The sequence below is a fragment of the Zonotrichia leucophrys genome, chromosome 26 (assembly GCF_028769735.1).
Source record: "Zonotrichia leucophrys gambelii isolate GWCS_2022_RI chromosome 26, RI_Zleu_2.0, whole genome shotgun sequence".
Classification (NCBI taxonomy): Eukaryota; Metazoa; Chordata; class Aves; order Passeriformes; family Passerellidae; genus Zonotrichia; species Zonotrichia leucophrys.
Window position 1 is genome coordinate 1,872,856 of NC_088195.1, and position 67,868 is coordinate 1,940,723.

Sequence of the window (67,868 nt, forward strand, 5' to 3'; positions counted from 1 at the left end):
GGGCATGGCTGTGCTGAAGTCCCCAAGTTCCTGCTGGGGCCTGGGAGTGAGAGTGGGCACTGTCCCCTGCTTGTCCTGGGTGCTGCCCAGGCTGGCTGTTCCTTGTGATGCCCTAAAAAGCACCGGGATCCCGTTTTTATGGGGTGCAGGGGCTGGCAGGAGCCCTGGCACTCGCTGTACAGGACAGGGGGGACAGGCTGTCCTTGAGGATGGCAGCAGGGACAGTGTGGCCCTGGCAGGAAGCTCCCTGGGACTTTTCCATTCCCATCGCGGCTCCCAGCTCTGACGTGTCCCTTTTCCCGTTGGCAGGGCTGGAGCTCTGCATCCACACTCACCTCCTGCCCAGCTTTGGGCAAGCCCCAGCCTTCCCCTCCTTTTGCCCACACCCTTCCTTTGCCACAGAGGGGGTTTGGTGTCCCCCAGCCCCTGTCACCCCTGTGCCTCTCCTGCATCTCCCTGGGTGTTTTGGGAGCTCTGGGAAGCTCCATCCCTCTCCCAGTGTCAGCTCACTCTGCAGGGAGGTGACAAACCCGAGCTGAGGGAGGGATTCCGTGGAAAACAGATGGACACAAACAACTCCGTGGTTGTTTTCCTGGAGAGCCGATTTCCCAAGGCAGCCGGGGCGTGCAGCCGGCTCCTCTCGTTCTGTTCCCTTCCCCTCACACGCGGCTGTGCCCTGTCCCAGCCAGGCTGTCCCTCCCTAGCACAGCCCCCTGGAATGTCAGCTGGACATTCCGGGCTCCTGCCAGCGCCACCGCACTCGGGCCATGCCCAAATGTTCCCTCATTGCTCCCTCTGGAGCTGCAGGCAGAAGCAGCGAGAAGCCCGGCCCAGGCAGCCCCCGGCGGGCACCGGCAGCCCCAGGTGAGCTCCGGGCGGCATCCCAGGGCAGCAGGGATGGGGCAGGGTGGGCACGGCTTTGGAGGTGCCTGGGAGGGAGGCAGGAAGGTTCTGGCTGGTGGCAAGGGACGGGAGCAGCAGGGACAGGCGGCACTTGGGGCTGGAGGGAATCTCTGCAGTGACCATGGAGCTGGTGGCTCTCGGTTCTCCATGGTGGAATGGCTGGAGAGTGTTGGGCTGGGAGGAGGGGAGGGAGGTGCTGGGGGTGGCAGAGTGGGCAGGGGGGTGAGGCAGCCTGTGCCCTTTTCTGCAGAGTGTGGTGGCACCACATCCTGTGGTGGCACCAGATCCTATGGTGGCACCATGTCCATGGTGGCACTGGGTTCTGTGGTGTTACTGTGTCTGTGGTGGCACTGGATCCTGTGGTGGCATTGTGTCTGTGGTGGCACCGTGTCTGTGGTGGCACTGGGTTCTCTGGTGGGTCTGTGGTGGCACCAGGTCCCAGCTCTGGGGCTCCATGCAGGGCTGCTTGTGGCTCCAGGTGAGCTCCAGCACTGGGAGCTGTGCACACACAGATCTCAGCCATTTGCTTTTCTTGCCTTTTAACGAAGCAAAGAATCAGCAGAGCAGTGCTTGGAACCGACTCTGGAGCTCTGGGATGCTCCAGGAGCAGGGAGGTGACCACGAGGGGTGACACTGAGAGCACAGGCTTGTGCACAGAGCTCTTGTTTTTAGAGGGATTTTGCATTTTAATATTCCTGGGTGTTTCTGGCCTGGCTGTGCATTCCCCTGGGGCCACACGAGTCCTGTTTGGGGTGGGATAGGATGGGGTGGGATGGGGTGAATGGGGTGGGATGGGATGAATGGGGTAGGTGCCACTCAAAGATTAGAGAACTGAACGTGCCCAGTTCCCTTTGGCTCGGTTTGGAGCCCGTTTCACTGAGACTCCTTTGACATTTGGCCCTGCCTGGGAGCAGGGTGGGAGGTGACAGTGCCAGGGGAGCAGCGCTGTCCCCAGCACTGGGACAGAGCTCATCCAGCCCTGGCAGGAGCAGGGACACCTTCCATGGTTTCTCCAAATCCCCATCCGTCTCCTGGAGAATGGAATATTTCTCCTCTATGCAGAGGAATGTTCTCCATATCCTCCTTCTCTGATATTTCCTGGCTCACCTCCACCTGCAGCACCTGAGCTGCTTTTCCTTTAGCTGGAGGAAAAACGCTGACAGATTCTGGTTTTTCTTGGAGGCTCTGGATTTATCTGTAATTCTGTGTATTTTTAGTGACGTAAATATCTCCTGGCATTTGCGATACCTTGAGCCAGTGGAAGTGATTTATTTCCAGTGTCTTGTTTCAGGGGAGCTCAGTGTTCACAGGAACATTTATCTGCTCCGAATGGATGAGCTGCTTCCCAGCAGAAACTCCCAGAAAAGAACCTCCTTCTCCTACTGCAAAATCCTGCTCCGAGTTTTGCTCGGGAGAAAACATTCGGGAGCTTTATCAAATTGTGGATGGTTTTTCCCCAGCTCCCTTCCCAACGCTAAGGTTGCCAGAGCTGTCAGGGGGTTGTGGCAGCAGAATCTGAGCCTTGGACAGTCTCAGAAGCAAGAAAGGATTTAAGTCATGTTGTTTCCTGCTCCAAAGAGGTGTTATGACAAATCCGCTTGCTGTTGGCTTTTCTCCTTCTTTTTAAGGATGGGAGGAAGGGGGGGGGCAAAGCCACACAAAACAAACCGCAACAAACCTGCGGCTCCCGAGGCGGAAAATCCTCTTTAAAAATTGCCACAACTTAACAAAATGCTTTTATTAACGCCCAGGAAAGCTCCGAGGAGCCGCTGGAAAGCGCTGGGCTCGGGGGCCCGGCTTTGTTCCTTGGGGAAAGGTAATTGTAGAGCAGGAATTCCTCTCCCAGGAGGAATAATGGGAGGGGAAAAACCCCACCCTGGGGGAGATAAAGGAGCATTGGGAGGTGGGAGTGGCTCTTCCCTGCCTTGAGCCCACTCCATCCCACTGCTCCAGGTGGGGAACAAAGCAGGAACCTGCCCCAGGTGCTTCTCCCTTGGGGTTAATTCCAACAGGGGAGATTTGAGCATCACAGAATATCCGAGTTGGAAAGGACTCAGAAAGATCCAAGTACTGAGCTCTGGCTCCTTCCTGCAGGACGGGAATGCTCCAGCTCCAGGGAAAGCCCTTCCCACAGAGCTCTGCCCACCCTGGGAAGCTCCAGGTGCCTCCAGGAGGTGCCACCACCCCTGGCTGCTGCACAAGGAGGGGTGGCAGCGCTGCCCGGGTCACATCTGTCCCCTGGGGCTGGCAGGGGTGGAGCTGCTCAGCTGGCAGCACATCCTGGAGGCTTTCCTGGCACAACTGGATCTTGCAAAGGCATCCTTGTCCCCTGCACTGGGGTTCTGCTGGCAAAAATGGGGTGCAAAGCTCCCCCACAGGCTGTGCTGAAGCTGGAGCAATCAGGAGAAAGGGCCTGTGCTGCCATGGACCCCTCCTCAAATGATGATTTTGATAATTTTTTCCCATTCCCGTGAGTCTGGGATGTGGAATGTCCATCTTTGGTGTGAAGCCAGCACCAACATCAGCTCCTTTTTGCCATCCTTGGTGCCTGTGGGATTCAATGGATTTAATTCCTGATATCCAGGACCTGTCCATGGGTTTCCTGTGAGGAATGGAGAAGGAGCAGGTGTTGGTGGGTGCTGCTGCTGGGGATGCACCAGGGATGTGCTCTGTGGTTTTCCTACACTGCTGCTTTAGAGCTGAGACTTGCTGCTGTCAGAATCAAGGAGGAATTGCTGGAATCAGGCATGGATGGATGTGCTCTGTGGTTTTCCTACACTGCTGCTTTAGAGCTGAGACTTGTTGCTGTCAGAATCGAGGAGAAATTTCTGGAATCAGGCATGGATGGATGTGCTCTGTGGTTTTCCTACACTGCTGCTTTAGAGCTGAGACTTGCTGCTGTCAGAATCAAGGAGGAATTTCTGGAATCAGGCATGGATCCATTGCTGGGGGAAGGATGGAAATCTGGGTGTGAGCCCTGTGGGTGCTGCTGTGACACATCCACATCCCCTGGTGTGTGTCAGCCTGGGAAGGAAACGCTGCTGCTGCTGCTCAGGGGTTCAGTGACAGGGAATGTCCCAAACTGAGGTTTCTCTGGAAGCTGCAGGAATTGTTGCTCACCCCTCCTGAAGTGTTGGAGAGCAAGGGAGTGCCTGGGGACTTGCAGGGGCTTTGCAGCAGCTCTGCTGCGCAGGGAATGTCCAAGGGAAGGCCTGGCACCATCCTGGCATGGCCTGGGGGACAAACTGGGGGTGTTGCACAGCATCACTGCAGTGTGTTAATCCCTGATCCTCACTGCTTTAATTCACTGCTCTTCTGATCGCTGTCTCCTGTCCCCAGCAGATCAAAATTGGGCTTCCCTGGACTCTCTGTGCCAGGCCCTGGGCACTGACAGATCCCATCCCACCCAGCTGCTGAGTGACCCCTCTCCTCTAATTCCTTCATTCCCTCTGTTTTGCAGATTCCATTGGTGAAAGGGCAGCGTGGAGGAAAAGCCAGCGTGGGGGGAACAGCAGAGTGGGTGACAGCTGGCCCAGCCCTGCCCGTGCCAGCCTGTGTTTGCCAGCTCCGTGTGCTGCTGCTGAGGGGTCTGCAGCCCCCTGGGCTGTGCCTGGCACCATGGTGGGTCAGAGCCCTGCCGAGCCCAGGGCTGCTGTGCTCCTGCAGCCCTTCGTGCACCAGGTGGGAGGCCACACCAGCATGCTGACCTACGATGAGCACACCATCTGCAAGCCCCTGGTGTCGCAGGAGCTGAGCTTCTACGAGTCCCTGCCCCTGGCCATGAGGCAGTTCACACCTCAGTACAAAGGTAAGGGGAGCACTGAGCTCTCACCCTCCTAAAAAGCATCCCCAGCTGCTGCAGTGAGGCCTTTCCAGGGTTTTCCTCTGATTTTTCCCCATCCCTGACTCCCTTTCCCAGCTGAATCTCTCAGCCCCTGGAATGCAGCACTGGGAGAGCAGCAGCATTTTTTAAAGACATCCTCCCTCCCTTCTCTTTCTTATTCCTTCAGTATTTTCTGCTTTTACTGCCAGGCTTGTGCTGCTCATAAAGCTCCTGACCCTGGCTTTTGGGGGAGGCGAGAAGCTCGGTTGTCACGTAAAAATTTAAAATATCTCTTGGTCCTTCGGCGTTACAGCAAAGAGCTCAGTCAGCCACGGCTCCAGTGTGCTTCCAGCCCAATCTCTCCCTTCTCCAGAAAGTCAGGGGCCTCTGCAGATTTATGGGACAATATTAAAAAGATGCTTAAGGGAGAAAAGTTTCCTCTGAGTGGTTTCCTGTGGCAGGAGCTGGGGTTTGGTGCTGCAGCACTGGGCACTCGCTGATAAAGCTGTTAAGCAGTCCCAGTTTAACCAGTCCAGGGGTGCCCTGGTTATTCAAACCTTTGTGTCTTCTCCTATTTCAAATCCCAGAGAATTTATGATGAGGGTAATTAAAAAGCAATTCTCCAATCTGGCATTGGGCTCAGAGGTTTATTCCTCTCCTGGCTGTCCCGGGCAATTAAAGAGGTGGAACACTTTCCTGTGAGGATGATGAGGGGGATGATCCTCCCTCCATCCCCCATCTACACGTATCCATGTACCTCATCTCTATTTCTGGGCCGTGGGAACAGCCCTGGGACCATTATGTAATGGTCACATTCTGTGCAACGGTGACATTCTGTGTAATGGTGACATTCTCCACAATGGGGATCAAATATCATTCAAGCTTCACTCCAAGCCTGTGGCTTTTCCTGCTGATCTCACCCATATCAGGCACTTTGGTGACCTCAGGACCGACTTTTATCCCTTTTGAAGGCTCTGCCTTGTCCCACTTGAGCTCCCAGGGGATGCTGGGCTTGTTTTCCAGCCCAGTTCTGCTCAGGTTCCCAGCGCCCTCGGCCGTAGATGAATGCGCTTGTAAACACAAAAATAAACCCACGAGGGCAGAGTTACAGAGTGAAACCTCCTGAGAGCCTCTGGATGCCACCAGTGTGGTGACAGCACCCAGAAATACCCTCTGGCTGCTGGCTGGTGCCGGCAGGAGGGGCACTGGGGTGTCAGTGACACCAAAGGCAGCACAGACAGGCACCCCAAGGCTTTGCAGAGATGTTTGCCCACTGCAGCAAAGCAGGAGCTCTGGGGGTTGTCTGCCACACACAGGTCATGGCAGGACACCTGCAAACCCCCGTGGAATCCCCCCAGGAGACAAAAAGCACTTTCCAGGCTGAGCTGTAGGTTTTTTGAGGACTGAATTTCCAGCTGGGAGGAGGGAGAGGATCACATTCCCTTCCAATTTAACGCTCGGTTCTCGCCTTTGAAAATCTCCCCATTAATTTTCATATTAATGGCTGATAGTTAACAACTCTTATTTTCACGCTATATATAAGTTTTTTGGGGCCAGCCCGTCAGCACTATGCAAATGAGCACAGCCCTGCTGACTGCAGGCAGGAACTGGGACAGTTTTTAAGGTTATGGTGTTTGCAATCGAGGGCTCTGGTCGCCTCCCCGTGACTTTTTAAAATGGAAAAGGCTTTGATTTAGGGAAAGACACGCTGGCTTTTTTTTTTTTTTTCCCATGCCTACATCCCCTGAAAATGTGAAGCAGTCATCCAGGCTGAGAGGAGATTTGTTTGCTCTCAGAAATATGGATTTTTTAAAGAATAGGACTCAGGGAAAAGGTAATGCTGGAGCCTGAGCAAGATGGAACTCCCTGAGCTCACCACAGAGGGCTGGAAGGGCTAAAAATATTCCTTTTTCCCCTAATGAAGGTTTGCAGCCCCTCAGCTCCCTTGGCAGAGCAGCCTGGGTAGATTTCCCCCCATTTCTGTGTAAAGTCAGCCTGTTTAACCCAGCCTGTTCACAATAATGCTGATTGCACAGCAGAAGGGACCAGGAGTGACTGTGGTGAGGGAAAAGCATCCAAACCCAAGGTTTTGGGGTGCAGGACCTGGGGAGGGATGGGCACCCCAGTCCAGTGGAGGGGCTGCAGGGACAGTTCAGGCGGGGAAACCCCTGAGGCAGGCACAGGAGGCAAAGCCTCTGCTCGGTGTTTGCTCTTGGAATGGAGAGAAGGGGCTTTGCACCTTTATTTGCTTTGGCACCTCTGCTTGGGAGAGCAGAACTGTTTGTTAAACTGCTGAGATCACCTCCCCACGTGCCCAGCAGAGCCGGGGAGGATGCCCTGGGCACAGCTGGATCCAGCCCAGCCCCTCATGCCCCCAGCTGGGTTCTCTCCAGTGCTGCTTTTGCTGGTCCCACTGCCCTGTCCCTGCTCCCTGTCCTCTCTGGGAGCTGGCAGCTCCCCAAGCCCCAAATCACAGAATGAACCAGGCTGGAAAAGACCTTTGAGATCACCAAGTCCAGCTCATGACCTAACCTAAACCACAGCACTGAGTGCCACATCCAGCCTTTGTTAAACACATCCACGGTGACTCCCCCACCTCCCTGCGCAGACGATTGCAGTGCCCAATTTAGTGAAGGTTTTTATATATTTTTTAAATATTTAACCTAAGCTTCCCGTGGTGCAGCTGTGCTCTGAGGACACCCCCGGAGCGTGGGGAGGCTCAGGGAGCCGTGGCAGAGCTGTGGGAGCAGGGCTGGCGTTATCAGCCCTTCCCAGAAAGGTCAGAGCTGGCGGCAGCGCGGTCCGTGGCCATTCCTGCGCTGTCACTTGAGACGCGCAGCCAGCCGGCCCCGTGCCAGGGATGGGCTCGTGTCGGGCTAAATCCGTGCTGGACTGGCTGGCATTTGAGCCCTGTGATTCCTGTCAGAGTCAGGGAAAATTGCAATGTTCAAATGCAGGATGGTGTTTTAAGCATTCGGGGTGGAAAAAAATAACCTCTGGGCACAGTCCTGGACCTTTGAGGGCACAAAAACAGGACGGGTGACACTCCAGCCCCCCGTGGGATATCTGGGTGCTGGTTTTGGTGCTGGGGGAAGGATGTGGCCATGACAATGTGTGGGCAGCACTGCCAGCCCATGGCCACGTCCCTGCCCTGCTCCCAGGGCTCTCCAATAAAAAGAAGCAGTTGGCACGCTGGGTGTCCTTGGAAAATGCCTTGTCCCCAACCCTCCCTTTGCCTCTGCCAATGAAAAGTGTTTCCAGCCTTGTGCTGTCTTTAAAAAGCACTTAAATCCCTTGTGATAAATAAACTGGGAGCTCCTGTTCTGGACTGGGGGGCTTTTCTGGGTCACCTGGGGCACAGCAGAGCTTGGAGGGGTGAAGGACAAAGGAATGTGTGGTTCAGAGGAGGCAGATTTCAAACTGAGCCTTGAGAGGGGGAGCACTTGAAAATCCTGAGAGTATTTTCCAGGGTCTCAGCCTAAGGATGCTTTATTGGGCTTGAAATCAGAGTGGGATCAGTGAAAGGCCACCAAAACACCAGGTGGTGACCAGGCCTACGTGATACTCTATGGGCTCATCTCTGTCTCCTTTGTTCTCCCCTCTGTCCAGGCATTGTGTCCGTGCACCTCAAGAAGGACAGCCTGGGCAACCTGACCCTGATTGCGAGCCCTGGCCTGGGCCAGCCCGACACCTGCGGCCGCCTGGACAGCGCCGGGGGTGACCCCGCTGTCACCTTGTGGCACAAATGCAAGTGGAGCCACACCCAGGTCACCAAGACCTTCAAAGACAGGTGAGGGTCCCTGCAGTCCTCCTGGCTGGCATCTGCCACTTGGATGGGTTTGGGGGGCCAGCTGTGGGTTTAGGGCAAAAGGACCCAGCCAAGGTGAAGAACAGCAGAGCCAAACCCTGTGTGTGTGGTTCTGCTCTTCCCTGGTGTGGGGACAGAGTGAGGTGGATCTGGAATGTTGTTGCTCAAATATCTGCCTCAAATTCTGTTCTAAACCCCATTCCTTGGAGCACAGCAGGCTCCAGGAGAGGAGAGGCCATGGGAGAACAGTCACTGAGCATGGAATGTCCCTTTGCTGGCAACAGAGGGGCTTCAGTGCCATCCCATCCCATCCTACCCCATCCCATCCCATCCCATCCCATCCCATCCCATCCCATCCCATCCCATCCCATCCCATCCCATCCCATCCCATCCCATCCCATCCCATCCCATCCCATCCCATCCCATCCCATCCCAGGGAAGAGCTCTCCCAGGAAGGCACCCAGTGCTCCCAGCCCCTCTGCCTCACAGAGGTTTTTGCAGGACATCCTTCATCCCAAACTGGTTCAGAGCAGCCCTGGGCCACCCGGGACTGGAGGTGGAAAATCCCTGCTGCCTTTGGAGTGATGGGAGTGGTGGAGTTGGAATGAGCAAGACCAAGGAATGACCCCCCAACGAGAACAGATCTTCTCATCACTCTTTCCCTCCCTCCCCTCCTTGGAGCCAGCCTTTCCAAATTGGGAATCATTCCCATTGTTGGACCATTTGCCTGTGCTGTGCCCATTAGGTGGATAAATAGAGATCCCTGGCAGCTGGGGCTGTGAATGGCTTTTCAAGGGAGCCAGCACACTTTAAATTATAATGAAAGAAAAGTATTGGCAGGCAGCAATAGCTGGCTTTCTGAAAATTACTGTTATGGAGTAACAAAGGATCTCTGCAGGTTGGGTATGATCAATATGGTTCCTTTGAGAGTCCCTGAAAATCCACCTTATCAAGTTTGAGGCTCTACAGGAAAAGAAAAAAATAAAGAAGAGAATATTCTCCTCTGGAGCTTATAAACCTGACGTGTCCCTTTGTGTGCTTTGTCTAGCTGCCCTGGGAAGATGCTTTTGAGGACAGACCTGCAGTACCACACAGATTCCCTTTTGGAGGATGCAAATGGGAAGCAGGCAGAAAGGAAGAGCTACAACCCCTGGGGACTGCACTGTCACCGGCAGCACCTGAACCGCATGTCCTCCAAGCACAACGAGAACAAACTCCATCGTATCCTTTCTCCTCCCTCCCCTCCAGCACAGCCCTGGCTACAGATAACAGCTGGGAATCAGTGTAGGGTTTATTGCAGGGGAATGCATCCCATCCTTTGCACAGACTCTGGGAAAATAAGGAATATTCTCTGTTATCTTGTAAAAAAAAAAAAAAAAAGAGAGAAAGAAAAAACCACATTTCCCATAAAGAGTTCTCAGCAGAAGTCAAAGATCCCCTTGGCATACATTTAAAAACACAACTATACAGGAATTAGCAGCTGCCTCGCCTTTTATTTTCCTATTACACTTCATTACCCACCAGTCATGTGAGTAATAGAGTTTAACAACTTCCCCCACCCACCGGAGCGAGCTCAGCACCTAGGGAAGGTGTCAGAGTGACAGCCCAGGGCTACGGTGTCACTGGAGAATGGAGCTGTTGGGGCTTTAATTGGTAGGGCTGTAGTACAGTAAATTAACTGGAATTGGCAGCGAGAGGCCCATAGCAATGACACGTCGGAGAAATTGGCTGAGAAAGTCTCATTACAGTTGTGAGCTGCTCTGGAGAGTGTCAGCAGTTGCTTTGATTTAAGGCCTCTTTCAATTAGAATTTCAAAGTATTGGGTTTCCCTTAAGTCACGCTCAGAGTTTCTCCTGCTGGAAAACGTGGTGTCCAAGTACAGCTACCCCTGCATCCTGGACCTGAAGATGGGCACTCGGCAGCACGGGGATGACGCCTCAGAGGAGAAGAAAGCTCGGCACATCAAGAAGTGTGAGCAGAGCACCTCGGCCTCGCTGGGCGTGCGCATCTGTGGGATGCAGGTAAAGCCTCCATCCCCTCTGGGTGTTGGTTCCCCCCTTGGTTCCTCGCTTGGAACCAAGCTGGAATCTCTAGGGGTTCTTGGCTGGTGTGAATTGAAGCAGTTTTATTCTCTTTTCACCCCGAACACAGGCTGTAAAATGTGGGAATCCTTAAAATCAGTGGGGTTTGGGAAAGCTGCAAAAGGCAGACCTCAGAAACAGAACTGCGTTAGCGATAAGCAATAGCCTTAAGATTTGTCAGCAGATATATAAGAAGTAGAAAGTAAGGACAAATAGAACAATGGTTTGTGTATTGTTTTGTCTGACCAAAGTGTGTCAGTGTCAAGCGTTACCTACCAAAGTAGTAATATGAAATTTAGAGTTAGGCACTAATTTGGCAGCACAGGATTTGAAAAATATAAAGGCTAAAATCTTTATTCAGTGTCACTGGCAGCGGATCCCTATCCGGAAGCTTGGGCTAATTGGGGTGTTGTTGGTTATGGTCTTGGGATAGGGTTGGTTATGGTGGTGGGGCTCGCTATAGGGCATGTGAGGCATCATTCGTGAATCCCTCACAACTCAGGATGATTTCATGGATTATTCCTCTGTTCCCTTGCAGGTTTACCAGGCAGACACTGGCCATTTCCTGTGCAAAGACAAATACTACGGGAGGAAGCTCTCTCCGGAGGGATTCCAGCAGACCCTGCGGCAGTTCCTGTGCAACGGGAACCAGCTGAGGACAGACCTGCTGGAGCCCATCATCCTGCGCCTCAAGGCCCTGCTGGCCGTGATCAGGAAGCAAAGCTCCTACAGGTTCTACTCCAGCTCCCTCCTCATCATTTACGACGGGCAGGAGCACAAGGAGGGTGTGGATCAACACCTCCCCTTCCCAAAAACTCACAGCACGAACCCCTCCAGGGTGGATGTGAGGATGATAGACTTTGCCCACACCACCTTCAAAGGCTCCAAGAGCAACCCCAACCCCACCCCGTACGATGGGCCGGACCACGGCTACATTTTTGGCTTGGAGAACCTCATCAAAATCCTTCAGAGCCTGTTGGAAGGGAAGTGAGAATTTCTGTGATTTCCTAATGACTGATAGCCCTGAAAATCCCTCTTGGGGTTGGCTGTGTGGGACCCTCTGGCCGCTGGATGTGGCACGGAACGAGCACGGATCAGTCGGGAAGTGCTGAAAATTTTCCGTGTGCCGTCACTGAACTGAAGCGTGGAAAGCAGAGAGCTGGAAGAATCTGCTCTCTCTGCCATCCATCAGAAGATTTATTCTCCTTTCTGGTTTTACTGCTGTCCTTGATTTATTTGTGAGCCAAAGAAAGCATTACTTGGGAAGAGTCTTAATGATAAACCAGGAGATGCTCGCCCCGCAGCCGAGCGGGAGGAGGGGGTTTGAGGCAGGAATGAACAGATGGAGCTTCCATTTGGAGCTTCCCTTCCTGCTCCTGCTCAGGTGGGAGGGAAAAACACCCTCCAACATTCCCAGTGCCCCTGGTCGGGATTCTCTGTGCACGTGTTCAGACCAAGAGCTGCACCTCACCAAGCTTTAACATCCCTGTGGGGTTAGGACAGGGAATTTTCCACGGATTTCCTATGAAAGAGGCTCCACTGGGGCTGGAGGTGTGGGAATGCAATGACTCTGTCAGGTATCAGCCACAAAAAACATTCACATCAAGGGATTTTTGCTTAAAAAATACAAGAAAAAAGGAAAAAAACAGTGTGAGATTGAGTCAGGGACTGGACGTCAAAGGTCACCCAGAAATTCTTTGATACAAATATTCTCTGTGTGTGTGTGTGTGTGTGTGTGTGTGTGTGTGTGTGTGAAGGAGACAGTAACAAAAGACTCTAAAAATAATGTTTACAGCTTTTGTGGACAGATTTTATTATCACGATGGAACAAAGACAATTCCTTCCTGCATGGTGTGGGAAATCTGAAGGAGAAGTCCTTGCACAAGGAATAGAGCTACAGAACTCCACTAGTGGGGAGAGGGGATAGAAATAAAATTGTGGAAGTAACTCCCACCGTTGTCCATCTCTTTTTCCCCTCCTGCAGCATCCTTGAGGTACATTTATCCTTTGTTTAAGCCCATCATCTTTTAAGAGAGCTGTTATTGCCACGGGTTTAAACACCAGATCCCAAGGGAGACGCTTCACTTGGATTTACAGCACAAAGCTGGGGAGCTGCTCCAATTTATAGTTGGAAAATTTAAGACATCTGGCCCAGTTATGTGTTTTGGTTGGCCCACAGTCCACCTGGGAAGACTCTTGTTCAGTGTTAGGTTATTGCGTGACCACAAATTGTAAAAAAAAAGCCACAGACACTCAATCTCAATAGGGGTTGAGCCACAGATTGTCCTGGCTCACAGCAGAAGTCTGTGATAAGACTTTGTGGCTTTGTGGATGAGTTTGTACAGAGCCACCTGAGCATGCTCAGGGTGCACATCAGGACATGGGATGGATGAGGAGGGTCTGGGTGTGACACCACAGCCAGGACAGCTCGTTGGGCAGCACCTCACTCTTCATTGCTGCACAGAAAACAACTTGTGGGCTGAATAATTAGAAAAATCTCCATGTGTCCTCCCTTTTCACCCTTCATACACCTGCACAGTGTGGCTGCCCCATCCCTGGCAGTGTCCAAGGCCAGGCTGGACGGGGCTTGGAGCTACCTGGGATAGTGGAAGGTGTCCATGCCATGGTAGGGGGTGGAATGAGATGGAATTTAAGGTTCCTTCAATTCAAACCATCTGGGAAGGGTCTGGAACATCAGGAGGGGCTGAAGGAGCTGGGAAGGGTGTGGAGCATCAGGAGGGGCTGACGGAGCCAGGAAGGGTCTGGAGCAGAAGAGGCTGAAGGAACTGGGAAGGGTCTGGAGCAGTAGAGGCTTGAGGGAACCCAGAAGGGTCTGGAGCATCAGGAGGGACTGAGGGAGCCGGGAAGGGTCTGGAGCCCCAAAAGGGGCTGAGGGAGCTGAGAAAGCGGCTTAGCCTGGAGAAAACGGGGATTAAAAGGGGACCTTCTGTCTGGGCACGGCAGCATGGCTGGGAATGGGAGCATGCCCTGACAGGAGGGGACAGCCGGAGGGGGTCGTGCTCTGCTCCCCAGGGACATGACAAGGGAAAACACCCTCAAGCCGAGCCAGGGGAGTTCAGGTTGGAATTTCCTCACGGAAAGGACGGTGAGGCTTTGGAAGGGGCTGCACGGGGCGGGGTGTTGGAGGTGCTGCTCTGGGCACCGAACGCACTTTAGGACCCGCCGCCCCCGTCAGGACTTTCCGCCCTCAGGCGTTCCCGCCCAGCCGCGCCCGCACGTGACCCGGCGGCGGCGCCACGTGACCCCCCTCGGCGCACGTGACCCGGCGCCATGGCCGCCAGCCGGTACCGGCGCTTCCTGCGGCTCTGCGAGGAATGGCCGGTGGAGGAGACCAAGCAGCAGCGGGACCTGGGTTCCTTCCTGCGGCAGAAGGTGGCGCAGGCCTTCCGCGAGGGCGAGAACACTCCGGTGAGGGGCGGGAGGGCGGCACGCCCGCGGCGCTGGCCTGGGAGGGCGCGGGGAGCGGCCCGGCGGGGGCTCTGAGGGGCCGGGCCGGGGTTCGGGGCTCACACGCGGTTCTGCACCGGGGCTCGCTGGGCTGTAGGAGGCTGTGCTCGGGCCTTCATGGAATATTAGAGCTGGGAGGCAACGGGAACTCCAGAGGTGATGGAGTCCGGCTGCTCCCGGGCCGGGCTCGGCAGAATTTGGAACACACATCCCGAGAAGGCTTTGGAATACCGGGCACGGGCTTTCCGAACTGTGCCCGGGACACCTGGGCTACACCTGGGACAAATGATTGGTAGCCAGGACACCGGGTTTGTGCCCGGGACCACCTGGTTTGTACCCAGGATAAATGGTTGGTGCCCAGGACACCTGGGTAGTGCCTAGGATAAATGGTTTGTGCTTAGGACACTGGGTTTTGTACCCAGGATAAATGGTTGGTGCCCGGGACACTGGGTTTTGTACCCAGGATAAATGGCTTGTGCCCAGGGCACCTGGTTGGTGCCCAGGACAATTTGCACCCAGGACAATTTGTACCCAGGACACCTGGTTGGTGCCCAGGACAATTTCTGACCAGGACAATTTGTACCCAGGACACCTGGTTTATACCCAGCACACCTGGTTTATACCCAGGACAGCTGTTTTATCCTCAGGATAACTGGTTCATACCCACTTCTTGCACCCTCTACACCATGTTCTTTGGAGAACCCCGTTGCTGTGCTTGTGGGAGTGGGGTACAGGGCTTTGGGAGTTTCTCAGCCCTGCTGGAATCCAGCTAATCCTGTGATGTCCTTACCTCGAGGCTGGCATGATGGGATGCTGCAGCACTGCCTGACACTGATGGAATGCAGTGGTTGTACAATTGAATTCCGCCTCCAGCTGTAATTCTGTTGGAGTTTAGGCTTTGCTGCTGAAATAAATTAGGGAATCTGCTGCCTGGCTTGGCTGCAGACCTTCCCAGGAGCGGAGGTGTTGCTGCAGAATGCAAATGTGCCCTTTCTTAGCATAAAAACATTGTTCCAGAGATGCACTTTAGACCTCAAGGGGCCATTAGAGGCTCCTAATCCTGTACTGGTGACCAGAATAGTCTGCAGCAGGCAGTTTGGGAAGGGTTTTATTGCTTTTCCATATGCTCAGGACAGCTTAATGTGTTGCACCAGTTGGCTCCAAGATCCCAAAGCTGCCACTGATCCTGGAAATCTGAATTGATGCCTGCAGCAGTGGTGGCAATTTGTGTGTGGAGAGGCTGAATGTGCTGCCAGGAGGAGCTTCTAAGAGGGGAACTGGAGCCACAGGGCTTCTTTAGCCATCTCATGGAATGAGATTTGCTGGATTTCCAGGGTTGGGATGCTGTTTGTGCCACCCTTTTAATGGCTGGATCTGCTGGAGCCTTGGGGGTCACCTGCAGGGGGATGTGGCTGTCCCTGTATCCTCTCTCCTGCAGAGACCTTTTCCTTACTCTTCCTACTTCATCCTGGCATGGTTTGTGTTATCTTTACTCTTATTTTAACCATTCATGGACCAACATTGAGTTCTGGGGTGAGCTGGGCTCATTCTACCCCAATAACAAACCATTGTGGACTGGGAAAGCAGCTGAGCAGGGGCTGTGCCAGGCAGAGACACCGGGGTGAGCCGGATCTTCCAGCTGAAATAGAAATCCAGTTACCCTCCAAGCTGTTCCTTGTCATCTGTGCTGATTTCCCTAATCAATTACAGGTTATTTTTAGCCCCCTACAGGTGTCCTGGCACCTTGTCCTGGGTGATTCCCTGCAATGAGGCAGGTGACAGCAGTGGCCTCGCAGCAGGAGGGGCACAGATCTCACAGCAGCAGCCAATAACGTTCTGTGGGGCTGTGGTTTCACTGTCAGATCTTGTTGGGGCAGAGTTTCAGATCCATTCTGGGAATCCCAGGTGTTGTTATTCCTGCAGGCCGAGCTGGTGGGAGATGGAGGGGAAAAACCTGGAGCAGGACAGCAGATGGGCAGTATCCAGCAGTGCACTGGGATTTCTGATTGTCCCTTGGAACGAGGAGGGATTTTGCTGTGGAGATGCAAAACCAGACTTGTGTGACACTTGTGTCCCCTGCAGATCCCTGACCCCGAGGCCTGTGACCAAATGTACGAGAGCTTGGTCAGGATCCACACCAACTTCTACAAAAACAAGGTGAGAGCTGAGGCACTGGCCTCTGCCCCTCTTTTGGGGGGCAGCCACCATCTGCTGCAGGATTCCTGGGGATGGCAGCTTGGCTGGGAGTGCCTGAGGGACAGCTGAGGGGTGGATGATGCAGCTGTGCCTGTGGTCACCCATGGCAGCTGCTGGGTGAGCAGGGCAGGCCTGGTTCTTGGTGTGGATGAACAGAATCCCAGCTAAAACGCTCTCAGACTGAGCCAGCTGGTGACATTTGTGCCTTTTTCATGCACTACAAGTGAATTCTTTGTCTCTCTCCCTCCTTTTGCTGCTCTCCTGGGAAGTACCCACGCCTGAAGGACACCACCTTCACCGGGGTGACAGTGGAGGATTGCAGGACAATCCTGGCCACAGGTACTGCTGCTGGGCTTGGGCTGAGAGGGCAGGGGAAGGGCACATTCTGGGTTTTGGGGTGCTCCCTTGCACCCCTCCTCATCCCCTGGGACTGGAGGGCACCAAGGGGCTGCCTGCAGTTCCATGGAGGTGTTGGATGAGGAGTAAGTTCAGGAATAATTCAGTTGAGGAGTAACTCAGTATTTTGGGGTGAGGAATCAATTGGATTTTGCACTGTCAGGAACCACAGAGAGTTTGCAAAGGCTCTGTGGGGTCAGACAGCAGGAACACGTTTGCTACATCAGCCCAACCCTGAGCTCAGCTTCTCTTTCACCATCTTCCAATTCCCTTGGTATTCCTTGTGTGCCAGACCCTGGAAAGGAGCAGGTGCCCCACACAGAAATGCTCTCACCACATTCCTCATGAAGGGCAGAGCTGGGAGCCAGAGCAGCTTTGTTCTGCTCCAGTTCCTGACTTTGATTGCAGTGCGTGGAAAGTGAGTATCAGTTGTTGGTGATAAGAGACTCCCTGCATTGATTGGAAGGGAAACCAACCTCGCCTCGGGCCTGGAATGAAAATTCATTAAGAAGAGAAGTCAGGAAAGGAAATTAGATGGAAGGCAGAGCTGTTTTAAGAGGGTTTCATTTCTCTGCTTGCCTGCTTATCTTCTTCTGGCCCATCTCTGTCTCCCTTCTCCTTTTGCAGACATTCTGAGACAGATGGAAGACAGGAAAAAAGGGACGTGGAAAAGACTGCGGGAAAAGTTCTCTGCCAAGAAACCCGAGGAGGGTTGAAGTGAGGGCCCAGCTCTCAGCTTCTCCACTGTACATATCCCTGAAGCTCTGTGTGTTGCCATGATGAATAAAACCACTTATTCCTCTTAGCAACAGCATTTTTGTTCAGCCCTACCCTTTATATTCTTCATATTTAGTGCCTCCTTTTTTGCTGCTGAGAATCTGGGGCAGAGCTTAACACATCCATCCATGCTGGAGCAACGGAGGGAAGGGAACTTTGTGGTGTCAAACCTGACCCTTTGCATCTCAAAAAATGGAACAAGCAGAAGCTGCCCAGAGGGAGGAGGTGCAGCTTTAAATGTTCTTGTGAAGAGAACAGAGAGGATGTGAAAACCTCTCTGTGCTTGTGTTTGTGTGTTAGCCCAGGGACCAGGGAGGGAGAACTTTAATCACCACATTTATTTTCCTTTGGAGAAGACAGAGGACAGAGGGTGACTTTGCCATGGTGACAGTGGAGCACGAGTTTAATTGAGATTTTAATCAGCTGCTGCTGCTGGAGGAGCCAGCTCTGTGCAGATCCCCCCCAGCCTGAGGAGAGGGATGTGTGGGTTAGTGCAGAGCTGAGGGTGAAGGCAGGATTAAATGACATGCTGCTAGATGGAGCCATAAACACATTTCAAATGTTCTGCAACTTCACTGTTATGGGCTTTTTTATTCTCTTTTAGAGCTGTACTGCTTTCATCAGTGTCTGTTCTTGGGCTTGGAGCTGGGGCTGGCTTGGGAAGGATGAGTGTCTGGAGCAGAGCTGTGCCAGGGCTCCACAGCACCAACAGCTGCTCCTTTTTATGGCTTTCAGCAGTGATTTCCTGGCAGGCACTGAAAGAATTCAAAACTGCAGCAGGCTCTGGTCCAGAGCTCCAGGAACCAAGGCTGGTGCTGGTGGTGGCTCCTCATGGCAGCGTTTGGCAGGGGATGTGCAACACCTGGAGCTGGGAGCAGCAGGCTGGGGAGCACCTTGGGTGCCAGCCCTGCTTGGGGTTCTGTTCCACAGCCCCAACACACAGAGGGCACAGGGAAGGGACTTTCTTTACCACGTTGAAGTTTTTATTATAACATGATTCTGTATTTAATTTAGTTAAGGCAATTTACACTTCAGTTCTTAAGTAACAATGATAACAACTAAAAAAAAAAAACAAAACAACAACAACAAAAAAGGTAAAACATGACACCAGAGATGAAACTAAAACACAGGACACCCCTTCACAGTGAACTCCTGTAAACCTGCAGGCTCCTACTACTGCTGCCCAAAGATCCTTGGTCCACAGAAGGCAAAAGACTTTTAGTTCCCACTAGGACAAGCTCAGCTCCTCATCTGGCAAGTTAATTAAATTAAACCCACCTCCTTGAGTTCAGCTGCTCTTTCCTGCACCACAGGATGGAGAGAATTCTGTCAATGGAGAGGGGTCAGCGTGGAGCAGGCACAGCAGATAACGAGGGCTGCTTGGCAAATACCCACAGGGACAAGTGGCACTCGGAATAAGTTAAATAGTGCGGCCCTACAGCTACTTACCCCACAGCTGAGGGGGGCTGGAGCACATGGAGATAAAGATACAACCCTCCACAGTTGCAAAATAAAAGAGTTATTGCAATGAGGAATGAAAGTCCTGTATGGTTTATCTTCCTACGAGGGTGTTGGAAAAACACCTGGGCCCAGGTGTGGGCTCCGGCCGGTCCCTGCTCCTGGGATTGCTTACAAGCTCTAAGGGAGATGCTGCCTGGGAAGCCCTTTCCATGTGGTCCATTGTCCCCAGGCAGTGACAATCCATGCCTGGAGCCCAGGGAGGAGCAGCCTCAGCTGCCACAGGTGCAGTCCCTCGGTGGCAGGAGCTGTCTCAGTGGTTCATGGTGTTCTGCACATCCACAAACCCCATCCTCTGCCTGCGCTTCCGCTGCTCCGTCATCTGCAATTCCAACAGGGACGTGCTGAGGCAATTCCAGGCCCTCCTGCTCTTGGATGTGCTTCCCAAGTGTCTGACTGTGCTGCTTTGAGCCTCTGCCAGCAAGCTCTGAGCTGGTGAGGCACTTCCCAAACCCACGTGTCCCAAGTGTCCCCATTTCCCCCCAAAAAGAGCTGCAGGAGCCCTGTGCTTGTCTTTGTGCTGCCTTGGGCAGGTCCTTTCTGCCATTCCCTGCCCTCAGTAGCTATTTTGGGAAGGACAGAGGATTCCTACAGGGAATTTCCCATTTCCATACCTGTTCCTTCAGCTCGTTCAGCTGGGAGGTGAGGTGGGACACGAGCTTCATGGTGGTGTTGAGTTTGTCCTGCAGATTGCGGATCTCGTTCTGCTCCCCTTCCCCTTCATTGCTGACCAGAGACATGGCTCGCATCCGGGGGAACCAGTCCAGGTTCTTGTTCTGGGAATGTGACCAAGGGCAGTTGGGGTGAGGGGTCAGACAGGAGGAGGGAAGATAGGGTTTAACAGGCAGCCTCCCTGTGCTTGGGAATTAAAGAAACTCTTTACAAAAATCTGCCATTTTTCCATGCATGGTCCATTTCTAGGTTGGTTCATGGGCTTAAGTGCAGAAGTTTTTCTTTCCTTGCTTTCCTTTCCCCCCCTTGCCTAGAAACCTCATTGAAGCCCCACTCCCTGCTTGGTTCAACCCTTCAACCCACGGGACAAACCCTCAAACAGACCATGTGGAAAAAAACCAGCAAAGAACAAACTCAGGCACTGCACCATTAGCCAATAATTTCCAAAAGGACTTCCCAGAGCTGTTTTTCCTTGTTCCCGGGGCAGGCAGGTTGGGATGGCCAAGGAGCTGCCCTGAGGGCACCTGTACCTTGATCATCTGTGCCACGTAGCTCTCAGGGCCGGTGTAGTCAGTCTTGTTCTTCACCCGCACCAGCACGATGAAGTACAGGTAGTTCCACATGTTGTGCTCATATTTGATGTGCTCCTCAAAGGACACGGTCTTGTTGTCAAACTTGTCCCTTTCCAGCCCTGGGAAAGGCAGGGAAGGGTGGAGAAGGACAGGGAGGAGATGGGGACGAGGTGAGTGAGCAGCAAACACGTGGAAGGAAATTCAGCCCAGTGCATCCCCTCCCAAAGGTGACATTGAAGTGCTTTTAATAATTAGTTGGCATTTAGCACATAAACATCCAAACCAGGGGGCAACAACCCAGCTGGGGGTTCAGGAGACTTCTGTTTAAAATCACAGAATCAGAGAATCGTGGAATGGTTTGGGTTGGAAGGGATCTTCCACCCCCTTCCACTATCCCAGGTTGTTCCAAACCCTGCCCAACCTGGCCTTGGACACTTCCAGGGATGAGGCAGCCACAGCTTCTCTGGGCACCCTGTGCCCAGGCCCCACCACCCTCACAGGGAACAATTTCTTCCCATGTCCTGCTGGCTCTGCCTCTGCACAGTAAAATAAACCCAGAAGATCTTTAGAGGAAAAAAGGAAAAAGATTTACTGGGGTTTTCTTTTTTTTAAATGCCTACTGCTGACTGAAAGGATTCCAGAGCATTTTCTCTATTATATTTCTCCAGTGATATGCTGCTTTTTTACCCAACTGGCCAAGGGAAGGTCTCAGCAGTGAGATGCACAGCCACAAGAATCCCACAATGTGGTTTTAGTTTAACACCTCATTAGCAGGGTGAAGAACAACTCTGAGAATTTCCCTCCAGCTGTGCCCTTGTTTAAACCCCTCCCAGTGCAGTGACCCCTCAATGAACAGATTCAAGTTTTGCAGTGATAAATAAAAAACAGAATCCAGCTGAAATTCTTTTCCTTCCCCCAACCTGGGAGGGGAGGAAGAACTTTGGGGCAATTCCTGTATTCCCAGTGCTCACCACAAATAAAACAAGTGGTCTTCAGGATCTCTTCCTTCTTCTGTTTCTCACTCCTCAGATCAGCAAAGGTGTCAATGATGACCCCAAAGATGAGGTTGAGGACAATGATAATGACAATGAAGAAGAAGAGGAGGTCGTAGACAACTCGAGCAGGGAACAGGGACTCCTGTAATGGATGAGAGGGAGAGTTGGGTGTCTTGCACAGCTCCAGGCAGCCCAGTGACACAGCTGTGCCTGAGGCACCAGGGAGGAGGAGAACATGAGAGATGGAGCTGGATGTGTTGCAGCTCCCAGGGACAGGGGCCAGCAGTGATTGCAGCAGGGTTTGGCAGAGGAAAGAAGTCCCAGGTGCTGTCCCCACTCACGTCCTTGGAGGGTTTCCTCAGGATGTCCCCCACGCCGCCGCCGTTGCGCAGGCCGTGGTTGAGGACGGTGACGATGCACATGAGCAGCGTGTCACAGGCACGTTCCCACTGCTCTGGCTCAGCTTCTGGGGAGGAGAGCAGGGCAAGGACTCAGAGCACAGCACAGCACCAGAGCCTGGCAGTGGCACAGCTGCAGTGGCAGTGACACAGGAGCAGCTGCTGCTGTTGTGATGTCCCAGCCAGCAGCTCCTCCAGCAGCCAAACGCTCCTGCAGCTCCCACCTCCTTTCTGATTAAATCAATCCACCCCAACATTTTTTATGCCAGGGTCAGTGCAAAATTCACAGGCCTCTTGCCCAATACGTCCCAGGAAGCAGATTGAGTTTCTGCCTTGGAAAAGCTGGGATTTTCCTCAGCTGGCTGGCAAATCCACACTGCCACACACAGCTGGCATTTCCACAGGGCTCTCTTACCTTCCAAGGCAGTGGGTGCAGCAGAGCAGCTGATTTTGTCACTGCTGCACGACTCCATGAAGGTCTCCACGTTCTTTTGCATCCCCAAGGGATCATCTGCAAGGAAGAGACCCCAGCCCTTTGAGAGCAGCACCTCTCCCCAGCAAACCACTGCCATGGGCTCCTAGGAAGATGCCAACCTTCCTGGGAAAAGCTTGCCTCATATCCTCCTGCTTTTTGTAGGCCCTGAAGCTTTTCCTCCGAGCTGAGACCCCACAGAGCTGACCCTTCTCTGTGCCCCCTTCTCTGCCAGCACTGACCCCAGACCCTGCTCTGTGCAGCACGAGCACAAAGCTGTCCCCTCTGGGACCCCCAAACCAGTGTAAAACCCCACCCAGCACACCCCGAGACGTGCGTGGAGGGTCCCACAGTGCCCCACGAGCCCCAGCACTGCCCAACCTTTGGCTTTGCTGTCCGGCAGCCGGTCCACCTCGAGGATGAAGTCATCCTTCAGGAACAGGAAGCCCACGATGGAGAAGAGGTAGACGAGGATGAGGGCCAGCAGGGCTGTCAGCAGGATGGAGCGCCCGTTCCGTGTCACGCTTTTGATGACATTAAACAAGGTCTCCTCACGGTAGATCAAGTCAAACAGCTGAAAGGACCCAGGAGCAAAGAAATGCTGCGGGGTGCTTCTCTTGATAATGCCTGGCCTATCTATATCCCCTTTTATCCTGAGATCTTGGATCGCTCAGCAGACCTTGACTAACTTTTCTCACAAAGCCTTTAAGTTTCCCAGCTTACTGAAGGGAAGCAGAGAAGAATGGAGTGACTTATTCACAGCAGGAGAGCCAAGAATAGGCCACATGTACCCTGGCTCTGCCCTCAGCAGCTCACGTTGCCTCCCAGCTGACCCAGATAAAGCACACAGCAGATTAGAAGGAGAGATACAGCCCAGGACCAGGAGAGAGACAGCAATAGATGCTGTCAGGAGGCAGAAAGCTCAGCCCATGCAAAGATTAGAGCACAGGGAATTGTTCTCTCCGCTATCAATCAGCCCCTGGGAGGTGTCACAGGAACCTTCCAGCTCCTAAAGCAGCAGCCAGGCTGCCTGTGCCCCCAGGCTCCTGGATTTATCATACCAGGATGCTGTAGAAGAGCTCGTGCACGAAGAGCCCCAGGACACTGGTCACGATGTAGCCCACGTGGTAGAGGAATTCCACATCCATGATCATGGCCTTGTAGCCACGGATGAAGGTGCCTCGGTTGCCCACGAAGCTCACCACGAACACGATCTTGTTGGTCAGCTGGGGACAGCCAGAAACAGGAGGGTGTTGAGAGGTTTTTGCAGGACAATGGACATTGGAACATTTGCACAAAGCAGCCTTCATAGAGACTGAGTAAGTGTTGGAAGTCAGTGCATCCCTCCGGGTGTCCAGAGTTGCCAGGGGGCTCGGAGACCCTGGCACACAGCCCAGAACACCTGTGGGTTTGATTATGACCCCTGCAGCAAGTTACCAGCTTTGTGTGAGGACCTGAAAGTCACAGAAGTTTAAATAGCATAATAATAAAATTATCACAGGGTGAAAAGGTCGATTTTAGGATTTTTGGTATGGGGGTTTTGGGGACAAGATGGAGGGACTTGGGCGTGTCCAGCCTTTCTTCCTCTTCTTCTTGTTCTTCATTTTCTGCAGTGATGTTGGCACTTTGGGATTGGTTTAGAGTAGAAGTGCACTGTCTAACATAGGTGATAGGTATTGGAAAATAATTGTAAATATGTTATACATAGTTTGTAGTATAAAAAGACAACACTGCCCTGAGGACAGTGAGAGTGCCTGTGGCTGCCCTGCTGAGCAGACCTCGGCTGGGCAGAAAGAAAATTTTATAGATAAGAATTAACAAACAACTTCAAGACCAAAAACTGAAGAGCTCTGACTTGTTCTTTGGATGCACGGGCCGAAACAGAGACATCCTGCACATCTCAGGGCAGCAATTAACAACTAACTGAACTCTGAAAAGTAAGGTCACCATGTCCTTGAAGGACACAAAAGGAGAAGAACACGCTCAAAAGCACAATTCAGGATGCAAAGGCAGACAAGAAAACCCCAGTGAGACGCATGAAGAACGAAGACTAACTAAAATTAACCAAAATATTAAAATGCATGCGTAAAAAGGATTTAACCAATCATGTATCAGCTTGAGGAGTGAAAAATAGAGAATAGTATAAAAACGGCTTTTTGCAATAAATTGGCTTCACTTGATCATATTGATTATGGCGTGATGTCCCCTTACTGATCCTTCACATAGGAGGGAGTGGAGTTGGCTGTGCTCTGGGAATGTGGGACAGTGCTCTGTGCTCTGGGAATGTGGGACAGTGCTCTGTGCTCTGGGATTGCAGGACAGGTTCCTGATGCCCCAGCAGGTGCAGAACTCACATTGAGAGCGCCCAGGATGTTGAGGGTGAGCCCGATGCCCAGGTAGTAGATGGAGCGCAGGATCAGGGCCACCAGCAGCGGCCTCACCCCGTAGCGCTTGGTGAACAGGGCCATGATGGAGAAGCAGATCAGGATCCAGAAGAGCAGGGAGATCAGTGGGGAATCCAGCACTCCTGGCAAGAGGAACACATGGATGCTGAAGGCAGGGGCACTGCTGCTGCCAGGCTGTCCAGCCACACTAACGAGCTCTTTATCAGAAATGATGGTGCTGCACTGCAGGGTTTGTGCTGGTTCAGATGGTTTTTGCTGATACATTTTCTAACATCTTTTATCCAAGAGCTCAGAACCACTGTAGGTGATGGAGGCTTTGCCTGACAACAGCAATGTATCCCATCACTGCTCCCCACATTGTACAAACAGGGGAAGGGCAGCCCAGGAGAAGAGAGGTTTCCCTGAGAAGGGGTGGGAGGGCTGGAAACTGAAATCCTGATTAATCCTTTATCCAGCAGAAAGGATTGGGGTTGTAGGAGCCCAAGGATCTGCCTTTATCCAGCCCAAGGACCTGCTCCTTCCATTCCAAGGAGCAGCAGGCGCTGGGCACTTACCCATGGACGTGGCTTCCACGTAGGGGTAGAAGAAAGCAATGATGATGTTGATGAAGACGGCCAGGTTGAAGGAAATGCTTCCCCAGAGCGTCATTCTGCGGGAGAACCAGTACATCAGCGGCATGCCTGGGGGGAGAGGAGGCAACACACAAACCTCAGCCAGCCTCGTGCCAACCGGGTCCTCCTGGAGCCCCTGGGCCCTCCTGGAGCCCCTGGGCCATCCCAGACCCTCTGTGCCATCCCAGACCCCTGTGGGCTCTGCAGCTGCTGCCCCCAGACCAACCCAGCCTCCCACCTTCTCCAAACCATTCATGAAGTGTTTTGAAAACATTCCTGCTTGTCAAGTGGCTCTGCTTATATTCCTTGGTCTCCCAGCCCTCTGGAAACCTGCTCTGAGAGCCTGGAATCAGCTTGGCTCTGTCCTCCCTCACAGCTCCCACACTACTCCTCAGCTGCACCCCAGTATCCGTAGTGTGACCCTCTACTCAGTTCCTGGGATTTCCAGCCAGGATTTCCACCCTGGAAGCCCCTGAGCAGGTTTGCAGGGGGCAGAGAAACAGGTTTTATTTCCCATGTGCAGCTGCAAGACCCTGGCTTAGGAGAAGGCAACTGAAAGGGCTTTCCAGGGCAAACACCTCAGCTGGAATCCCAGGGAACGTGAGCAAGGTGCCCCTCAGGCTGTGGAGAAACCTGAGAGCACAGAGGAGCCCATGGCTGGGATTTCAATCCTCACTCCCTGCACCGTGCCATGTTTTTGGTGCCCTGCAGAGCCCAGGCAGCCCAGCCATGCCATTCCCAGCCCTTTCCCTGCAGGAATGTCCCCGGATTCCCAGCGGGGCAGCCCAGGGGAGGGAGGCTCTGCCTTGCTCTTACTGCGCAGCTTCTTCTGCCACTCCATCTCGTTGTGCAGGAAGGAGGACTGGTCGAAGAAGTCGCTGACTTTGCTGCCCTGCTCGTCCTGCTCCGTGGTGGTGAAGAGCCTGTACTTGGTCTCCTTGGTGAGGAACTCACAGATCCCAGGCACAGGGAAGATGATCTGCTCCATGCTCCGGTCCAGCCGCACGATCTGCAGGATGCACAGCCCTCAGATCCTGCCCTGCTGGGGTTTTTTCCTCCTTCCCACACCCAGCTGTGCCTTCCCTTCCTCCCTCGTGCTCCACAGGGTCCAAATATTGTCAGCCCCTCATTTAAAAGCTTCCAAAGTGCCCTGAGCAGAGGCAGCCCTGGCTGGGGTAAGTGGGAATATGGGAATGGGGGATCCATGCCAAGGATGAGGCTGCTGGATCAGCTGCATCCCACTGCTGCTGGGAGAGAAGGGAAAGGTCCTGAGAAAGGGGCTGCTCATCCCTCAGCTCCTGGGGCTAATGCTCCTGCATGGGGGTGGGAAGAGGGGGCAGCTCCTGGTGCAAAATAATCAGACATGAGGCGTCTGGAGCCAGGTGGGATTCATGGAGAGCCAACAGGCAGGAGGTCTTGCCTCGATTTGGGACGTGTGCTTCTCGTAATAAGCCAGTGGATCCTCCTCTTCCTCCTGCACTGGGGCCGTGGATTTCAGCATCTGCGACAGCTGCTTGTTGTTAAGGCTGAGCTGGATGGGGAGAGGGGAAGGGAGAGGGTGAGGATCCAGCCAGAAGCTGGATCCGACTGTTCCCACAACGTGCCTCAACATCTCCCACAGCTGATGAGGATTTCAGGGAAAGGCAAATGAATTAAAGCTTCCAGTGAGGGGTGCGAGTGCTCCCCGCGGTGACAGACAATCGATTCCCTGCAATAATTACATCCAAGTGCTGCTAATCCACAAATTACAAACCAGTGCTCACAAAACCCCCGGGGAAATCACATTCCTGCTGAATCTTGTCGGGATCTGAGGTACCTGGGCAAGGAACAGCAGCAAAGGACTCAGCCCTTCCTTTCTGAAGGAAAATGGGGAAGTGAGGAAGGGCAGGACCCCCCCAGGGCCACCAGCCTGTGTCACCCCACAGCAGGGCACACACACCTTTGGGCTCCTACCTCTGGCTAAAAGTGCATTTAAGTGTTTCTCCCTCTTTAATCCCCTGAGGAACACCAAAATCCATCAAATCCTGAACAACAAACCCAGGTGGGCTCTGAAAAGGCTTTTTACAGCCTCGGATCAGGGCGGATTGTGGGGGCTGTGCTTCTCCATACCATGGATGAGATTCCCTCCTCCTCCTCCTCCTGGATTCGCTTCACCGGCTTCAGGAGCTGCTGCAGAGACTTGTTGTGTCGGGAGAGCTGGGAGGGGACAGGGGTGGTGACAGTGAGCACAGCATGGCAGGGGGACACGGGGCACAGGATGGCCAGCAAGCCATGGCTGCTGCCCACAGCCAAAGGCACATTTGGCTCCACAGGGAGGCCAATCTGCCTGCAGGAAATGTGCAGAATTATGGAGGGAAATGTGCAGAATTATGGAGGGAAATGTGCAGAATTATGGAGGGAAAATGTGCATAATTATGGAGGGAAAAGCGCAACCTGTGAGCACAGCCTGGCAGGATGCTTTTACAGCTCCCTACCTGCAGCGCCAGGATATAAATGTTGTGTCCAACTTCCCGGGGGGAAACCTCGGCGTTCTCACACTCCTCCTCCTGCAGGTAGGCCTTCTTAATCACATCCACCTGCAGGGCAGCACAGGGGCACTGAGCTCCTCCCCACTCCCTGCTTCCCCCTGCAGCCAGGATTTGGGCAGGAGGAGCAGCAGTGGGGGCACAGATTGCAGCAGGACCCAGGGCAGAGGATGTGGGTTGTGGAGAAGGGAGGCAGAAACTGCACCATGACCCAGGACATGGGCTGGGGGCTCAGACAGACATTCCCAGTTCCCTCACCAGTTCCTGGGGCCGGAGGCTGATGAGGATCCGCTCGGCGTTCTCGCTGTCGTGCCTGCTCTCCATGAGGGCCAGCAGGAGCTTGGAGGCATTGTCCTGGTGAGGAGAAGCCCTTGGTGAGGGGAGCTGTGCCCTGCCACTGCCCAGGGCTTTGGGGTGGGCAGAATTATCCAACTCCCTTGTGCCAGGGGCATCTGAGCGTGGTGGAGATGCCCCAGCCCTGCCCAAGGGTCTGACACAGGCGGGGTCCCCTCTACAGTGACAACCTCACCCCACAGCACACCCTGTGACCCTGCCAGTGAGTCCTGGCAGTGACACACGCAGTGACACACGCAGTGACACATGGACATGTCCCCAGCACCCCAGCCAGGCCTCTGTGCACCTTCAGCTGCAGGACCAGGTCCATCCTGTACTTGCAGAGGGGGCTGATGTCGTTTAGGATCAGGGCAGTGATGATGTCGATCCCGTTGGACTCGTGGGTCACGATGCAGCTCTGGGGGAATCAGGCAATATGTTATCCCAGCTCCACCCTCCAGCACAGCCCTGGTCTGAATCATTGCCCTGCCTGCAGCTCTGGGCCCCCAAACCTCCCCTCTCCCTGCAATTCACACCACTCAATTATTTCCCCCCCATTTTGCAGCCAAGCAGCAGCTGGTGACTTTTGCAGGAACCCTGTGATCTCTGCTGCCCACATTCTGAACCCAAAACCTGTCCCTGCTTCCCCCACATCCCCCTGGTGTGTGTGAGGTTGGGGGAAGCCCCCCAGACCTGGTTCTCGTGGCAGGGCCCCTGGCAGTACTCGGTCAGGGTCTCCAGGGTCTGGGTGATGAGAGCCACGTTGTACTCGTTGATGTAGAGCCCCAGCAGCCCCAGCCCGCCCGTGGTGCTGCCACACATGATGTCCAGGAACTGCAGAGTCTCACACACCAGGTTGTAGTTGGTTTTGTTGTTCTGGCACCGCAGGAAGTTCTGTGGAGCAGAGCCCAGCAATGGGGTTCCCATCCCTCTCTCCCCACACCCCTCCAGCTGCAGTTTGAGGGACATTTGGGCTGGGACTGCCCCTGTAGCCTACAGACCTCAGTCCCACAGCCACTCCTGCCAGGAACTCCTCCCACAGCCCCCAGCTGGATGGAGCACTGCGCATGGGGAAACTGAGGCACAGAGCTGCTGGGTGCCACAGCATTTTGGGGCCAAACTGGGGCAGATCCCAACTGTCACCCTGATTTTTAAGATTCTCTAAGCCTTCTGATGTTTACATCCTTGTAACAAACTTTCTCACACACTTTCTGTAAATAACTTATCGTTTTGCATCCTTTTACAGAGGAGGAAAAATTTGATGGGACTGTTGGTTTGTCCAGTGTCATTGGGGAGGTGGCACTGTCACCCTCCACTCCACTGTCACTTTTAGAAATATATAAATGCTGGAGTCAGAAAATAAACTTCCCCTTTTATCCTGAGAACAGCAGCGTGCCCACATCGTGTTATTTCATGTCTTATAGTGACACCCAACCTTCCCCAAGCCCAGAGCCCAGCACCAACCTGCAGGTCCCGGTTGTGGTTCTCGCAGAGCAGCTGCAGGAAGCGCAGGATGGGCTCCATGATCAGCACTGTCACCCCCATCTCGTTGTTCTGGCCCTGCTCCCCGGGCTCGTGGCCCTTGCGGAACCCCACGGCCATCGGGTACCTTGTGGGGGTGCCAGGCAGCAGGAAGGGGTCTCCTCGTCCTGCAGGCAATATGGCACACACATGGTCTATGGAAAATCCTTTCCTTAGGATTTTTATTCCTGAGAAGCTGAGAGGCCTCAGGAACAGAATGTAAACAATGGTTATCTGCTGCTGTGGAATGCAACAGGTGCATCTGGGATTGGTCTCATGTGGTTGTTTCTAATTAATGGCAAATCACAGTCCAGCTGTCCAGGCTGTCTCAGTCAGTCACAAGCCTTTGTTATCATTCTTTTTCTATTCTTAGCCAGCCTTCTGATGAAACCCTTTCTTCTATTCTTTTAGTGTGAATATAATATATTATATTAATATATTATTTATTATATTATTTTATATTTATATTTATATTTATATATTTAGTTTTAATATAATATATATCATAAAGTAATAAATCAAGCCTCCCAGAACTTAGAGTCAACATTCTCATCTCTTCCCCCTGCGAACACCACCATAGGAATTGTCCCCTCCTCAGCTCAGCCTGTCACCAAGCCAGTGCTGGATGGACTTTCTTCTATTCTTTTAGTATAGTTTTAATGTAATACATATCATAAAATAATAAATCAAACCTTCTAAAACTTAAGAGTCAACATTCTCATCTCTTCCCTCATCCTGAGACCGCTGTGAACACCACCATAGGAATTGTCCCCTCCTCAGGAATCATCCCCAAGCCAGTGCTGCCCTTCCTGAGGGGACAAGGGGACACTGCCCATACCTTTGGTGCCAGGGTCTGGCTCGTCCTTGTCCTCTCGGGGTTTGTTCCCGATGTCACTCATGTTCACCGACACCGTGGACTTGGTCTCCTGCTGCGCCTTCTTCATCCGGTCGTGCAGAACCTTGAAGAACTTCTCAGACTTCTTGTCGCTCGTCATGAGGTTGTAAAAGGATTTCTGGTGAAAGGACACTCAGTTCAGTCCCCACCACCATGTCCAAAGTGTCCCTCCCTGTCCCTCTGGGCAGCAGCCTCAGCACTGCAGGCATTGCCCAGGATAGCCTGTTTTTTGCTGGAGCCCCACTGGGTTTTTCACCATTTTGCAGCTTCCCTGTGACAAAGGGTTTGGGATAACCCTGGAGGTCCCCCACCAGCGCTGCAGCCCTGAGCCATTTTAGGAATTCCCGGCAGAGGGCATCAGCAGAACTCCAGAAACCACCTGGAACCACCTGCCCCTCCCACAGCCTGTCAATCCAGCCACGGAGCTGAGAAACTCAAATCATCAGATTTCAGCACAAACAAGACGTTTGTTTGCTCTGCCCATGACTGAGCGCTGGACTCTCACCCTGCCCACATCAACCCCTGGCTGCCCAATCCCCCTCAGCACCTGGATCTCGGTGTTGCCTCCATCCAGCAGGCGGATGGCCAGCAGGATGCTCTCCTGGAAGATCTTCTCGTTCTTGGTGTTCATGATGAGGTCAGCCACCAGCTTGGTGGCCCCTTCGCGGTCCAGCCGGCACTGGACAGCGGCGATGGCTGACCAGTCCTGGTCCTGGCCTGAGTGAGAGGACAGGAGGGATGTGATGCTGCGGCAGCAGGAGCCAGCACAGCCCCACCACTGCCAGGGCATCTCAGTGCCACCCCTTCACCTCCCCAAATCCTCTGCTCCTCCGTGGAGCTGGCAACCAGTCCAGACCTGGTCCCATCGCTGTTTGGGAGCTGGGAATTTGAGGGGAAGGGGCAGGAGAGGGGCACTCACCTCCCCCTGCAGCATCCCCCATCTCCCCCTTGGAGCTGGACCTCTTGTTCTGCAGGTAATTGTTCATGAGCATTTTCCGCAGCAGGTTGCCCTGCCAAGGCAAACAAACGTCACCAATTTCCCCATGCCAAGGCTGGGGCCAGGGCAGAACCAGCTGAGCACCCCTGGATGCCCAGGGTGGGCTCTGCCAGCCTGGGAGTGGGGCTGGATGGACACACATCATGCAGCTCACCCTCTCTCCATACTTGTTCCTCTTCACCAGCATCTGCTGCAGCGTCCTCAGCACCTTGATGCAGAGCTTCTCCTCCGTCTCCATGAGGTCCTTGGTGTGCTGCACCAGCCTGGCACAGCAAAGCCATTGTCACACAGCTGGGAGGGACCTGGGCACCCCAGGGGGAATCACCTCCATCACCCTCCAGCTGCAGGCATGCAGGGACGCCCAGGATGAGGGTCCCAGACCCTTCCCAACACCTCCAGCACCCATGGTGAGGGTCCCAAACCCTTTGCAGCACCCCCAGGACCCCCATGCCAGGCTCACTTGGACAGGAACCCCCCGCTCTCGCAGCGCTGGAACGCCTCTGTCCCCTCCATGAAGAGCAGCTCCGGCCGGTGCAGGACATCCACCAGCACGGACAGCTCAGCCTCCACCAGCGGCTTCAGGCGATCCTCCAGGGCGTTGATGATGTCCTGCAAGCCACAGCAGCCCCTTCAGAGCCAGGGGACACACAGGAGAGGGACCTGCAATGCCAGAGCCCACCTGAGCCCCGCCACGCCCTGCCCTGTACCTGCAGCTTCTCGATGATGTTCTTGTAGTCCCACTGGTTGGGGGTGGTGGACACGCGGGGGAAGGAGCGTGTGGCTGCCTTGTAGCTCGAGGTGTTCCTCTGCACCGTGCTGGTGGAGCTGCTGTTGAGCAGGGAGCTCACGTGGGCGTCCAGGTCCATGGGCAGAGCGATGGAGCGGCTCTTGGCTGAGGGACACAGGGGTGGGGTTGGCACAGCCACCACCCAGCTGGGTCCCACCGCCCTGTCTGGGCATCCCTTCACCAGTGTTCACCTCATTTGCAGCAGAGATTTGGGGTAAATACATCACTAAACTCCTCCAGGCCAGCATGGAGGAGTGTTCCCACATGTCCCAGCATCCACTGCACCTCACAGGGTGGAAACTGGCCCCAGCCCCAGTTTTGGTTGGGAAAGCCCAGCGTGGGGAGGCTGCAAGCACCCTGCCTGGAATTCCAAAGGGAAATCCCCACCCAGAGCCCAGCCACCAGCAATCCTTTCCACGGTGACTCAGTGCTAAGAGCCCTCAGGCTGAGTCAGGCAGCTGCACACCGAGGGCAAAGTCCTGGCCAGGGAAAACCACTGTCAATGTTGGCTTTGTGTCCGGGCAGGGACACACCAGGGAGCTCCCAGCCAAGCCCAGGCTCTGGTTATCCTCACATTATCCTGGAAGTGCTGAGATGAAGCTCAAACAAAAGCCCATCCCTGAGCTGAATGTCCCCATCCCCAGCTGGCAGCCCCTCACCGTGGTGTCCTGCCACCCTCACAGGAGGGACAGGGTGTCCTGCTCGCTGCTGGCCCAGGGTGGCCCTGTCCCCTGTGCCCTGGGCACGGCAGTGGCTGCTTACCAACCATGGCCAGCGTGCGGATGCAGGACTCCACCGAGCTCTTGTGCTGCTGCTGCAGCCAGGGACACTCCAGCAGCCTCATGGTGGACTGCAGGAGCTGCACCACGATGGTCTGGTGGGTCTGGAGGGGACAGGGGTGTCAGCACACACATCCAAACCGTGTTTTGGGGGCTTGGCTGAGTGCTGTCCTCCCCTGCCACCCTGCCCACCCGTGTCACCTGCAGTGAGGTGCTGTTCTCCGAGAAGGGCGAGCTGAAGAACGCGTTGATGGTGTCCAGCACCACCGTCAGCACGTACTTCTCCAGCGTGGCATCAGGCAGGCGCTTCTCCCTCTTCTTGCACATCTGTCAGGACAGGGAGGACGCTGATGGCACCAGGGCCAGCCCCTGTCTGCCCTGGGAGAGGCTGCTGGGACCACACTGAGCTGAGGGACGTGGTTGGTGACACAGCTCCTGTGCCCTGACCACTCCCCAGCCCCAAGTGTGGCAGCTGTATGAGGTCCCACAAGCATCCATGACCTGCAGGAGACTTGAAGGGAGCCTTGGTGACACCACCCTGTCCCCATCCAAGCCACCACTGCTGTGTCCCTCCCACCCAATCCTCCCCACGCACCTGGGCCATGTCCAGGGTGAAGTTCTCGAAGAGGGTCCAGATGTGGTTGCTGGTGTAGATCTCCTTCATCTCCACTTCCGTGTCCACATAGCAGTGGTTGACAAAGTTCACATAGGCCATCTTCACCTGTCAGGGATGGGGAAAGGAGCAGGAACACCGTCAGGGGACAATCAGTGCAGAGCCCAGTGTCCTCCTGGCTGCCACCCCGTACCTCTGTGATGCAGTCCTCGTGTGTCACCACCCGCACCACGTCCTCCAGGGGCAGCAGGGACGTGCACTTGATCTCGGTGTAGACGTTCTTGCCCTCGGCACAGGCAGCCAGCAGGTCCACCAGGGAGATGTGGTACATCAGGGGGCTGTTCTCCTCCACCCCATCCCTGGCTGCTGTCATCATCTCCAGCAGGGTGGCCAGCGAAGCTTTGTCGTTGTAGAAAACCACCACGTCGTCCCCAGCATTGGTGAGCTGCAGGGAAGGGTCAGTGCTCAGTGGTCACCACTCTGAAAAAGGAAGGTCAGAAGCCTCCAAGGCCAATGGTGTCCCCTCTGCACTGGGGGATGAGCAGCAGTGGCCAGAAAGGGGACAGGGATTTGTGTTTACAGATAAAATCAGGCATTTGCAGTGCAATCAAACATTGTGGAAGGTCAGAAGCCTCCAAGGCCAATGGTGTCCCCTCTGCACTGGGGGATGAGCAGCAGTGGCCAGAAAGGGGACAGGGATTTGTGTTTACAGGGAAAACCAGCCATTTGCAGTGCAATCAAACATTGTGGGACTCCCAAACCGACTCTTGGACCTTGCATTGAGCCCCTGGAGATGGTTGATGGCTACTCAAGATGTCCACCAGCACTGGGGCTGGCTGGTTCCAGGGAGGATCCAGCACGGCTGGAAGGCTCTTCTCAAGGAAGCAGCCAACAGTGCAGGTTCCAAGAGCTTTATCCTGCTTCCCCCCCACTCCTGCCCCGCAGCAGAGGTCCTCACCTCAGTCATGATCATGTCCTGGCACTTCTTGACATACTTGCCCTCGGCCTTGATGATGGTGTGCAGGAAGTCGAGGTACTGCACGTGGCGGCCGTGGGTGGCCACGCAGTGGATGAAGTGCTGCGGCACCGTCTCGTTGATCTCCGAGCACAGCTGGTAGTTGTTGAGGAAGATGTGCTGCATCGTCTCTGCCTCCAGCAGCTGGGGACAAAGGGCAGAGTGAGCTCAGGGGGCTGCAGGAACTCTCCCCAATTCCTGCCAATTCCTCCTCCTGGCTTTTCCATCCCGTGCTCTCAGCCCCAGGAGTGGTGCTGAATTCCCTCCCTGTGCTGCTGCCCCTCTGTGTCCTCTCCTTACCCCCGGGGTCAGGAACAGGTTGAGGTGTTTGTGCAGCAGGGCCTGGTTCTCCTGGTTGCCAGCACAAAACTTCTGCAGAAACTGGTGGGTGAACTTGAGGATCTCCATCATCTTGGCATCCCCCTGAGGAGGGGACAGAGGAGAAACACGCGGAGCTGAGAGGGATGGGAGTGCAGGAGGCCACTCAGGGAGGTCCCCGTGTGTCCCCTTTGCCCTGGGCCTCAGGACCAGTTGGTTTCTGTCCACCCACCTTCTCATAGGGGATCTGCAGCAGGTCCAGCATCACCTTGTGGGCATCCATGTTCTTCAGCAGGCGCTGCTGCTTCTTGCGCACCTGCTCCCCCACCCCGCACATCTTGTTGAGTCTCTCCAGGATCTGGGGACAGAGGGACCACAGCAGACAGGGGCTGAGCCTGGAGCCCCTCAGGATGGCCACCAGCACTGGGGCTGGTTTGCATTCCATGTGTTCCCTCTGTAATCCTGGGTGTTCCCTGCTGTGCTCACAAATTTCAGCCCCTCCTCGGTACCATGCACAGCCCTCATAGCTGTCACCCACCCAGTCCCCTCCAGTCCCCCCAGTGCAGGGATGTGACAGCTTTTCCCCGTGCTGAGCTGGCAGGAGCAAGCCAGGCTTGGACTTGTTTCTACTGAAGCACAGCAGAACTTGGAATTCCCTCCCAGGATTTTGCCCCTTTCCTTCCCACCGGTGCACCAGGGTTTGGTCTCACTCACCCCCTTCACTATCTGGTAGTTCTCACTGCTCTTCTCTCCTGGAGCAATGACCTCCTCGTCAGCACCATGCTGCAGGGGACACAACAGCACTGGGGTCACATTGTGCCCCTCCAGCCACACCCCACAGGACCCTCAGGAGCCTCTCCCTCGAGCCCATGCAGAGGCATCAGGTGTTGGATTAAGGTGAGCCCTGCCCTGCCTCCCACTCCTTCCCCACCCTGGATCCCAGGGTCTTGCTCAAGGGCTCTCACCTCCTTCTTCTCCTTCTTGTTCCCCTCCCCTGTGCTGTCCCCTTTGGTGCTGCCCTTCTTGTCCACCCAGAGCTCCGATTTCTCCACCATCGTGCGGAGTCTGTCCAGCTCTGACTTGATCACCTTGTAGTTCTCCACATCCTGGGCTGAGATCAGGAGCTGCACCTGCAGTGACATTCCCAGGGCTTTCCAGCTTGGGGTACAAATCCCACTCCCAGATCCCCCTCCCAAGAAAAGGGCCAGGATCCACGCCACGTCCCCCACCCACAGCCAGGTGTGGGATGCTCCAGGCCCCCTCAGTGTCACCTGTTTGAAGGTGTGCAGGACCTCCTGCCTCTGGCTGAAGTGCTTGAAGAGGAGCTGCAGGGAGCCGGAGATGAGTGGAGGGTAGTCGTGCATGGTCAGGTGGATCAGCACCCTCAGGAACATCCTCCCTCCCTCGTCATCCACCTCCAACATGCTGCTGGACTTCCTGGAGCGGGATGGAAGTGCTGGGTGTTAACAGGGAGCTCAGGGGATGATGGGGACAGCTTTGGAGCCTTTGGAGCCTCATCCAGCTCATCACCTGCAGCTCCCAGCCTGGCTGGGGTGGACAGAAGGGCCCTGTGGGCAGGGGAGCTATGGGGACAGGCACTCACCCCACACCAAACATGGCCTCGGCGTGCTCCCCAATCCGGTCCAGGTTCATGGCTGCAGCTGCAGGGAGAGGAAGGGAGTGACAAGGGTGGACAATGCCAGCCTTGTGTCTTGGCAGGAACCCACAGGAACCAACCCAGCTCCCTGATTCTGTTCCCACCAAAACACAGACTCCATCCCTCCCTGCCTCCTGCCAGCAGCAGCTGCTGGAGGTGTCACCTCTGCTGGAGGTGTCACCTCTGCTGGAGATGTCACCTCTGCCACCTGTGTCCTCCCAGCCCCTGGGGCCTGCTGAGCTGGGGGTGTACCAGGAGCAAAGTGGGAGAGTTACTTGTGGAGTCAAAGGCTGGAGCTGTCCCATCGGCTGCGCTGTCCTGCATGGGGTAAACCTCCACAAACTCCTTCTTGAAGACAGAGAGCAGGTAGGAGATCCTGTAGTCCAGCCGCACGTCCAGGATGAACTGGAAGCAGCAGGGAAGGAGAAACCAGAAGTGACTGAGTGCCCTCTTCACACCAACTGTGCCCCTCCTTGAGAAAACCACATTACACACCCCCCATCCCACAGGTCCCACCACTCCTGTGGCTCCAACCTGCAAGATCTCCAGGATCTTCAGCTTGGTCTCCATCACCACAATATTCTCATTCTCAATGCTCCTCCCTCTGTCCACTTGCTCCGGGGCAGAGCCAGTGCTGAGGCTGGGGGCGCTGAAGATGGACTGTTTCCTGCTCAGCACCATGGTGGACATCATCTGCCCCACGCCCTGGATCGACCTCCGCACGTTCTTCCCTGCAGAGGCAGCCACAGTTAGAGTGGGTGGAGAGGGAGGTGGCAGAGGACCAAGGAAGAACCCACTTGGACTGGAAAATGCTCCAGACTTCATCAGAGAATGAGCAGAAGGCACCAAATATTTCTTTTGGCATAGCCAAGGGCTCACCACCCCATGTCCTACAGCACAGCCAGCAACATCAGCAAGCCAGTGTCCGGTTTTCTTGCCACCAAAACTGGAAAGCACTGGGCAGACCATTGAAAACACTAGGCAGACCATGGAGAACAGGGACTCACCTGCCACCTCATCATTGTAGACAGCCTGCATCATCAGCTGAGGGTTCTGGACGCAGTCGATGATGCCCAGCAGGGTCCGTGTCAGGCGCAGCAGCTCGCTGAAGCTGTAGAAGCCGAAGTAGATGAGGTTGTGGGCAAGGCTGACGACCTGGGGAAGGACAAGGCAGCTCCAGACCTTGCTCTGCTCGGGGCTGAGCAGGAGAATCCATGGTGGGGGACAGGGACATTGCAGCCAGAGCGTGGCACACCCTGCAAGGGGCCGCACCTCGAAGGTGAGCTTGTTCTTCTCCTCGTTGGCGAAGGGCACGGCCTCGCTCACCACGTTGTTGAGATAGTCCTCCACGAACTCCATGGTGCTGGCAAACTTGTTCTTCTTGTCATCACGCGAGGTGTTGAGGTTGGAGTCGTAGCTGCAAGGGGACACATCGGGGTGAGCTGGGGACAGAAAGTGTCCTCACACCCAGCTGGCAGGAGCACTCCTGAGCCACTGTGACCAGCAGTGATGCCGTGGCAGATGGAGCCCACTTCCTTCTGAGGGCTCAAACCCACTCCACAAACACTCCCCTGCCACCCACTGTCCTGCCCTGTCCCTCAGAGCCATCGCAAGCCCTGGTGTGTCTCACTCTTTGATGGTGATGGCTGTGGGGATCTCTGTCCAGAGCCGTGCAAACTTCACGGGCATCACCCGCTCCTGGGGGTCCCTGTCCACGTGCACGTGCAGCATGAGGTGGCAGAAGGAGGCGCGCAGGTCGAAGGGCAGCATCTCATCTGCCATGCACAGGAAGATCAGGTCCACCCCCAGCTGCTGGGAGATCTCCTTGATGGCCAGGTACTGCCGGTCCAGGCACATGCGGGCAAAGAGCTTCAGCTGGTACCTGCCCAGGGGTGAGGGGGAGAGGGAGTGAGGCCCTGCAACCCTCACAGCCTCACCTGGACAGGAGGTGCCACGGGAGCATCACCTGTAGTAGCTGAGGACGTTCTCATCGTGGGCATTGCCAGCCCGGGCCTCCTGTGCCAGCTGCCGGATGCTTTTCTCGTGGTGGTCGTTGTTCTTGTCGGTCCAGGTGAGCCAGACCTCCTCCTCTGAGTACTCAATGCTCAGGTACTCGTGGGTCTGGGACATCTCCTTCACTGGCCTCAGCCTGGGACAGGAAAGGAGAAATCTGGAGATGCTCCCATGGATGGAGGGGCTGCACCTCAAGAGGTGATGGAGCTTCAGTGGGACCAGGCCCATGCTGTGGTGGGTTTCTTGTAGGGTGAGGAGAAGGTGTAAGGGTTTTATTTAACTTCTCATTGCCCTGCACTGATTTAGTTAAGAATAAACTTAATTCACATCCCTGACTAGAGCCTGTTTCGCCTGTGATTGTATTTGATGAGCGATTTCTCCTGGTTCTTATCCCAACCAATGAACCCTTCAAGAAATTTTCTCTCCTCTCTCCAGCTGCAAAGTGAGAAGCTTTGGTGGATGCCTGACAAACACCCTGCTGTGGAAAACCTCTCCCTCACCCACTCACTCAGTTTTGATGAGGATGTCGCTGTTCTTGGAGTCCAGCACGCACTTGCAGATCAGCTCCTGCGTGACGGGGATGGCGATTTGATTGGACACACAGAGATCCGAGAGATAATCCAAAAACCTGCCGGGGGAGAGGCAGCTCAGTACATCCCTCTGGGTGTCCAGAGTTGCCAAGGACCCTGACAGGGGGTTCGGAGACCCTGGCACACAGCCCAGAACACCTGGGGATTTAATTTTGACCCCTGGAGCAAGTTGCCAACTTTGTATGAGGACCTGAAAGTCACAGAGGTTTGAATGGTGTAATAACAAAATGATCACAAGGTGAAAATGTAGATTTTAGGATTTTTGGTATGGCGGTTATGGGGACAAGATGGAGGAACTTGGGCACGTCCAGCCTTTCTTCTTCTTGTTCTCCATTTTCTGCAGTGATGTTGGCACTTTGGGATTGGTTTAGAATAGAAGTGCACCGCCTAACATAGGTGATAGGTATTGGGAATTAAGTGTAAATATGATATACGTAGTTTGTAGTATAACAGGACAACACAAAGAGTGCCTGTGGCTGCCCTGCTGAGCAGACTTCAGCTGGGCAGAAAGAAAACCTTATAGATAAGAATTAATAAACAACCTCAAGAAAAGTGAAGAGTCCAGACTCGTTTTTCAGTTGTGTGGGCCAAAGCAGACACATCCTGCACATCTTGGGGCAGCAATTACCAACAGCAACCCGAGACCCCATGGCTCCCCTTCCCCTCTGCCCCTCACAGAGCCCCCACACGCACCGTGGCTCGCGGTTCTTGCGCACCAGGCTGACGAAGGTCTCCACCTCGGTTTTGGTGATGTGCTTCTCCAGCAGCTTGCGGTTGTTGTGCAGCAGCGCCGTGATGGTGTCCTCGGCCAGGATGTCGTAGCCGATCTGCGACTGCATCATTCCGAACTGCTTGGCAATGTGCTCCTGCAGCGGGCAGGGAGGGGCTGTGAGTGATGTCCCCCTGTCCCTCCGAGGCCCCACGGGGATGGGGAGTCCCCCCCAGCACCTGGTTCTTGCGGTAATCCTCCTGGGAGTGCCGGAGCACGCGGTAGCACAGGCGGAACATGTATTGGTAGGGAGCGTTCTTCTGGTCCGACAGCTCTTCCAGCCTCACCAGGGGCCCTTCCCCGCCCTTGTCCTTGAATGGGGCCTTCAGGATCCCAAAGATCTGCCCAAAAGCAGAGATCAGGGCTGTGTCCTGCTCCACACCAGCCCCTGTGCATAGCTGGACACCATGACATGGGCTGGAGGCCAGACCCTTTCCCATGCTGTTTTCCATCCCTCTGGCCCCCAGAGAGGCCTGAGCAGGACAGGACATCTCCACAGGACACATCCCAGCCTTGCTGGGGTGCAGGGCCCCAGGGCCACCCACCTGCTTCAGGATGTTCTGCTCCCTCATCAGCTTCTGCCGCTCCCGGTTGGGCTTGGTCACCACGATGTCCAGCACGTTCTGGCCATTGTTGGGGACATCGCTGACAAAAAACACCAGGTCCTCCAGCAGCTGGATCACAAACCTGCAAAGGGACACGGGGTGAGTGGGCTGGGGCTGCTCACCTGCCCAGACTCAGGTGCCTGCAGTGATGCTGGTGGGTCTTGGGGACCAAAGAGCCTCAGAAACCTGCCAGGGGAGCTGCTGGCTGATCCTGCACTCCCTGATGGAGGAGTGGCTGGACCTGCAGCCCCTATGGTTCCTATATGTGTCAGGGTGAATGTCTGGGGGGCTTTGCTTGTGGCTGACACCACGGATTCTGCATTTAGCACTTCTTCCTCTGTGGTCACCCCTGTGGGCCAGGCTGGCAGGGCGGGAGCCGCTTGCTCTGTCCCGCAGGGATCTGTGTTTGCTCAGGAAGCACCAGGAACCCACCCACCTAAAAATAATACAGTGACTAAGGCAGCTGCCCCTATCGTGGGGCCATCTCCCAGCCCCTTGGATATTTTTCTAGGATATTTTTCTGGGATATTTTTCTAGGATATTTTTCTAGGAGGGGCCAGAGCAGGGCTCTGCCGTTATCTGGTTTCCTTGCCAGGCTTCTGGGTTGGGTTGTGGGCAGGGAAGCAAGGGCAGTGCTGGCACCAGCACCAGGCAGGGGCCTCATCCTGCTGGGGAGCCCTTGGAGAAGCCGAGCACGGCCCCATCTCCCTTTTACCTCCTGTCGTTCTGGCTGAGGAAACCCTCATTCATCTTCTCCACCACGTTGGCCAGCATGGAGCTGGCATCATTGGCAAAGTCCAGGTCCCTGATCTCGGACACGGGCACGGAGACGATGGCAAAAGCTTCTTTGTCCTCTTTGGTGGGGCATGTGCCCAGCTGGGAAGCAACAGAGAAGCAGCATCACACAGACAGGGCCATGCCAGGCGTGTCCCCACCATCTGCCACCACCCTGCTGACATCAGTGACCCAGTTTGTCCCCATCAGAGGGGCTGGGGTGGGCTCTGGGTGACTGGGGTGGGCTCCAGGCTGGTGCCCACCCACCCCTCTGGATCATCCAGGGTGTTTCAGTCCCTGGGTGCTGGGAGGGAAGGAGCAGCCTAAGAGCTCTTGGGAACAGGGAACAAGCCCAGGGAGGGAGGAGGCAGCAGGGCTGTACCATGAGGCGGATGGGCCTCTCCTCATCGATGTCAATGGGCACGTTGGTGCTCTGGATCCAGGTGTTGGTGCACAGGTGGCGCAGCCTCACGTAGGAGTTCCTGCCAACAGCACAGTGTCCTGCTGAGTGTCCTGCCAAGTGACCCCCACGGGGACACACCAGCACTGCCCCTCCCCAGCACTCAGCCTCCTCCCTGACCCCTCTGCCCTACCGTGGGACGAAGGAATCCGTCTTCTGCAGCGTGGTGGGGTCCAGCTCGAAGAGGGAGGCGATGTCGTTGCCGTGGGGCACGGCCACCAGCCTGTACTTGATCTTCTCCCCGGTGTTCCTGCGGCTGGCACGGCTGCTGCCCCCCTGCACGGTGGGGAGGGGGTCTCTGAGCCCGGCTCGGGGGTCCCCAGTGCCCAGGGCATCGGGGGGATGCAGCAGAAGCTTTGCTGGGGCTGAGCCTCGCATGAGTGGAGCACAAGCAGCACGGATGCACCTGAGCTATGAGGCCCCCCCTGATCCAAACCTCACCAACAGCACAGAAAAACCCCCCTGAACATCCAGCTCTCTCATCCACCAAGCATCTCCCTGTGGCCTGGGGAGCCAACATGCACTGGGACCCCTCTGAGAGGTTTTGGCAGGGCCTTCTCATTGTGGGACACTGCTCTAAGTGCAGGCAGGGATGCTGGGCTGACACAGAGGGACAAACTCGGCTGTAATCCCCTCAGGGGGCTCTGTTTTGGGGCATTTCCCTGCTTTCAGGCCCTGGCTGAGAGCTGGCGTGGTTGGGGCAGCGGCAGCAGCGGTTCTGCTCACCGTGGGCGCTGCTTTGGGCTCAGCCACGTCTCCTTTATAACTTGGGTTTTCCTGGAAAGTTAAAGAGGGAGATGAAAAGCAGCTGTCAGTCCTCCTGCTCGGTCCCTCCAAACCCCTGGGGATGGTGTGTGATCCCTGCTCCTGCCTTCCCTGAACACAGCACGGAGAGCAAACCTGCCCAGGTGGGGCTGGAGGATGTGACCTGTGCCCAGTGCACGGTGTCCCAGCCCTGGGAGGAGCATGGGGGAGCCCAGGGGAGCAGACCTGGGCTCTGTGTGGCAGCAAGAACTCCCTGGAGGCTCCAGGCTGAGCTCCCAGTGAGCAGCACCAGCCCAGGATGGGCTTAGCTTGAGATCTTATTTTGTCTTCAAGTGTTAACAGAGTGTCTTTGGGTTTGAAGCACCCATTTCAGAGCACCAGTGTTTGCTGGTTTCCATCCCACAGCGATGGAAGGGTCCTGGGGGCTGCCCTTGGGTGTCTTCTCCAGCTGGGGAGCATCCCCAGGATGTCCCTGCTGCCCTGGCAGCAGAGCACAGCCCTCAGTGCTGGCAGTGCCAGACAAACCCCAGTATCCAAGTGCAGCAATTCCTCTGTGCCTCTCTCAGGAGGCTTTGAGCTGGCCTTAAAAGGGAGCAGAAAAACCTGGCAGATGGCACTTCCAGAGCCAGATTTTGCCCCCATCCTCTGCCAGGAGAGGACAGCAGGATGAGTCACGTCCCACTTCCACGCACCAGGCTGTGCCAGTCGGTCCCTTGGCATGGGGTGAGCACAGAAATGCCCCAGCCACCCCCTCCTGTCCCCCTGGGCCAGAAAAGGAACCAAACTCAGCCATCTGAGCGAGTGAACCCCTCCACTGGAGGATTTCAAGGGGGAAATTTGGTCCTAAACCAGGTAAATGATGATGGTGATCAGGAGTCAAACAAGGAGGAGTCACAGGGGCTCCCAGAGCAAACAGGAGAGGACCAGTGGAAACGCTGGGCATCCCTCCCTGCCCGAGGTGGGCAGTGCCTTTGCAAGGGGTGCCCCAGCCCCAGGGCACGTTCCTGCAGCCCTCTGCCACCCCCTTACCTCTGCTGCCAGGTAGTTGCCCGTGGCGAGGTGTTTGAAGCGGTACAAGCCATTCCAGTGCCCGGCTCCCCCTCGGCATGGGTCGTGGTGAACCACCTGGGAGAGGCAGGGAGGGCTCAGCCACAGCTTGGGACAGCCTGGGACAGCTCCAGTCACCCCCTCCATGCCCTCCCTGCTCACCTCCACCTCCCACAGGGCGTTGGAGCTGGTGGCTGAGGTGGCTGACTGGCGCAGCGTGGTGCGGAGGAACACGTGCAGCTTGCCCTTGTACTCATCACAGGTGAGGAACTTCTCCTGCTCGGCGTGGAACAGCCTCACCACGTCCCCCTGCAGCAGGACACAGGGGTGAGGGTCAGGGCCAAAGAATCCTGGAGTCTTTCAGGTTGGAAAAGACTCCAAGACCATTAAATCCACTCTTTCACCACCATGCCCACCAAACTGTAACCTGAAGTGTTTGTCTGCTCATTTTGGAACACTCCCAGGGATGGGGACTGTCCTGGGAAGCCTGTTCCCATGTTTAACCACTCAGTCAGTGGAGAAATTTCTCCATGACTCTCCTTTAATGCATCTCCTTTGTGACCCCCTCATGCTGCAAAGGGGACAGGATTCCTCCTGGACACAGCTCCCGGCTGCATGGCAGGACTGTGGGACCCTGGGGACCACAGGGCACTGCCACCTCTTCCCATCCAACCTCCTGGAGCTCTGCTAAAACCTGCCCTGGCAGCTCAAATGCTCCTGTGAGCCCAGGAGACAGGGCACAGGCACCCTGCATTGCCACCACTCCCATTATCCATGCAGTGACCCTCTGCTTCCACCCCCAGGGATAAATGGATGTGAATCCATCACTTTCCAGCCCTAGAGCAGGCAGAGGCTCAGCTCCCAGACCTGTTTAAGGCATTAACACCCCGGGAAGGAGGATGTGGGAAGCTGGGATAAGCACAGTGCCTGGGGATGAAGGGCTGTAAGATCCCAACAATCCACATCCATCCAGCTGCTTCCTGGAGGACCTCAGCCTCAAACAATAGCCCAGCAGGGAAAGTTCCTTTCCCAGGCAACAGCCACCCTGCTGCACGGCTGAGCAGCTGGAATTGTCCCTGCACAAGAGGCCACTGCTGGCACTGTGTGGGGCTGTCCCCAAAAGCCAATTCACCACTCTGAGGTCGGTAATTTGTGCCCTCAGCTCCCTGCTGCCAGCAGATCCTAAAATATCCCGCTCCGCCTCCCTGTGCTGTTCTCCAGGTGATGAATTCAAGCAGGAATTACAGCCCTCGAGGCAGGAGCTCTTTTGTGCCCTTGTCACAGTGCCAGGTGGCTGCTCACACGTCCTGTCCCCCAGAGCCAAGCAGCCAAACCTCCTTCCTTACCCCCTTCAGCACTTCCTCCATGTGGTCGCAGAACTGCATGAACAGGTTGATTTTCCAGCTGGTGTTACAATTGACCGAGTTCACCTGCAGAGCACGCAAGAGAGCGTGGTCACGACCCCAGGACAAAGGAGAAAAAGGAAAAAAGAAGGAAAAACCCAGCCCCTCGTGTACCTCCTTGCAGCCAGCATTGTCAGCCAGCTCGTAGTTGCTGGCGTGCAGCGGCTGCCCGGCGTTCACGGGGTTCAGGATGACTTTGTCTCCCACGACTACCTGGGGAGCAAAATGGGAGAGGGGCAGCGAGGGTGAGACCTGGGTGTGGAGCCCAGCCCATGGAGCTCCCTTCAGGGACTGCTGGGCCCCAGGCTCACGTTGTCCCCGTTGCTCCTGAGCTTCCAGAAGGGCTGGATGAAGAGCCAGGAGCCCTCGTTGCCGGTGGCGTCCAGGGTGACCCGCATGGCGTTCTTCTCCAGCAGCGCCGGCAAACGCTTGTTCACCGTCAGGTACTTGTTGCTCTTCATGTGCAGCAGCTGGAGGAGACAAGGGTGGGGCAGATGAGAAGTGCAGCCCCCAAGGCATCACCAGCCCCTCCCCAGATGTGCTGGATCCATGTTGGATCAATGCTGGATCCATGTTTGATCCATGCTGGATCCCTGTTTGATCCATGTTTGATCCATGCTGGTTCCATGTTGGATCAATGCTGGATCCATGTTTGATCCATATTTGATCCATGTTTGATCCCTGCTGGATCCCTGCTGGATCCATGTTTGATCCCTGTTGGATCCATGTTTGATCAATGTTTGATCCATGTTTAATCCATACTTGATCCATGATGGATCCCTGCTGGATCCATGTTTGACCCATGCTGGATCCATGCTGGATCCATGTTTGATCCATATTTGATCCACATTTGATCCCTGTTGGATCCATGCTTGATCCATATTTGATCCATGTTTGACCCTTGCTGGATCCATGTTTGATCCATATTTGATCCATGTTTGATCCCTGCTGGCCCCCTGCTGGATCCATGTTGGATCAATGCTGGATCCATGTTTAATCCATGTTTGACCCATGTTTGATTCCTGCTGGCCCCGTGCTGCCCCGTACCTGGATGACGCTCCCGTACTTCACCACGTCCCCGTGCACCTTCTTGTTCTCCGTCTCGTTCTGCTTCTGCTCCATCTGCGCCGCGTGCTGCTCCGAGAGGAGAAGAGCTGAGGCTGGAGCAGCACCCTCCTCCCTCCCCAGGAGCAAATCCCAGCAGGGTCACACTGGGAAGGATGGGACGGGACGGGCTGGGATCAGGGTCAGCACCCTCTGTCCCCCAGGGATGAATTCAACCAGGAATTCCAGCCCAGGGCCATCCAAGAGCTCAGCCCAGGGCCAGGGTGTGGCCTTGACCAGCCCTAGGAACGCTTTAAATTGAGGATTTAAAAACTAGGACAAGGACGAAATGGCACCAGAATTCCCCCAGGACAGCAGGTTTTGGGGTAACACCAAACAGGGGTGCTGGGCTCAGGCTGGGGATGGGGGTCAGACACCCAAAATGGGGGATGTGGGCACTGGGGGCTCCTGGCAGCACCAAAGCCAGGCAGCCAAAGGCAGGGTGCCAGCTGAGTGCCAGCTGTGCCATGCCCAGAGATGGAGCAGGCCTGGACCTGCTGCTGCAGGAGGTGTCCCCAGGAGTGAAGAAGGCTCAGCAGCCCCTCTCCAAAACCACAGAGATTTTCCACTGGCTGGCTCTGGCAGTGGGAGCAGTGATGGGATGTTGACACATGAGAAGTGAGGCAGGAATTTGCTCCCACAGCAAAGCTGGGAATGGTGAGGGAGTGCTGACAGCCCTGGCGCCAGGCTGGGCACAGCCTGGGCACCTCCAGCCCAGGGATCCCCAAAACTGAGATGGGAAGATGGGAAACAGAGAGGGATGGAGCTGGGAGAGCCCCTGCCCTTTCCCATCCCTCTCTCACCCCTTCCACCTGAGGGCAGAGGAATTGGGAAACATCTGGAATCACTGGGAGGGAGGATGGGGCTGCAGGTCCTGAGTGCCCAGGGAGGTGAAGGTGCCTGGTAGCTGTCCCTACAGTGCTCTGGGTGCCACCCAGGATGACTTCTCCATGCCCACAGAGCTCTGGGTGCCACCTGGAGTCACCCTCCATGCCCACAGAGCTCTGGGTGCCACCTGGAGTCACCCTCACCGCCCTGCAGTGGTGGCTGCTGCCATCAGGAGAACAAACCCACTCCCAGAAATCCCACACTGATTTTTAACAACAACCCCAGGGATCAACAGGGCTCTGATGGGAGACCCAGCACCTCAGATATCCTAAATCTCCCTCCAGATCTGAGCCAGCAGCCAGGGGGGCTGGCAGGGGCAGCTCGAGTTCCCGGGGCTGATGTTCCCACACTGTCCCTTGCATGGGGAGGCTCTGTCCCCAAGCCCAGTCAGGAATGCCCACAGGGGACTGGGGGACATCAGCAGAGGGGTTGAAAAGCTCCCCCTAGCCTGTCTGAGCTGTTTGGGGTGAAGAAAACAGAGTTTAAACCCACTGGAGCTCAGCAGTGAGGGGCACAAGCTCAGAAAGGCGAGCACAGGCACCACAGGCAGGGCTCTCCCAGCCCAGACCTGGCTGCTCCTGCCTCAGCAGGTCACCCCCGTGGGCTGGGGGATGTTCTCAGGCTGCTTCTCACCTCCCTGATGAGGGCAGTGCCTGCAGAGCTCAGCAGGGCTGGGAAACACCGGGAGCAGCAGAAAGGAGCCGGGAAATGGCAGAACCTCTTTAAGACAAGCCCTAAACCAAGGTGCAATCAATCAGGCTCAGAAATGAGCCCCGGGGACCACTCGTGGCCAGGACAGCTGGGACGTTACAAGCCTGGCTAAGGGGGGCAGGAAAATGGGGATTCTGTGGGTTCTGTGTGCCAAGGATGGCTCAGGGCTGGGCACTGCCCCTGCCCTGGCACCTCCAGGGCAGGACACCCTGTCCTGGCACTGCTCAGCCCCTCCTGGCCCAGGCAGAGCCGGGGATGGCGGGGCTGGGGCTGGGCTGGAGGCCCGATGAGATGATTTAGTGAAATCTCTCCCCAGCCTCGCTTTTATGAATCATCGGCGGGGCCTCGCCAGCTGCCTCAGGCCGTTGTGCAATGTTTGATGTGGGCCCTGGCCAAGGCTGGGGGAAGCCAACGGGAGCCTTTCCCTTCCCCAGCCCTTTGGAGCACGTCCTGCAAGCAGGGCTCCCTCCTGCACGGGTGTCCCGGGGTGCTCAGGGGTGTCCTGGGGTGCTGAAATGCTGAAGTGTGCTCTGGGGTGTTGAGGATTGTTCTGGGGTGCTGAGGGGTGCCCTGGGGCACTGAGAGGTGTCCCAGGAAGTTGAAAGGTGCTCCGGGGTGCCCTGGGTGTCCTGAAATGCCGAAGTGTGCTCTGGGGTGTTGAGGACTGTTCTGGGGTGATGAGGAGTGTCCTGAAGTGCTGAGGGGTGCCCTGAGATGGTGAGGAGTGCCTTGGGGTGCTGAAGGGTGTCCTGGAGTGAACTGGGGGGTCCTGGGGTGCTGAAGGCTGCTGAAGGGCATCCTGGAATGTCCTGGGGTTCCTTGGAGAGCCCTGGGGTGCTGAAGGGTGCTTTGGGATGTCCTGGAGTGTCCTGGGGTGCTGAAGGGTGCCCTGGAGTGTTCTGGGGCGCTAAAGGATTCCCTGGGGTGCCCTGGGGTGCCCCAGGCTGCAGGGCTGTGCTCACAGAGCTCCTCTGCACAAGAAGCATCAGGAGGGTGACACAGCCATGGCTGAGCAGGGGACAAGGGGGAGAACACAGCTGGAAATCCCTTCTCACCCCAAACCAGCATGAGCAGAGGTGTGGATGCCACTACCCAGGCAGCTGGTGGGCACTGCCAGCTCTGGGTTCCTCGCTCCTGCTCACCTGGAGCTTCTGCAGCAGCACCACGTCGGCGATCTTGTCCTTGTCCTGCTTGGTCTGCTTGGCCTTCCAGTACTGCTTCTGGGCAGAGTAGCGGTTCATGGGACACACCTTGAAGAGGCAATCTGGGAACAGAGCACAGAGCAGAGCCTGAGGAGGCTGCACAGCCACCAGGGCGTCCCCAGCAGGGCCAATGTCCCCGAGGGGCAGGGACACACTCCTGGTCCCCCCATTAGTGAGGAGGGCTGCTGGAGGTCACGTCAGCGTGTGCTGGCTGCTGGGTCGGCTCTAAATCAGGATAAATAACGAGTCCAGGAATGACTGCACTGCTTGGACTCGTGATTAGGAGTGTTCCCATCGGAAATGGCTGTGCTGCTCGGGAAGGAAAGCTTCAGGGGGGAGAAGGAGCTCTGATGGAGCCCAGCTGCACCAAAGGAGGAGAGGATCCTGGTGGGAAGGATCCAGGAGGGAGGCTGGGACACCATCAGCCACCTCCAGGTCCCTTGGCTCATTTCAAAGCCAGCCTTATCAACACCTACCCTAAAGAACATGGCATTGAGTTGGGGTACCATGTCCCCTACCATGCACCAGCTGCAAACAAAGCAGAGAGGTACAACAGAGTGTTAAAAACCACACTGAAAGCATTAAGTGAGAAATCTTTGAAAAACTGAGAGCAGCATCTGGCAAAAGCCACCTGATTAGTTAACACCAAAGCTCTACTAACCCAGTGGGCCCTGCCCAATCTAAACCTTTCACTGACCAGAACCAAAAGAAAGTTTTCCTAAGAATTCTCTGCTTTTAACCCCCTGTGTTCTCAGAAGGGTATCCACATCCTCAATAGCCACACCAAGTGCCAATATTCAAATGTAAGCACCTATTGGTTTAACCACAACATCCCAAAAAACCTCACTTCCTCTCAAACCACACTTTGTCACCCACGGGACACCCTGAGCTGTGGAAGGAGCCTGGGGTGGCCATCAGCACACAGACACCCATCCTTCCCTGACCTGGATCACCAGCACTGGATGCTGCAAGCACCCACTCCCAAAACCTCGCTGTCAGCAGCTCTATTTCCAGCTCCTGAAGGATGCACAAAACGCATCCCAAAAACTCCTCCAAAGGCTCCCTGCAGTGCAGATTGCCCCAGTTCCCCTGTTTTCCCCCAGGATGGTGGGCGGGAAGTGCAGACAGCCAGGGCCAGGAACTGGAGCAGGACAGCAGATGTCTGCACACAACCTCACATCTCCCAGCCCCCTTCCCGAGCTGGGAGGGCAGGAAGGGCTCTGCAGCCTCAATCGCCCTAATTACGCCTGAAAATAGCAGCCCAGAAAGTTCAGACACAGAAAAGAAAATTTAAAAAAATAAAATCCATATGAGTTATAAATTTATATATTATAAAAACCATATAAATTATTTAAAAAAAAATTAAAAATAGAAGAAAATTTTTCAGACACAAAAAAGAAAATAAAAACATATAAATTATAATTTTTTATATTAAAAACATATAAATTATATAAAATATATTATAAGAACATATAAATTATAAAAAAATAAAAAATTAAAGATAAAAAAATTCAGACACAAAAAAGAAAATTTAAAATATTAAAAAACATATAAATTATAAATTTATATATTATAGAAACATATAAATTATATAAATTATATAAAACATATATTATAAAAAACTTATAAATTATAATAAAATTAAAAATTAAAAAAAGAAAAGAAAATTTTTTCAGACACAAAACCCAAAATTTAAAAAAATAAAACCATATAAATTATAAGTTTATATATTATAAAAACATATAAATTATAAAAAAATAAAATTTTTTTTCAGACACAAAAAAGGAAAATTTTAAAAAATTAAAAAACAAAAGACAAAAAAACCAAAGTCCCTTCCCTGGCTGGCGGCGGGCCCGGGTGAGTGTTTATTTACCTGGGAGTGCCGCTCTCACCGGCTGGGGCAGGGCCAGGTTTCACATCTCCTTTGCCAGCCCCGTTTGCAACGCGGCCAGAGCAGCCCCCAGGGCTGGGGCAGCGACCCTGAGCCCCCCTGAGCACCTGCACGGGGCTCCGTTAATGGCTAATTAATGGCTCATTAATGGGTCATTAATGGGAGCTGCACTGGAAGGTGCTGGTGGGAAGGAGAAGCCAAGGGGAGGTAAAAAAAATCCAGCACAGCGACTCTGAAATGGCTGCAAATCCAAATCCTGGCTCTGAGCGTGGCTTTGTAAGGAGGGAAACTGAGGCACGGCGGGGGCTGTGTGTGTGGAAAACCTCCAGCACAGCTCGTGTTGGGAGCTGGAGGTTTTGGTACCTGGGTAAAGCACGGCCAGATTTCTGAGAATGGATTGGGGTGGGAAAGAGGGGAGGAGAAGGAATTTCCTGTAGAGTGGGCAGCTCGGAGGGGGATGTGGGGCTGGAGCCAGAGTGGGTTTGGGGGCAAAACTTCCACCCAGAGAAGTCTGGGGGGCAAAACTTCAACCCAGAGTGGGTTTGGGGGACAAAACTTCCATCCAGAGAAGGCTGGGGGGCAAAACTTCAACCCAGAGTGGCTTTGGGGACACAACTTCAACCCAGAGAGGGCTGGGGGGCAAAACTTCAACCCAGAGTGACTTTGGGGTACAAAATTTCCATCCAGAGAGGTCTAGAGGGCAAAACCTCCTAATCAGAGAAGGCTGGGGGGCAAAACCTCCACCCAGAGTGGCTTTGAGGCCAAAACTTCCATCCAGAGAAGCTCTGGAGGCAAAATTTCAACCCACACTGGCTTTGGGGGCAAAACTTCCACCCAGAGAAGTCTGGGGGGCAAAACTTCAACCCACACTGGCTTTGGGGGCAAAACTTCCTAATCAGAGAGACCTGAGGGCAAAACTTGAACCCAGAGAGGCTTTGGGGGCGAAACCTCCCATCAAAGAAGGCTGGAGGGCAAAATTTCAACCCAGAGAGGCTCTGGGGGCAAAACTTCCACCCAGAGAGAACTGGAGGGCAAAACTTCAACCCAGAGTGGCTTTGGGGGTACACCTTCAACTCAGAGAGACCTGGGGGGCAAAATCTCCAAGTGAGTCCTTTGGGGAACCAGGGAGAGCAGTGGCACAGCTGAAGGTCCCGCTGTCCCCTGGCCTGGCAGGGTGGAAGCTTTTCCTGCCGTGCCTGAGCTGGGCTGGGAAGAACCTCTGCAGAGGGAGGGAGGGAGGAGAAACCGCAAGAAACAAAAAAAGCAAAAAAAGCAAATAGCTGCGAGGTGTGGAGCCGGGCAGGAACAGCTCCCAGGTGGGTTCTGGCATTTCCAAAGAACCTTTCGGGAGCTGAGCTCGGCTGTTTTCCCAGCGGGAAGCTCCGGCACGACCCGTGTGAGCTGCAGGATAGGGCAGGGTCCGGCCACAGGATGTGAGGACGAAAATCTCCCGCAGCCTCGGGGCCGGGAGCAGCCCCAGCCCTTGTTTCCACCTCGCTGCAGGCGATGGCTATCGAGCAGGGAGAGCTCTACCTTTCCGGCCATTAAAACAAACAGCTGGATATCCTGATAGGGAGCGCAAAAAGCAGGGCTGAGCCCAAAAACCTGCGCCTGGAAAAGAGATAGGGAACCACAGGCACGGAAGGGGATGGGGTGGCTGCTGAGCATCCAGCCCCAGGGTGGGATATAGGGATGGAGGTGCTGGGGGATGCTGGAGGTGCTAGATGTGCTAGATGGGTTGTTAATTAGATTAATGAATGAATTAATGGTAATGACTCCTGTGGCTGGAGCACAGAGAGCAGGGCTGAGCCCAAAAACCTGCGCCTGGGAAAGAGATTGGGAACCACAGGCATGGCCAGGCTGCTGAGCATCCAGCCCTGGGTGGGATATGGGGGTGGAGGTGCTGGGGGATGCTGGAGGTGCTGGATGGGTTGTTAATTAGATTAATGAATGAATTAATGGTAATAACTCCTGTGGAGAGGCAGATGCTTGGTGGGGTCCTGAGAGAGTGGAAGAATTGATGTGTTGGGACGTGTTGGGGGAAAGGAGGATGGTCAGGGGTTGGGTGCTGTTAAAGCCACTCTGAGAAAAGGTGGAGGCACAAGGCAGAGTGGGGAACTGATATTTAAAAAGTCTTATTTAAAAGAAGATATAAAATGACAATAGGGGGATGAAAGGAGCAGCTGCCCTAAACCAACCCAAATCTAACACTTCTGTCATGGGTCTGGGGACATTTCCTATCTCTCCTCCCTGGCTGTGTGATCCAGGCACTCAAATCCTGCCAGGATAGGGCCCTTCCCTGAGTGTGCAGCACCCTGAGCACTTGGGGCAGTCAGCACCTCCCAGGTGGGTGCAGCACAGGGCAGAGCTGTGCCCCCATCCCATCCCATCCCATGGATCCCACCCCATCCCAGGTGGATGCTCAATGCCAGGACAGGCCCCAGAGCTGCTCCCAGAGCTGGAGCTGCCCCAGCCTCACCTCTGAATTTCTTGGGGGGGTTGTCCAGGTCTCCAGCTGCCGGCTCCACCACGCACCGATCGTCCACCAGCCTGAGCGGGACAAAAAGCAGGAGCAGGGTCAGGAACAGCAGGGCTGAGGGTGCACAGTGGTTGTCATGGCCCAGAGTGACAAATCCAAAGCTTCACCTCCTGTTCCCCACCCATAAATATTCCTCAGGAGCCGAACCCCCCTTCCCTCAGTTCCCACTGCTTCCCTGGGTGATTCCATGCCCTGCCTCGAGCACACAGGGCTGGCACAGCACTGAGGGACCAGGGAGGGTTTGTGGCAGTCACTGCAGCTCCTTTGCAAGGTGACCTGTGCCAGAGGGGACCCTGCCCTGCCCAGCTCTCCCTGCTGCACACACAGCTCTGTTATTGCACTTTTAATCCAGCAAAAACAGGAGGAGTTCAGCTCCATTCACCAATTCCCCTTCCCTGGCTGGGAACTCTTCCCACAGGGACACATGGGGGTGGCAGGGGCCCCCCAAAACCAGTTATTAATTATTATCTTCCCACAGGGACACCGGGGGTGCAGGTGCCGTGCATGGGGGTGGCAGGGGCCCCCAAACCCAGTTATTAATTATTATCTGATCAGAGCTGCAGGCTCTGCCCATCAGATCAAGGCTCTGTGTCTCCTCCCTGCCCACCTCTGCTTTCCCAGCATTGAGCAAAATCCCTCAGGCTCAGCTTTGGGTTCTGGGGGCTGATTTTGGGGTGGGTGGGACAGGCTCAGCCTTGGGTTCTGGGGGCTGATTTTGGGGTGGATAGGACATGCTTGGCTTTGGGTGCTGGGGGTGATTTTGGGGTGGGTGGCACAGGTTTGGCTTTGGGTTCTCGGGGCTGATTTTGTGGTGAGTGGGACATGCTTGGCTTTGGGTGCTGGGGCTGATTTTGGGGTGGGTGGGACAGGCTCAGCCTTGGATTCTGGGGGTGATTTTGGGGTGAGTGGGACATGCTTGGCCTTGGGTGCTGGGGGCTGATTTTGGGGTGGGTGGGACAGGCTCAGCCTTGGGTTCTGGGGGCTGATTTTGGGGTGGGTGGCACAGGCTCAGCCTTGGATTCTGGGGGCTGATTTTGGGGTGGGTGGGACAGGCTTGGCTTTGGGTGCTGGGGGTGATTTTGGGACGTTGCTTTTCAGAGTTAGGGAGAACAGCAAAGCAGAGCCCGGCAGGCAGGGGGATCAGAGAGGGGAGCATCCCCCGAGGGGCTGCCTGTGCTGGGAGGGAACTGGGAGCTCCAGCAGGACAGGCTGTACCCGCTCAGCCGCTTTCCCCAGCCCTGGGAAGCCGCAGAAACAGGAGGAACTCTGCAGAGAGAGAGAGAGAAGCGTGTCCCCATCCTCGGGAGGATGTGAGAATGGCCAGCAGCGCTCCACCATGGTGGGACAGGAGGGCAGGGACAGCCTGGAGCAGGGACAGCTGTCCCTGCTGTCCCCAAGGGATTCTCGGTGTCCCCCAAACAACCCGAAAATGCTGGAGATGGCTCTGCAAAGGGATAAAACAGGAGCAGACCCATCCCGGCCGCAGCTCCAGCCTCCTTCCCTCAGCCCAGCCGCTCTCTGGAGGAGGGGAGAATTCCTTTGGCTCGGCACGGAGGAATTTGGCCTCGGTGCTGATGGATGGGGACCCCGGGGACCCCGGGGCTGCCGTGGCCTTGTGAGGAGGCGTGGGCTGGCACCGGGCTCTGACACCCCTGTGCTGCTTTCTGTGCCTCACGTTTCACAGAAAGGGAGAAAAGCAATTTGCCTGGTGGCAGCAGAAGCTTCAAAACCATGAGCAAAGACCTGGGAGGTTGGAAAAACCCCAAACCCATGAGCTGTGGGCAGACAGGGCATTGCAAACAGGGGGTTTGGGGCTGCCCAAACACCTTTTCCTTGGGTCAGGACAGCAGGGAAGTAGCCAGGGACATTCCCAGATTGTTGCAGAGCCTTGGGAGGGCAGGGAAAGAGGGAAAGAGGAAAAACCAGAGCAGCTGCAGCACCACAGGGGACATGCAAAGCCCCAGCCCAGCCCTGGTGTCACTCAGGGGCAGTTTTGGTTTCTGTTCTGTTCTTTTGAGGGGGATCCAGGGCAGAACAAACCCTTGGGATGAGCCTGGGAGCAAAAACCAGCAAGGACTGAGGACACCAACCCAGGGATGGGGCTCAGGGAGTGAAGCCCTGACCCTCAGCACATCCATGGAGGCAGAAAGGCTCCATTGGAAAGATTCATCTGGGCATTTAAACCCCCAAATCCTCCACTCTTGTTGCTGGGGGTCTCTGAGGAAAGGCCTGAGCTTTTGTTTTCAGCCTGACAAACCTGAGGGTTTGTTTTCAGCACTGAAGAAAAGAGCACAGGAGCCTCTCCTCTCCCTCCACTCCTGCTCCCCCTGCCCCACCGGGCGGGATTGCAGACAGTGAGTGACCTGCCAGCCTGGAAATCTTAATTAGTTAACGATCTCAAGGCACTTCCAGCATCTTTAATCCCAGGATTACACGCTCGGCAGGAACAAGAAATGTTCTTTTTATTAAACTGATACTCTGGGCGAGCATTCCTCAGCTACAAATCTGCTGAAAATAATGAAAAAAAAAAAAAAAAAAAAGGGGATTCTGACAGAGTGGACATGAGTCACCTGGGAGGCTGCTGGGGCCGGGACAACAACCGGCATTCCCGCGGTGGGATGGGCCAGGGAAGCTCCCCAAAGGGCACCTTTTAATGGGAAAACGGTGTCTGAGCAGCGGGAGGAGGATCCCGAGCGAGGCAGGAGGCGGGATGTGCCCATGGAAGGTCATTTTGCCATTCCAAATTCCCCTCCGGGAGCAGAAAGGGAGGGATCCAGCCCTGATGAGCCCCTCAAGGCACGGGTGAGCATCTGGCCGGCTCTTTCTTAGCCCCAGCCGGGTTTCCTGGTGCTTCCAAAGCCCGAGCACAAAGTGATTCCCTGGCCCTGGGATGGTGCATTTGGCCCCGTGCGAGGCAGAGCCTTCCCCGAGGTAAAGGGAGGAGCTCATCCAAAATCTGGGAGATGCAGTCCGACCCTCCCGAGCCTTCCTCGGGGTTGGTGCACAGCTGGAGCCCCCTGGGCTGGGCAGAAACCATCCCCAGATGTGGCACAGATGATGCCAAGGGGGCTCGGGCATGTCAAGGGTCCAGGGAATTCTTCTCTGGGAAACCACAGGAGAACCCCAATAGAAAGCCCAGCAAACCCTGAGGTGAGGAAGAGGAGGGTGATGAGAGCTCCTTGTTGGCTGTAGAGCCGGGTCACCCCCTCTGGGAGGGAGGAGAAAGCAAAGTGAGCAGGGCAGCCACAAAAATGCAGCTTTTTGGTGCTGTCCCGGTGCCAGGAGGGCTCGGCTTCCTCCTCCTCCTCCTCCCTCCGGCAGGGACGGGATCATCCTGACCCGGCAGAGCTGGAGTTACCCTTTAACCAAGTGCATCTCCACCCCGAAATCCACCTGCAAGCACAGGTACAGGTGTGATTTCACCTGAAACAGCTGCCTGGCACCCAGCTGGGTTTGTCACCCACCCTTCCCCTCTGCCAGCGCCCGTTCTGAGCCCCTGAAGGGTTCCAGGAGCCCCTGGCAGGGATGGGGCAGCACAAAATCCTCCCGAGCAAATCCCTCACCCCCAAAACCTCTTCTGGCCACTCCAATCTGCCCATCCCGTGCCTCCAGCCTCACAAGGGTCACTGTGAGCAGCTCTGAGCCTGGTTCTGCCTTCTCAGGGCTCTGCGTTGGGCTGACCCGAGCGTTTGGGCTGGTTTGGCTATCTTGGCATTCCCCCTGAGCTCCACACCCATCCAGGGATGTTTTTGCTGCTCATGAGCAAAGAAGGGATGAAAGGGAGAGTTTGTGCCCGACTGAGATATTTGGGGAGCAGAGGAGCCTCAGGTGGGGCTGCAAAGCTCCCCCGACCTGGAGACCGCACAGGGATGTGACAGCAGCCACCCTGAATGTGACACTGGTGATCAACACCTGGGGACACTCTGGGTCACCCCATAAAGAGAGGATCCCGCTGCAGGGCCAGAGCCCAGAGGCAGCCCCTCCACAAGGAAGGATGGCAGGAAGGCTTCCGCAGGGGCAGGGCGGCCGCGTGGGCTGGCTGAGCTGTTTGCCTTGCAAATGAGCTCAGGAAGGTCCCGGTGGCAGGAGGAGCACGCCGGGTGAGTCACCTGGTCCCTTATCGCGGGAGTGATTTAAGGTGCGGTTGGGTCTCCCATGTCGCAGGGCACCAGGGAAAACAATTTCGGGAGGGAGGAGGGAAAGAACCGAGCCTGGGAAAGTGGGGCTGCCCAGCAGAGATGTGCTGGGACACAGAGAAGAGGCTCCCCAAGCAAGCCCTGCTGCTCAGCTGCTTCTGGGGAAGTCTGGAGAAACACCTGGCAAAAAGGGGGATGTGAGGTCCAGAGCTGCAAAGGGATCAGAGCTTTGAAAAACGAGCCATTAATTCTAATTGAGTTTTCAGGGACAACAACCAGCGCTGGTCCCTGCAGAGCCTCCTGCAGACCCCATTTCCAAGGGGCTGGAGGAGAGCTCAGCATCCCCCGCTCTCCAAGGAGAGCTCTCCAAAACCCCCCTGGGGATGCAGGAAGGGCTGGCACAGAGAGGCTGCACCTGCAGGACCTGCTTCCCGGCACTGCGCCTGCACACACGGCGGCTCTGGGCACTTCTGCCCCCATTTCTGGGCAGCCAGGTGCAGGGAGCCCCGGTGGGCAGCAGCCCAGTGCCACACGTGCCCGGTGGTGGCTGAGGGAAGGCGTGTGGGCGCAGGTATGTGCAGCTCAGGCATGTGGGAGCAAGTGCATTCACTGCAGATTATAGAGCCGGGCAGCTCCTGCCCCAGGAATCCCATCCAAGTCAGCATTCCTGCCTGAGCTCAGCCTCTCCTACACGCAGCAGCGTGGGGCAGGAGCTGGCACGGCCCCACATCCCCCTGCCCGGGGCTGCGGGCACCTTTGGGCTCCTGAATAAGCCTAAGGAGAAACCCAGCCGTGCCCCAGGGTGGCCCTGCTGTCACCCACCCTGTCCCCGGGCAAACATTCCCGGGGAGAGCAGGGGGACATCGCTGGCCTGGCTGTGCCCAGGAGTGACACGGGACAGGTCCCCGGGCTGGGCAGAGATCCCCGGCCCGTCCTGCCACGTCCAGGGAGCTGCCTCAGCCCGGGGCTGGCACTGCCCCGTCCCCCAGCCCGGGGCTGGCACTGCCCTGTCCCTCAGCCCGGGGCTGGCACTGCCCCGTCCCCCAGCCCCGCTTGGTGTCCTTGCAGCGATCCCCGCTGACCACCGGCTGTGTGCGACACTGAGGGGACAGCGGGAGCCGCCACTGCCCGTGCAGGGCCGGCAGCCTCCGGCGACACCGGGCAGGGCTGGGAGCACAGAATGACCCCGGAGGGTCCCCGGCTGGCCCAGCTGTCACCCGCACATGTCCCCGTCCTCACCCCACCGACCCCGCGCTGCTCAAACCCATCTGATTCCCCAGCCCTGAATGGGGTGAAGCAGCTTCTGGCCAGGGAAAGGGGGCTGAGGGTCCCTGCAGGGTCACATCGTGCCCCTGCCAGCCCGGGGACAGCCTGTCCCCCTGCCCGGCTCCTGTCCCCGTCCCTGCCCGGAGCTTCCCGGCTCCTTTTCCCGTCCCGTCCCTGCCGGAATCCCCGCGGGGCGGCCCCGGGAGCCCCTGGCTCACCCCAAGGTGCTGATGAATCCATTGACGGAGCCCTCGGCGTACAGGGAGACGATGTCCCCGATGTGCAGGAAACTCGACATCTCATTCATGGTTACCGCCGCTTCCTCCCGCAGTCACCTTCCCGGGCCGAAATCCAGCATGGGCCAGCGGAGCCGGGGGGTGTCCCCGCTCCGGGGTGAGGAGGGGTCTCTGCTCCGCCGGGAGGACGAGCCCAGCCCGGCTCCTGCCGCGGGACGGGAGCGGAGCCCCACGCACAAGTTTTACATGTGCCGGGCAGGAAGGGAGCCGGGCAGGGAGGGAGGAGGAAGACGAGGAGGAGGAGGAGCGGGGGGGCGGGGGATGAAGCTCAGCTAAGTGTCCGCATGGGCTCTGTCCGTCTGTCCGTGCCCCGTCCCGCACAGCTGCGCTACCTGCGGCCAATGCGGCGGGATCAGGAAGTCCCGCCGGCAGCAGCGAGCGGGGAGGGGACCCGGGGCCGCCCGGGACGGGGGGGGGGCACCGGAGGCCCCACCCCCGCACCCGCCTCCCGCCGGGGGGGGCGGCGGCAGCGAGCCCCGGTGCCCGCGGGCAGCCCCGGTTCGGTGCCCCGGTTCGGCTCTGTGACCCCCGAGAGCCCCGGTGCCCACGGGCAGCCCCGGTTCGGTGCCCCGGTTGGGCTCCGCCACCTCCGAGCCCCGGCACGAACCCCGCTCGGGCCGTTCAGAGCCAGCACGGAGCCCCCAGCCCAGCCCGGGGGTCTCTGCCCCGTTTGGGACGGCCCCGGTGGTCGCGGGGAGCCCCCCAGGCACCGACAGCGAGCGGGCAATGCCGCCGCTCCTTCCCCGGCCCCGACCCCTCCTGTGCCGCCCCCGGGGTGCAGCCCCTCCTCAGGTGACACTGCGGGAGCCGCAGGTCCCTGTCCCTACCCTCGTTCCTGTTCCTTTCCCTTTCCCTGTCTCTGTCTGTCCCTGTTCCTTTCCCTGTCCCTGTCCCTGCTCCTTTCACTTTCCCGGTCCCTGTACCTGTACCTGTCCCCATCCCTGTCCCTGTTTCCATTTCCCTGTCCCTGTTCCTTTCCCTGTCCCTGTCCCTGTTCCTTTCCCGGTCCCTGTACCTGTACCTGTCCCCATCCCTGTCCCTGTTCCTTTCACTTTCCCCGTCCCCCTCCTTGTCCCTTTCCCTTTCCCCGTCCTAGTCCCTGTCCCTGTCCCCATCCCTGTCCTGTCCCTGTCCCTGTCCCCATCCCTGTCCTGTCCCTGTTCCTTTCCCTGTCTCTTTCCCGCTCCCGCAGCAGAGCCCCAGGTGAGCTCCAGGCGGCTCTCGCTGGATTTTTCTGCCATTTTCCTGCCCCTCCTTGCTGTTTTCCCGCAGCCCAGGTGGCTCCTGCCGCTCCCAGCAGGGCCAGCTCGCACCTGCTCTGCCTCCCACCAGCGCTGTCCCCTCCTGTCCCTGCCATGGTGACATCCCGGCCCTGGGAGCAGCACAGGGCTCGCCCAGCACCCAAAAAGCCACATCCAAATCCTGCATCACCACCAGGGGATGTGGGCAGGGAGGAGAGACCCCCACGCCCTCCTCCAGAGCCCACCCTGTCCCTGAATCCTTCAAGGAGCCTTCCCAACAGCTCCAGGCTGGGCCAGCTCTCCCAAATTAACACAGGTGGGGAAGGAGCACGTCCTCAGAGCATCTTCTGGACAGCACAAGCGACCCAGTTCTTCACTTTAATTAAAATTTGCCTGCTGTAAAAACAATATCAGGAGAGGGAAAAAAAAAAAAAAAAAGCAGCATGATGCTTTTCTCATTTATTTCCCTCCTGTCCTCTTTCCTCGCAAACAAACACAGGTTTCGGGAATATAAACCTTGCCCTAAATAGTGATTTTTTAAAAATTCTTTCCACTAGGAAACGGACAGGTCCCCTGGCAGAACAAAGGAAAAAAAATTAGTGCAATTCCTCTGGGGGGGAGATGCGAATTCAGGTCCATCAGGATTAGCTGCGTTTTCAGCACAGGACAAATTTAGAAGCATTTATCTCAGGGCAACAGAGGGGGAAAAGAGAAGATCATGAGAAAAGAAAAAAAAACCCAACAAAAACTCACTGCTTTTAGAAGCAAATGAAGGTTTCACAACAGGAGCTCAAGGGAAGCCCCAAAGTCCCAAACTTCACACCTGGATCTGAGCACAGACATGAGCAGTGCTTCAGCTGAGGGGCACTGTGGCTGTGCCACACCAGTGCCACCAGCCAAACTGGGCACGGCTGGGCAAGGAAAACCTTCTGAAAGTGCAAAAATCCCGTGGAATTACTCAAACAGACACCTGGCCTGGTTTCTGCCACCCAGGAGGACTGGGAATAGCAGGACAGAGCCTCCATCCCACCCATGGCACCACCGGGTGCTGCCAGTGCCCAGCCAGCTGAGGAACCCAAAATATTCCAGGGGTGCCACCGTGCCCACTCTGAACCCTGGGAATGGTGACACAACATCATCAAATCATCCCTGGATGGAGCTGGGATGGATGAAACCCTCCTCATCCTCCAGCTCTGGAACAGCCCTGTCCTTGTGGGGGACACAAAGAGGGATCCCCACACCATGGGATTGGTGATATCTCTGTCCTTGTGGTGGGCACAAAGGGGGACCCCCAGCACCCCAAATTGGCACAGAGACCCCCAGCACCCTGGGGTTGGTGACAGCTCTGTCCTTGTGGGGGCACAAAAAGAAACCCCCACACCAAGGGAATGGTGACAGCTCTGCCCTTGTGAGAGGCACAAACAGGGACCCCCAAAGCCCTTGGAATGGTGACAGCTTTGTCCTTGTGGGGGACACAAACAGGGACCCCCAGGAGGCCCCCAAGGTTTGTCCCCACACGAGCAGCAGCACGGGCAGGTGGCTTCAAGGAAAAAGAAATGAATTTTCCCTGGGGCTCAGTGGATCTCAGGTGCCCTCAGCATGGCTGTGCCCACACTGAGCCAACCCCCTGCCCACCCTGGGTGTCCCCACTCTGCACAGGGTCCCTCGATGGTCCCAGCCTGCAGGGACACTCCGTGCATGGGCTCAGAGCCCGTGGGGAGCGCAGTGCTCAGGTGAGGGGGAGCCCTGGCCATGGGGATGCTCCTGTGGCCACCTCGCCCTGCCAGCGCTGGCCCAGGCCCCGGGGAGACAGAGCAGTTAAAAATAAGAACATTTCCTTCCTTCACCCCTACTTTAAGCCGTGTGATAAATAAAAACTGGGAGTTTCTGCCTCCCGGAGAGGAAGCGGCTGCGAGGAGGCTGCCAGTGAGTCAGGCCAGCAGAAATCATCCCTGTTCCTGAGCACTGCCTCCATCCCATCCCATCCCATCCCATCCCTGGCAGGCCCGGGAGCCACATTCCTTTCTCATGCTGAAATTGCTCCTCTGAAGGAGCTGCAGGGTCCCCTCCCTGCCCCAGGCCCCCGCCCTGCCCGCGGGGTGCTCCCTTGGCAGAGCTCCCCTCACCTGCCCACCCTTCCCGTGCTGGCAGGGAGCGTTCCCTGCGCTGGGATGGGGTTGGATTCCCAGAACAGATCACTCGGGGTTGGATCCTCACCCCCAAAGCCCCACAGGATCCCACCTGGAGCTCAGCTTTGTCCAGATGCCCTGGGAGGGGATGGAGCAGCTGGGGAGGGCAGATGGGTTCTGGTGCCCAAGCAGCTTCCCAGCGCCCTGCCAGGGCCCCCTCTGCCTTCTGGTCCCCTCAGGAATCCCAAATCAAGGCCAGCAACTCAAGGGTGGAACCGCTTGGAAGAAGAAGAAGGAGGAAAATAACTGTGGCTGCCTTTGTTTGAGGAGGAGGAGGAGGGAGGGAGACACTCGGTCCCTTGTGCCGGGCAGAGCAGGCAGTGAGAGGGCTCTGCTGAGGGTCAGGCAGAGGACGGGGGTTCTCGGGCCAGGAGGGGAATTTGTCCCCTCGTCTGGTGGCTCTGGGGGCAGCAGCAGGGTCAGGAGCACCCAGAGGCAGCACAAAGCCTGTGTGGAGCCTTTCAGCTGCTGCCCCATCCACCCACCCCAGAGAAAAGCAGGGCTGGGATGGATGAAACCAGGACTGACCCCAGGCCAGAAAAAAAGGCTTGTTTCTCCTTCTGAGCGAGCATTTCGGAGCGCAGAGCACTGAACAAAATCGCTCCTTTGGCGCAGAACATCCACAGCCATGAGAGTGACACCCCAAATCTGCTCCGAGCTGCAAACCCCAAACCTCCCCCTGCGGCAGCCGCTTGAAAGGCGCCCCAAGGTCTGCGGGGGAAGGGCTGAGCCCCCTCGGGTGATTTCACGAAGGGAGGAGGCGGGAGCGGCTCCCTCCTTCCCTCCTGCCCGTCCCACCGTGCCCGGCCCGGCTCCGGCGGCGGCTGTGCCGGGGCTCCCGCGGGAGCAGCCGCTCTCCCCCGAAATAGCTCTCAGACTGGATGACTTTGGCCCACATCCTCAAAGGTGTGAGGCTCCGGGTTACCTCGGGGCACCCCAGCCCCAAAACACACCCACAGCGGGGGCAGGACGGGGCTGGGATGGAGGAGATGCTCGGGGCAGCCTGGTGGGTCTGGGAGAGGGGAAAGCAGAGGGATTGCCAGAGGGATGTGGGGTAAATTCTTCAAACCTCACTCTTCACCTTGCCCACCTTGCTGGAGGGATATGGGGTAAATTCCTCAAACCCCACTCTTCTCCTTGCCCACCTTGCTGGAGGAATATGGGGTAAATTCCTCAAACCCCACTCTTCTCCTTGCTGTCCATGCATCCAAACCCATCCTGCTCCAAGCAGCAGCTGAGAAAAAGGGAAGAAATCCCCCCACACACTCCTTTCCTCCCACTCTCATTCCTGGTGGGTCTGGGAGAGGGAAAAGCAGAGGAATTGCCAGAGGAATGTGGGGTAAATTCTTCAAACCCCACTCTTCACCTTGCCATCCATGCACCCAAACCCATCCTGCTTCAAGCAGGACTGAGAAAAACGGGAAGAAACCCCCCCCTACACTCCTTTGCTCCCACTCTCCCTCCTGGGAAGGGTTAAATGGCGCTGGTTTTTGTACTTGGATTTAAAAATACAGCCAAATTCCTCAATGCCAGGAATATGGGGTAAATTCCTCAAACCCCACTCTTCTCCTTGCTGTCCATGCATCCAAACCCATCCTGCTTCAATCAGGAGCTGAGAAAAAGGGAAGAAATCCCCCCCCTCCCCCCATACACTCCTTTCCTCCCACTCTCCCTCCTGGGAAGGGTTAAATGGCGAAGACACTTTGTACTTGGATTTAAAAATACAGCCAAAGCCCCCGTGGCCCAGCGCCATGCAAGGCACAGGTATATTTCCACACTCGAGCCAATAACCTTCCCCGAGGGAAATTTAGGCTTTTTATGATTAAAAGGGGAAAAAATAATAGTGGGGAATTAAATATAGTACAGAGCTCGGGAACAATTAGCAGTTGCTGTTAGCGACACCGGGCCAAGTTTGGGACAAATGCCGTGGGAGCAGCGGGGTTGGGGACAGCCAGGGGGTGACACATGGGCAGGGAGGGATGCTCGGCCCTTGCCAGGTGGCCCTCGGGAGCCCCAGACCCCTGGGAGGAGCCTGCGGGGTCCGGCCACACCTCACGGGCAGGGATTTCTCCTCCCTTGGCTTTATCGAGAGCAAATGGAAGTGTTTGCACAGGCTTGTAACTCCCCTAATGAGCAAACACGGGTTAATTGGGGGGTGGAGCAGGGGCTGGGGCTGCCAGCTGTACCCTCAGGATGGCAGAGGGAAGAGCCCTGTTCATCATTTCCCATCCCTTCCATCAGCTGCCCAAGAGGTTTTGCACTGCCCAGCCTCCTGTGTGCAGCCACCTTCAAAATCCTCCTCGGCTGTGCCCCAAATCTGCTGCTTTTTCACCCATCACAGCTGTGCCCGTGTGGGAGCAGCACTGCCAGCCTCACTGGCTCAACCCCACAGGACTTACATTGCAGGAAAATCCTCCTTTATTCACTCAAGGCCTTCTCCTGCACATCAGGGCAGCACCCAGACCAGAGCTGGTCCCATCAGGGCTTGGAGCAGCCTGGAAGAGTGGAAGATGTCAATGGCAGGAGGTGGAAATGGGGTGAGCTTTGAGCTCCTTCCCACCCCAAACCAGTCTGGGATTCTGTGACAAACGGGCAGATTTCTCCAGCAGCGCTGGGATCAGATCCCACATCGTGCCCAGCCCTTGCAGAACCCCAAAGGGCTCCAGCAGGGCCAGGCACAGCCTCTCCTCCCAGCAGCTCCTTGCAGAGGGGCTGCCAGGCCACGCTGTGCTTCCTCTGCTCCCAAGTGGGCCGTGCTGAGCCTCTCATGTGGCCTGTGGTCAGCGCACAGCCGTGAATGAAGGCACATCTTATCAGAGCCTGGCAGGAAATGTGCTCTGGGCACGCAGCCCACGGTGCCCTGCCAGCCCCAGGGCACGCTCAGCTCCATCCCAGCCCGGGCTGGGCTTTGGGGATGCTGTGCCAGGCAGGTTTGAAGCAGGGGGAGCAGCAGTGAGGTTCATCTTGGGGGTGGTCTGCTCTGTAAGGGCTCAGGGGAATGGCACAGAGAGAAGGGACAGAGCCAGCCCTGTGCTGGCTCCATTTCTCCCAGTAAAATCCCACATAAAATGGCTGAGCTGTGGTTTCTCCCCTCCTCCCCGGAGTTTTGAGGCAAGTTAGTGCCAATCAGCCTAATTACAGCCCTGGCTGAGCAAACCACAGCCTTGCCTTGCTTCCTGCTGAGTGACGGGCTGGGAAGGCAGTGGCCCGTGGGCTGTGCCTCCCTGCTAGCCAGGCCACCACCCCTGTCACACTGGGAATGTCCCCAAGGGTGGGGGGACAGGAGGGGCTGCTCCCCTTGGTGCACACAGCCTGCCTGGGCTCCTCCAGGTGACAGTGTCAGGAATGGGGGTGCCAGCTTGGAGCTGTTCCTGCTTGGATGGCACTGAGGATGCTCAGGGCACAGCTGGAAGGGACTCTGTGCCCATCCCAGCATGGCCAGGAGTGCCCTGGGCACCCTGCACACCCTGCTGGGACAGGATCATGGATGGGTTTGGTTGGTAGAATCTCAAATCCCATTTTATCCCACCCCTGCCATGGCAGGCACACTTTCACCATCCCAGGCTGCTCCCAGCCCTGTCCAGCCTGGCCTTGGGCACTGCCAGGCATCCAGGGGCAGCCACAGCTGCTCTGGACACCTGTGTCAGGGTCTGCCACCCTCAGAGGCAGCAATTCCTTCCCTATTATTCCTTCTGGGCACATATTCCATCACCTCGAGCTGGGAACTGGCCATGGGGGTAACAAAGCCTCATCAGACACATTTCCACCCTCAGGAAGGGTGGCTGTCCCTCCCAGGTGAGGGAATTCTTCATTCCCAAACTCAGGTGAGGGAAATTCTCATTCCCAAACCCAGGTGGGGGAAATCCTCACTCCCAAACTCAGGTGAGGAAAATCATGACTCTAAGCCCAGGTGAGGGAAATCCTCACTCCTAAACCCAGGGAATCCCGACCCCCAAACCCAGGTGAGGGGGAAAAAAAGGCACGTTCTCCTTTTTCTTAGCCTCCATCTTCTGCTGTGATGTTGGCACTTTTAGATTGGTTTAGAGTAGAAGCTCACTGTCTAACATAGGTGATAGGTGTTGGAAAGTAATTGCAAATATTGTACACGTAGTTTTTAGTATAAAAATATAACACAGGGGGCAAGCAGAGTACCTCTGACTGTCTCAGCAAGACAAGAAAAAACTTTTATGGAGAAGATACAACAAACAACCATAAGACCGAGAAATAAAGAGCTCTAACTCCTTCGAGCGCTGGGCTGAGAAAAGAGATTTTTTAATTTATGTCGGGGTCACTCTGAGCAGCTGGAAACCCCGAGATCAGCCCCATTGCAGCCCCGCTCCAAGGGAAGCAGCGCTGCGGCAGCCGGACATCACCTCCATCACCTCCTGGGATGAGTCAGGCTGTGCCAGGGCGGTGGCAGCTCCCAGCAGAGCCGCAGGGCGCTGAACAAAGGCGCGATCCCCGTTTGGAGCACAGGGAAGGGTTTAGTCATTGTGGGGCTGAGTCACTGCAGCCGGGACAAGGGACCAGGGACAGCGCGGGGTGGCAGCCGCTCTGCAGGGACTCCGCATGTAAATCAGCCTTGTGGTGGTGCCATAAACCGGGACAGGCACGGGTGGAGGGGGAAGAGCCGGAGCTGGGCAGGATTTACAGCTGGGGGGGAAAAAAGGGAACGCAAGTGGAGTGTTTAAGAATTATAGCTGATATTGCAGCGTATTTCACATGCCACCAGCAGAGCCCAAAGCTGTTTGCTGTGCTGGATGTGCGGATGAAGCAGCTGGGGATGGCCCATCCCTCGAAATATTCCAGGACAGACCTTAAAGATCCCCCAACTCCATCCTCTGCCATGGGCTGGGACACCTTCCACCAGTCCAAGCTCCAAGCCCTGTCCAGCCTCCCCTGGAACACTTCCAGAGATGAAATAGGTGCATCTGGGGCTGCAGAGGGGTTCAGGTCATTCCCAAATGTACAGCAGGAATGATATCTGCCTGCAAAAGCAGCCCCAGCTCTCACTGCAGCCACGGCAGAGCCCATGACAGGAGAATTTCCTACCCACGGCCGCCTGCGCCAGAGCTTGAATCATTTCTGTCTTCGAGGCAGAAAGTCAGAGGATTTCCTTGAAAATAGAGCCTTTGTTTGGCAAATATTTCTCCCATCTGCTCCGGGGCTGTGAGTGCCCTTTGTTGGTTTGATGCTGGTCCTTTCCTCAGCCAGGGCAGTGCCAGTGGCACAGAGGGGACCCTGTGGCCCTAGGGCAGTGCCACCAGCACAGAGGGGACCCTGTGGCCCCGGTGCCAGTGGCACAGAGGGGACCCTGTGGCACCAGGCAGTGACACAGAGGGGACCCTGTGGCCCCAGGGCAGTGCCAGTGGCACAGAGGGGACCCTGTGGCCTCAGGGCACTGCCACCAGCACAGAGGGGACCCTGTGGCCTGTCTGAGCTGG

The 67,868-nt window shown here is 55.9% G+C and overlaps 3 protein-coding genes across 4 annotated transcripts; 2 read left to right on the top strand and 1 right to left on the bottom strand.

Moving 5' to 3' along the window:
- The first annotated feature begins 732 nt into the window (after window positions 1–732).
- Window positions 733–11,624, top strand: IP6K3 (inositol hexakisphosphate kinase 3). The gene is made up of 6 exons (XM_064733065.1): window positions 733–864; window positions 4,364–4,711; window positions 8,336–8,516; window positions 9,583–9,755; window positions 10,380–10,555; window positions 11,154–11,624. The coding sequence occupies exons 1-6, from the start codon at window positions 768–770 to the stop codon at window positions 11,604–11,606; spliced, it is 1,428 nt and encodes a 475-aa protein (XP_064589135.1). The 5' UTR covers window positions 733–767; the 3' UTR covers window positions 11,607–11,624.
- A 2,197-nt stretch (window positions 11,625–13,821) lies between these two features.
- Window positions 13,822–17,480, top strand: LOC135457948 (ubiquinol-cytochrome c reductase complex assembly factor 2). The gene is made up of 4 exons (XM_064732788.1): window positions 13,822–14,044; window positions 16,166–16,240; window positions 16,549–16,618; window positions 17,303–17,480. Exons 1-4 carry the CDS (start codon window positions 13,907–13,909, stop codon window positions 17,389–17,391), a joined length of 372 nt encoding a protein of 123 aa, XP_064588858.1. The 5' UTR covers window positions 13,822–13,906; the 3' UTR covers window positions 17,392–17,480.
- A 480-nt stretch (window positions 17,481–17,960) lies between these two features.
- On the bottom strand, window positions 17,961–59,336 carry ITPR3 (inositol 1,4,5-trisphosphate receptor type 3). Of its 2 annotated transcripts, XM_064732786.1 has the most exons (58): window positions 58,917–59,336; window positions 53,237–53,307; window positions 48,807–48,928; window positions 46,009–46,095; window positions 45,273–45,431; window positions 45,076–45,174; window positions 44,905–44,988; window positions 43,721–43,867; window positions 43,541–43,636; window positions 42,473–42,523; window positions 41,880–42,022; window positions 41,669–41,768; window positions 41,228–41,388; window positions 40,453–40,594; window positions 40,087–40,248; window positions 39,832–40,004; window positions 39,057–39,176; window positions 38,502–38,684; window positions 38,166–38,417; window positions 37,808–37,952; window positions 37,543–37,690; window positions 37,070–37,266; window positions 36,811–36,940; window positions 36,482–36,539; window positions 36,150–36,315; window positions 35,844–36,008; window positions 35,593–35,661; window positions 35,111–35,236; window positions 34,861–34,983; window positions 34,504–34,704; window positions 33,739–33,990; window positions 33,528–33,653; window positions 33,134–33,259; window positions 32,916–33,036; window positions 32,074–32,258; window positions 31,827–31,975; window positions 31,521–31,629; window positions 31,289–31,379; window positions 30,917–31,086; window positions 30,313–30,487; window positions 29,418–29,602; window positions 28,647–28,847; window positions 28,261–28,371; window positions 27,879–27,974; window positions 27,570–27,671; window positions 27,205–27,291; window positions 26,516–26,626; window positions 25,912–26,104; window positions 25,039–25,164; window positions 24,434–24,606; window positions 23,141–23,305; window positions 22,461–22,653; window positions 22,023–22,118; window positions 21,551–21,675; window positions 21,186–21,351; window positions 20,173–20,333; window positions 19,585–19,746; window positions 17,961–19,292 (listed from the first exon to the last, which is right to left on the bottom strand). In XM_064732786.1, exons 1-58 carry the CDS (start codon window positions 59,003–59,005, stop codon window positions 19,224–19,226), a joined length of 7,995 nt encoding a protein of 2,664 aa, XP_064588856.1. In that variant the 5' UTR covers window positions 59,006–59,336; the 3' UTR covers window positions 17,961–19,223. The 2 variants fall into 2 exon arrangements, with proteins under 2 accessions (XP_064588856.1, XP_064588857.1); XM_064732787.1 differs by lacking the exons at window positions 17,961–19,292; window positions 19,585–19,746; window positions 20,173–20,333; ... (4 more) ...; window positions 23,141–23,305; window positions 24,434–24,606 and having other exon boundaries at window positions 25,051–25,133.
- Window positions 59,337–67,868: the final 8,532 nt, after the last annotated feature.

Bases quoted from the DNA above. Each gene is read 5' to 3' on its own strand.
- ITPR3 (XM_064732786.1), bottom strand. From the start codon at position 59,005: ATGAATGAGATGTCGAGTTTCCTGCACATCGGGGACATCGTCTCCCTG. The intron at 45,175-45,272 runs GTGAGCCTGGGG...TTTGCTCCCCAG, and splicing joins TCAGGAGCAACGGGGACAAC to GTAGTCGTGGGAGACAAAGT. The intron at 25,165-25,911 runs GTAAGAGCAAGG...CTCTCCCCCCAG, and splicing joins GTGGCAGAAGAAGCTGCGCA to GCATGCCGCTGATGTACTGG.
- LOC135457948 (XM_064732788.1), top strand. From the start codon at position 13,907: ATGGCCGCCAGCCGGTACCGGCGCTTCCTGCGGCTCTGCGAGGAATGG. The intron at 14,045-16,165 runs GTGAGGGGCGGG...TGTCCCCTGCAG, and splicing joins GCGAGGGCGAGAACACTCCG to ATCCCTGACCCCGAGGCCTG. The intron at 16,619-17,302 runs GTACTGCTGCTG...CTCCTTTTGCAG, and splicing joins CAGGACAATCCTGGCCACAG to ACATTCTGAGACAGATGGAA.
- IP6K3 (XM_064733065.1), top strand. From the start codon at position 768: ATGCCCAAATGTTCCCTCATTGCTCCCTCTGGAGCTGCAGGCAGAAGC. The intron at 8,517-9,582 runs GTGAGGGTCCCT...TGCTTTGTCTAG, and splicing joins ACCAAGACCTTCAAAGACAG to CTGCCCTGGGAAGATGCTTT. The intron at 10,556-11,153 runs GTAAAGCCTCCA...GTTCCCTTGCAG, and splicing joins TGCGCATCTGTGGGATGCAG to GTTTACCAGGCAGACACTGG.